Source organism: Electrona antarctica (genome assembly GCF_951216825.1).
Source record: "Electrona antarctica genome assembly, chromosome: 4".
NCBI lineage: Eukaryota > Metazoa > Chordata > Actinopteri > Myctophiformes > Myctophidae > Electrona > Electrona antarctica.
The window spans coordinates 12569375-12626985 of record NC_136809.1 but is presented as its reverse complement, the minus strand read 5'-3'; the positions used below and the strand labels follow the sequence as shown (position 1 = coordinate 12626985).

The following is a 57611-nucleotide window of genomic DNA, read 5'->3' as shown; positions in this document are numbered from 1 at the left end:
ATACACCCAGAGACAAGTGCAATAAGCCTGGGGACAAACCAGCCCAAGTCTCCATCGCTGACAGAGATTTTGGGGTGACCTGACCGATGGTCGTGATCCTGAACCGACTTAACTCCCTTTCCGTCAAGTCGCGAGATTGTTGCCCGGTGCTTCGATCGCCTGTCTGGGTGTGTGGAAAAGTGCTCTTCAGCTAAACTGTTCACGTCCAAGGATCTGCGTTTGGGAGAACCACCACACACACAGAGAGAGATAGAGAGGGGGGGGGGGGGGGGGGGGGGGGGCAGAGAGAGAGAGAGAGAGAGAGAGAGAGAGGAGGAGGAGCTGAGGCTGAATTCCAAGCCAAGCTGCCAAGTGTGCGCCCGGAAGAGAGGCAGTGAGAGAGAGAAATGAAGCGAAGTGTGTGTGTGTGTGTGTGTGTGTGTGTGTGTGTGTGTGTGTGTGTGTGTGTGTGTGTGTGTTGCGTGCGTGCGTGCGTGCGTCGGTGCGCACAAGAGAGAAAGAAAGAGAGAGGGGGGTTGATTTGACGCTGTCCATGGTCCTGAGTCCAAGTCGTGTCACGCTGCTATGGAGTAGACCTATACGCATGATAGACTTTGCACTGGGCATTGTATGAAATTAGCAAAATTGTATCCAACAAAATAAAGGTGGAACTGTATACAAATGTATGTTTTTAGTGTCCTTCCAAGTTCCAATGTCATTTAAGCCAAGTCATTAACATGGCAAAACGCCTTGAGTCATGCATGCATAAAGGACCCCTAAATGTATGGAGGATGTTGTCCTCGGACCCCTATCCGAAGAGGTTTTGTAGAGACCACATAAGTGGAGATTTGTTTATGTAGGCTAATATTTACAAATATGCCTATTTCAAATTGCTCACAATCTGTCAAGATGTTTTGATGTTAAAAAAGCAAGCAAATGTACAAGCTCACTGTCACGGGGCAGCCCGTGCCCTATAGAGACAAACGGGGACAAGAATGCACACACACTCATCTGAATACACAATTGCTTCTAATTAATTATCGCTGGCCAGCTTGGAAGTGACTGTGGGGAGTGGTGTGTTTCATAGGTCTCATATCTTAATGTATTCCTGAGCATGGACATTGCAATAATTTTAAACATGATGTTCAATAATTGATTGTTGGTCACCCATGTCCTCTCCTGTGCTGGCAATCCTCCTGTTGATTGGGAGGTGCCAAGTGCTCTAGAGGAGAGGGGTGTGGGTTCTGGTTTTATATTGTATAGCTTTTCTAATTAAGGCCTAATGTGTTTGTAAAGTGATGCTTGAAATAGGAAATGTAAATTGTATATGGTTTAAGTAATGGTGTATAACTTATGGGCCTTAGTTTGCCTTGTTTAAGTTAATTGTTACTAATTACTGTGAGTGTTCTTGGTATTACCCACCTGGTATAAAATGGTGGCTGAATCTGCAGACAGGAGTTCAGTTTGGTCTAGGCAAGCTAAAGCCGTAGCCAGACCTACCAGACAGCTGCGGACGTTTTCTCTGTCGGCCAGCGTCTTTTCCGGGTTTCTAGACAGCTGGTGGATGGAAGTTAAGCTCGCGGGGGCAAGCGTTTCCGGGAATCTGGCCCTCGTGGCATTCAGCCGTGCGGGTGGAGCTTCTTTTCCATCCACCAGCTGTCTAAAAACCCGGAAAAGACGCTGGCCGACAGAGAAAACGGCCGCGGCTGTCGGCTCAGGTCTGGAAACGCTGTAGGCCTATATTGAGCAGCTGAGGAAGAGGGCTGCTGGGGCCCTTCATGGAAGGGTGTAGCCCGTTAAGGTAGTTACCTCAAGTTGCTGTTCTTTTAGCCTTTTGCCTGTTTTTTTTTTTTGTGCTTCATTTTTGGACAGTCCATCACTGTGAATATTGCACTGCCTGGTTGATGTTTGGAGACTTTGGGGTAAATGAAAAAGAACAAAATGCATTCTTGGACAGTTGTCTGATTCTTGGAGCCTTGGCCGTCCGGTCAACCTTTACACTCACAAGGCATTCTTATATGATTTGACATTTTTTAATATCCTCAGTACTGGGCATTGTGAAATTAGCTAAATTGTATCCAACAAAAAGGTGGAATTGTGTGTATATATATATATACAGATATGTTCCCAACTTCCCATGTATGTTTTTAGTGTGTCCTTCCAACGTAATTTAAGCCAAGTCATTAACATGTCAAAACGCCTTGAGTCATGCATGCATGCAAAGGACCGAAATGTATTTGTCCACTGTGGACCCCCATCTGAAGGGGTTTTGTAGAGACCACATATATGGAGATTTATGTTTATGTAATATTTACAAATGTAAAATTTGTTCACAATCTTCCAAGATTTGTTCATGTAAAAAAAAGCAAGCAAATGTACAAGCTCACAAGGCGTTTTATTGGCCATTTTTGAATATCCTCAGTATAAAATAACAGATTTTATGAGACCCCCTGGACTCCACTTTGAGAACTGCGCTGGTCTAAATATAAGGAGAGACATGCAGGATAGGTTGTTTTAGAAGGCAGGACAGAGCAGAGAGCACGGTGACAGGCTCAGCAGAACCATCCCCATCCCCTGGGGGGGACACTGCACCCAGGACACCCAGAACAGACAGACCGGTCAGGTAGAGGCTCAGCAGAACCATCCCCATCCCCTGGAGGACACACTGCACCCAGGACACCCAGAACAGACAGACCGGTCAGGTAGAGGCTCAGCAGAACCATCCCCATCCCCTGGAGGACACACTGCACCCAGGACACCCAGAACAGACAGACCGGTCAGGTAGAGGCTCAGCAGAACCATCCCCATCCCCTGGAGGACACACTGCACCCAGGACACCCAGAACAGACAGACCGGTCAGGTAGAGGCTCAGCAGAACCATCCCCATCCCCTGGAGGACACACTGCACCCAGGACACCCTGAACAGACAGACCGGTCAGGTAGAGGCTCAGCAGAACCATCCCCATCCCCTGGAGGACACACTGCACACAGGACACCCAGAACAGACAGACCGGTCAGGTAGAAGGGCTTCACAGCTAAATTTGGATAGCAGCGCTTTCTGCTTGCATAGGTCAGTGCGGTTCTCAAAGTGTGGTCCGGGGACCCCCAGTCGTGCTTGAAGGGTATAGAGCGTCGCAGTCCCGCCCCTTTCATGACAACGAGAGACCCGGAAAAGAATTCCCCGTTCATTTTCCTCATAGACTTTTCAAAAAGTATTTATTTAAAGACGTTTACGCTGCGGACAAAGCCAACTGGAGTTGTGACAAATCATGACACAATGTTTTGGGCCGATCAAGTAATTAGAAAGAAGAAAAAAAGGCAGGTTACAACACGTTTTGTTTTTCTTCTAACAAATTATTTGATTGAGTATGTGCTTGCTTACAGATACTCTCAGGCCCCTCGTGCTTGTATAAGATATGCTTGTTTGCCCCTCAACTTGACTGAGTTAATGAAGAACATAATGGAATCCTGTGGGAGTTCATTATATTCCCGGTTAGATTAATCGGGACAAAATGTGGATTGTAGAACTAGCTGCGTAGAATCACTAAGGAGGCATTAACAGCGGGTCACTTTCAGAGCACTCCATTACACACAATGTAATTAGAAGGTTACGTTGAATATGTGGTTTTTTTAAGAACACACGTGACGTGGGTCAGAGGTCAACAATGACTGAGTGAGCTGCCTCTTAATGTGTGTACTGTATGTACATTATTTATCACGTCAGAAATGGATCGCACTCGGGTGGTGCGCACCACTGCAGAGGTTGTGGGTTTTAATCCACCGCGGTGCATCCAGATTTGTCAGGCGTCTATAATACGAACACAATGCACAACGAACACACAACAAACTTGTTTCCTACTAAATCACGACCGTACGTCCACTATCAATGTGTCGTCTGGGCGACCGGAAGTGCAGCGGCGGCCCAAGCTGAACGCGGAACGGTTGAATGCATGCATGTAGCCCATTGGCTCTTCAGAGGAGGGAAGCCGGGCGGAGAGGCTGATATTTGTCACTGACTGCACGTACTCCTAGGGGCTGGGGCGGCACCTGTCAGCAGGGAGTGTTGGGTGGGAGGTGCAGGACGAAGGCTCTCTATGTCCTCCCGGTAGGGGCTCCTCTCTGGCAGGTGAGTCTAGGTCCTCTAGGACATACATGGGCAACTGGCGGCCCGGGGGCCACGTGCGGCCCCCGCCATCACTTTATGCAGGTTAATATAGAAATACTGACAAATGGTGGCGGGCGGGTGGCGGGCGGGTGGTGTTACAGCGTGACACACACAGACACACAGACAGTTTGGGCCAGCTTCTATAGTTAGTGCTCACTTCGTTCACAATAACTAAATGCATTTGAAATTATATAAAAAGGTTACTTTTAAGGATTCCAATTCAAAAATAGCAAAAGATTATTCGGCATTTCAATTCAAATATAGCCTCGCAGTGCGACGCCTCGCAGTGCGACACGTTTTGAGCTTGTAGATCGGCAATTTTTGCTACGACAGTAATATGCAATGTGGCCCTCTGGAGTGAGTGTGGAAATATAGTGACCCTCTCCATCGTCAAAGTTTCCCACCCTGATACACCAGCAGTGGCAACACACACATAACGTATGGGGAGGAATCAATTGGCAAAACGACTAAAGTGGGTCTGGGGGGAATGGGTAAAAAGCATAAAGAAATAGCAGATCGACTGTACTGTTTCTCGATATTGGGTTTGGGGACCACCAGGGCAGACTTGTTGTAAGTAAGGATCAATTTAGATCCCCCTAAAAGGAACCCAGAGAGTCCCTGGACCCCACTCTGAGAACCACTGGTTTAGACCCTTGGTGGTCCCCATACCTGATGTTGAAACCCAGCATACTAGCACACGGCTATTTTTCGGGGCGACACTGTCAGGCGTCAGGGTCCAATGTCTTTCTCAAGGGCACAGCAAGTTCTACGCAACTGAAAAATGGTAATACGCTATATTAAGTTTTAGACAGTGACTGTATGGCATGATTGAATTATTTCAGGGAGAACTGGCATTGTAATGAGATTTTAATGAAAGTGAATGTAAAATCCATCTCTCTTGTGATGCTGCCATCTATCAATTAGCATTGCTTGTTAATGGACTGGAAATTATTAATCCTTTCTTTGAAGATAAATCAGACTGAATGTTTCAAATCAATCAACATCCAAGTTATGTGCACGTATCACTTAAGTGGACGATTCACCAAAAATAAGGCTGATGGACTGACTGTATATTGTACATTGTCTTTCACATATCGCACACTGTAACAACCAAGGCAATTCAAGTTGTAAGGTTAGAACGAAAACAAAAGTTAAAGCTATGTTCAAATCAGTGAGTGTTGGTTCAGTAACAGGGGTCTCTCTGTCTCTCCAGCTCTTTCACAAACAGAAAATACACGTTCAAGTTGGACACCAATTTCACTCAATCAAAAGAGAACCAATTTATCAGCTTCAGTTTCATAATGTTCCAATTCCACATTTTTAAGGAAATGAATATAATCAATTACTTGCATGAGAAGGAGAGAGGTGGTGGAGTTAGCTGTTTTAGCAGACAGTTTGAGGGTCCAATGGAGTTAAGAGGTTTTGTCCAATGCGTTTCTTACTACTTTCCATTGGTTCAATATTTTCGAAACAACACACAGACAATTCAGTTCAATAGCACTGATTTATGGGAAAAAAATCAAAAACCTCAAAAATGGAGTTATGAGGTTTCCTCCAGACAGCAACACTGTAGCCTAGGAGTTCTCTCTTGCATTGGTTTCCTATAGAGTAAATCTGACTTCACAGGACTTGACATTTTTACACTTATAAGCATCATCTTATACTTTCAAAAGAGTTTGCCTATGACATGCCCAATTGAAGGACGCTAGGTTGTGGTTGAACACAAACATATTAGATCTTGTGACCAATCATAACAGAGATTTACAGGTAATTATTATTTTACTAGTTTACGGTTTGCAAGCGTATTCATGTCAAAGACCCCCAAATTGAAAAAAAAAATAGACCTGTACGTGCCCGTCGCTGTCGGCAACTTGGGAACCCAATGATATACGTTGTCATAGCACCCGTTTTAACTGTCAGCCGGTGTCCCACATGGAGATCTGTGTATGTGCCTGTGTGTACTTGGGAATCAATTCGGCCCACTGGCAGAGCCTGATTGGTTGAGCCTCAATTGGCTGAGGCAGCTGGCTGGAAATTGCACAGGTGAAAGGAGTTGGCCTCATTAGGCCCACTGGCAGAGCCTGGCCCAGATGAAAGGAGTTGGCCTCATTAGGCCCACTGGCAGAGCCTGACCAGAGCCTTTTGTGGTGGTTCTGGAGAACCGTGGGTCCGGCCGACTCGATACCTGGCACTGCACTCCCTGTGGGGGTGTGGAACGCGTGTGTCGAATGTAAAGTCGGTGGGTCAAATGGTTCTCGAGTTACGTGCATTACATCCGTACACACACGTACGCACGCACATACGTGGCGCATTTATAGTAGGATTTATTATTTGATTTATCCATTTCCTACATTGGCCTACATGGTTTCCACCCGACAGTGAGTCACCTGACCCTTGATGATAAAGCAAATCAATGTATTGAGGAGACAGAGTATGTTTTATATGCACAGTATCTTGCCTCACTTATTAGAAAGATTAACCCCAACCGTAAGCCCATTAATCAGCATACATTTGGCTAATGCCATATTGCCTCACGGATATACCTGTACAGTAAAATAACTGATGAGGTCCTTCGTCCCCTCCAGCGGCAAGGGGTCTGTATGGATGGGAATGTCCGTCGGTGGGACAAATTATGTAAAAAATCACACCCGTGTGAACTGAGTGGTGTAAGGTCTTATAATTATAGACTGATCAACTGTGGTCTGACGTAATGAAATCACACCCGTGTGAACTGGGTGACCATAGCAACCATGCTCATTTTTTGGTACGAACAGACACGTAAACTCATTTTTTGGTACGAACAGACACGTAAACTAACAAAGCCAGTTGTAGGAGTGGTTTACACCACTCAAAAAATGATGGGCTCGATTTCCACGGAATTTGCTGAGCATCTTCATGCTCCACAGAGGATGAACCTTTCTGATCTTAGTGATTACATGGCCTCTCTCTGGCCTAATAGCGCCACCATTAGGCCAGATATCCGAGATGCGTAAAATATATCTCAAGCTGGGCAGATTGCCATGAAACTCGCTATAAGTCCATTCATATACCATTTGAGTGACCGTCATTTTCAGGCCAAAATAGCAACCTTGCACAAACAAGACAGCTTGCATAAACAAGATACGTGCACGATGAACCCATACAGCTATAATATCTGCAGAGGGCACAGATAATCCCAGCCTGCATACACCCGTAGAGACATCCTCCTTCTGGATATCTGTTATGTTTTTGAGGTTATATGAGGCATTCGCTTCAGTGTCCTTTGTGCGTCTACGGCATGAACTACCACGAGCGAGCCTGTGAGTCGAGCCCATTAAGCGTTATTCATAGTCTGATTTATCGGTGGTGAGGTGACCACCGCAACTACAACATGACGTCACGGAGCCGTGGTGAAGAGCAAACCACCGCTCTCCCCAGCCCTTCTCTCTGTTTTTACTCACCACCGCTCCACGTTATTACAGCTCCGGTGGTCACCTCACCACCGAAGATGTAGTCGACCCATGTATTTTCTGGATGAACCTCTCTGATTTTGATGACCCCATGACCTGGGTGGTCTGGCACCACCTTTAGTCCAACATTTCAATTGCACACAAACTACAGTACCTATAAAATAGGAATGGTCAGTTTTCCATGAAACCTGCTTAGCACATTCATGCTTCTGGGAGGACGATATACCTTACCATTTGACTGACCTTTCGTCTAGTTCTATCCCCCAGGCCAAAATGCCCACGTGCTTTGTGTTTTAAAGGTACTTTGTACATTTTTAATTTCGATTAATACTTCATTTAATTATTTTTTATTTTATTTTAAAGCTTTCACAGTGCTATTCATTATGCTAATCATGGGAAGGAGCAGCACATGCAGTCTCTATGAGGCTGTTTAGACTCCATGTCTTGTACTGGTATAGGTCACTCATGAATCCCCCAAGCAGAATAATATGATAGCCTATTCAGCATAAAATAAATGTGTCCATTGCTTACAGCTATACTGCTAAAAGGTTTCTTGAAAGCCAAAGGTTTCTCCCCTCCACTCGCAGTTCAAAGAGATACAAATTAAGGTCTGCTCTATGGGGAGGATAAGGAATGCTTAGATGCTTTGAAGAACAGCCATTCAGAAGAGTGCATTATAATCTAGAGATAAGGCTCGCAATGTGTGTCGGTTATCGAGTCCCAGCAGAGGGTCATTGTGTTAATGCTGTTGGGAAACTGTGTCCGTCGATAGTGGACAAAACAATGATGTGAAAAAGATAAAAGAAAGGATGTGTCGTCTTGACAGCGTCTTGTACTGTACGTACCTGTCAAAGGTTGTATGGTTAATGTATATGTCGTTGGTTGGAAGCTGGAAGTACCCTCACTAAAAACGCTCCACACGTCCCAAACTCTTCTCCCTTCTGGCCCCAAAACTGTGGAATGCACTTCCCGTTGCAATCAGAACTGCAGCATCACTCCCGATCTTCCGCCGTAGTTTGAAAACCCACCTTTTCAGACTCCACCATGGCCCATAGCACTTACCCTACCCCCTTAGACAGCACTTTTTAGACTTAGATAGCATTTGAAACAGACTTATAGCATGTCATGTAGACAGCACAATAACAGTACAGCATAGTATAATATATATGTATAGCTTATATGTATAGTGTCATTATATATAGATATGTTCTAGTTACGTTCTTAGCTTACGCATGTTTCTTGATAAATGCTTTTTATATATGTGATGTATTCCCATGCTTTTTGTTCTTGCTTAATGTAAGTCGCTCTGGATTAAGAGCGTCTGCTAAATGCCTAAATTGTAAATTGTAAATTGTTGTGTCAAAGAATTCTGCATCAATCAGGATGTTGAGGCGACCGCTGTCTAGGACACTTGAGTATTTCTGAGATAGACATTTATTACATGAAAAGTATAACCCATTAAAACTGGGAAAGTGTCAGTATAATTATTATTTTTTTGCATTGGATATTCAAAAACAGCAGATATATAACGTATATTATAGATATAGATATAATAGCCACTGCTATTTTTGAAAAATCTTGAAAGTGTGAGAACTATATAGGCATTATTTGTACATTCGGCCCCGGGGTCTTAATGGGTTCAACTAGAGCCCAACCGACACCAGATTGGGTCTGAGAGTGTGAGCTTCATCAGCAATTTATCTTTCTATTTTGGACAACTCTTTTAAACGTTTCAAGATGTTCGCCTATAGAACGCTAGCCCAAAATAGGTATGTCAGGTTGAAGTCAATTAAGCAATATTATTTATATGTTTTGATTGATGTTCATCATGTTTGAAGCACGGCGTATGTCATAGAGCCAAACATAAAAATATAAAAAATAAATATCAGGCCATGTCTTGGTTCTATTATATTCAGTTTGTCAGAACATAAGGTAATAAGGGTGAACTATATCCCCATGTCAGTGTTTGTCACAAGCCAGGTCATAACACAGCCTAATACCAACACTTGTCTATTATGACTACCATTAGAATTTTGTTTGCCATGTGATCTGTGATTGCCTACATGATTGTTTCTACGCATGACATGAAGTGGACATATTTTCTTTGACGTAAATAAACTATAGCCAGAGGTGTTCAGCTGGTTACTGTAGTGAAGACAGCTGAGACAGCCACCAGCTGTGTTTTGACACTTTTTGTTAGACAAATATAAAATAGCCTTTAGTCTGTTTCTTTTTTTCTTTTCTTTTTTTTAATAGATAATTAATTCATAAAGAAAAGACCAAACTTTGTCACATAAAATCACCAATTTGGCTGAGTTTGTTTTCGTCGCTGGACTAGTGAGTCCTAGGTCTGGGACAGGGCCTGTCAGTGGGGGTTGTTGCAGGAGGAGTAGGACAGAGATGCGCTATGTCCTCCCGGTGGGGGCTCCTCACTGGCAGGTGAGCCAGTAGGGTACAATAGGCCTATCTCACAGCCCCCTTTCCACGCCCCCTTCCGGTAGATAGTGGTGTCATTTAACATTTACACGTTTTTTTCTCTGGAGAATCTAAGTACATTTCCTAATGTAAAAATGTGACAGACCAATATTATTATGAAGCAAACAAGATGGTAAATCAGCTCGAACAGATAGAACAAACCTTACCTTGAGAAAACAAAAGTTGTAGACTTCTTAAATTACCTCTGTTAACATGTAGTGTCTATGGAGTGACGTCACGCTATCACCACTAACTCGGAAAGGGGGCGTATTAAGGGGGCGGGGAAATTCTGTGAGATAGGCCTATAGCTGTGGAAACACAGAAACGTGGGGGGCTGAGGACCTGATTCTAAAAATGTCTTCTAAATCTAAAACAGTTTTGAGAAAAACTTACATTGCTATTATCATTGGTGCTCAAACGGTGTTGTGCCAAGTACACCCCCAAAATGATATAGGTATGAATTTGGCCACCGACCCATCTCAAGATATTCTGTTCCAGAGACCCCCAGAAGCAAAGATTTGAGTTAATACGGTTCCCTTTAAAAATGTATACTGTACATTCAAGGATTTGCACACATTTGTATGATTTTCTAAAAAGAAATAGCAGATCTACAAGCTCATAGTGCGGCACAAATTGACACGCTATGAACTTGTATATGTGCAAATTCAAGTATGAAGTAAAAGTGGTTAAAATATAGCTACAATCCAGTGGTACTAAAATGATTTACTTAAGTAAAAGTATCAATACTGCAATATAGAAATTACAAGTAAAAAGTCTGGAATTCAAAATGTAGTAAAATGACTCATTATGCAGAAAGTGCCATTTCAAGTTTTCAAATGTATACAAATATTTAGAAAATAGCAGATCTACAAGTTTACAATGAATTGCACCGCGACGTATTGTAAGCTTGTAGATCTACGAAGTAACTATAGTACTAGAACTTTTCAAATTCATGTAGTTGAGTAAAAGTATAATATTTGCATCTGAGATTTAGTGGAGTAGAAGTAAAAGTATAGGAAATTGGAAATACTCAAGTAAAGTCTTACTGAGACATAGTTCCTCCCATTCCTATTGGAACATTGGGCGACGATTCCCCTCCATTTGCTCCGGTCTCTGGCGACCCTTCTTGCTCCATGTCAGCTGACACACATCTCACTTAGGTCTTCCTTGGCTGTCGATCTGTCTCCATGTCTGTCTCAACTCAATACCTAAAAAGTGTACTTAAGAACAGTACTTAACTAAATGTACTTAGTTGCTTTCCACCACTGCTAAAATGTTAATGGGTTAATTGGCATTAACTAAATTGGAATAACAAACGGGGCACACAGATTTGACAACTCTGAAAACAAATTAGAAAATAATTGGGGACCTACTGTACTGTGATTTGGATGGCATGTAAGCACAGTTGGTAAGCACAGTTGCCTCGCAAGAAAAAGGTCCTATAGCGTCAAATTTGCCTTTGGACAGGGGCCTCCTGAGGGTGCTCTGTCTTCTCCCACAACTAAACACATGGACATTTGAGCCGTTCCCAGTGACTGCTCTTAATAGTTAGCATGGGTCAATACAGAGGACACATTTCATCACAGGGATTAATAAAGTATGGCTTCAAAGTCTCATGACATCAATATATTTTTTTAAAATTATTATTATTTTTAGGTTTTCTGACTCAATTACACCTAAAAAACGGAACTTTGAACATTCAATGGATTTTCTGTGGTCTGGGGTTTACTGAATAATTAACCTCAGCAAAGTGTTGATTTGCCTGTGGACTGTGAGTCATATAGTCCACTAATCCCGCCCCATTTCCTTCCAGCTCCTGCCTTCCCCTATAGAGACACACGGGGACTACAAATGTCACGCCCCCAAATGAGACACCATTAACTGAAGACTATATTGTTTTGAATAAAAATATGTTTCCAAATGTGTCTTTGTCTTTGTCAACATATCTTGTTGTTTTCTCAATAGAGGATGTATTTCACACTTAAATTACCACTTGAATGAGTTACCCATAATGTTAACAGAGTAGAGGGGAGACGGCAGACAGAGAACCTGTCACTTTTAGTTAGTTGCTGCGAGAGTGAGGTCTAGCCAACACCAACTCGGGATTCCTGGATCGATGCCCTCCACAATTTCCTATATCCAACATCAGGTTCTTTAGCTCTGCAGTGTTGTCAGCCAAGCTGTCGCACCGCAGCACGTCTACATATAGCCCTGAAACATGACTGCCATGATAATCATCATGACAGTCATGACGCAACTGCAGCCTGTTTTACGCGATCGCTACATTTACAGTCCAAACGTGTATATAAACATTCCTTTTTCAAATATAAAGTACTCACAATTTGTCCCACGGGTGTTAGAGATTTGTTGGTACAGCGATTAGCATTGCTGCATCCCGCGTTGTTTAATAAAAAGCATTTTTATCCGAGCAGTTTTTTTTGCCATTGGCTTTCAACTACGCGCCCCTATCGGTCGGGAGGAGTGTGGCAGTCTGAAACACTGGGTGTGTTCGATATAGGCACGCTGACAGCACTGCCAATACAGACTAATAGGCGAGTGCGCTCCCGGTGTGCAACTTTGTATTTCCCAAACGAACCCCGTTTGAGAAAAGTAGCCGGGGAGCTCGGATAAAAATGCTTTTTATTAAACAACGCGGGATGCAGCAATGCTAATCGCCGTACCAGCAAATTTCTAACACCCGTGGGACAAATTGAGAGTACTTTATATTTGAAAACGGAATGTTTATATACACGTTTGGACTGTAAATGTAGCGATCGCGTAAAACAGGCTGCAGTTGCGTCATGACTGTCATGATGATTATCATGTCATGTTTCAGGGCTAGTCTACATAGGTGGCACGCTTCTTTCCCCTCCTGGCTTTGCCCTGGGTTGGCTCCCATAGGGTCAATTTACTTGCCTCAAGTTCTGGATGCCTGACGCAGTGCCCTGCCAGCCTCATCCTTCTCTCTCTGACTTTGTCCGTGACCCGTGGTAGGTCCCCATAGAGGTCCACATTTCTGGGACGTCACTTCCTTTTAGGGTGACCAGATGTCCCGATTTGTGCGGGATTGTCCCGCATTTCAATGACTTTTCATGCGTCATGCGTTATGATGCGTTATGATGAATTCCTGTACTGTTCTTTGTCTATATAGAAGTGTCTATTTGTACGTCTCTAAATGTTTTGATGATTTGAACATGGTGGACCCTGTTGTAAACAAGTGTAATGCTTGTCCCGCATTATGATAGACAGGCTCCGGTTTTCAAATGTGCGCTTTATCTGTGGGTCTGTGGGAGAGCAGCGGAGCTGCGGAGGCTGTCATGACAGGGCCAGGGGGCGGGCCGTGACTGTGTGTGTGTGTGTGTGTGTGTGTAGGTAGGTAGGATTGGCTGTCAATCAAACAGCCGGGCAGAGAGGGGGAAATCAAATCAATGCGGTGCGGATAGTTTAGTGAACACCCACCAAAACAAAACAACGCACGAAACACAATACAACGAGTTAGCGTCTTAGCTAAAACATGGAGGAGAAAGGGGAAGGAAATGAAGTGCAGTTACAACAAGCACAGGGAAACTATTTATCCGTGGGTGAAGAAGCCCTGCAGTGCAAGGCATATTGAAAGAGTCTTATGTGACATTTGTAATTAGAGTCGTTTCTCAGTGACACACGGAGGAGGTGAATAACGACGTGAAGCAACGTGTTGATCAAAAGGAGGCTTCACGGTGCATGGACACGTTTGTACTAAAACCAAAACAAGAAGAAAAGGTAACAGCAGCTGAACTAACTAGTGTTTACCACACAACTGAGAGACTTTCAGACTTGTAATGGACAACATAAACACCTAAAAACACCTACAAAGTGTATATCCTGGCTGTGCTGCTATGGTGGAGAAGTGTGTTTACAATTTAATTTATTATGAGTTGCCTCCAATGCTGACCAATTTTATTTTATTTTATCTTTTATTTATTTTACCTGTATAATTTCAAAATAATTTGCAGTAGTTGGCTTTGTTAGGAGGAGGATACTAAAGTAAACATTTATTTATTGGTTCCTTATTGGTTGTAGGCTAATTCATGCCTTCACAATCAAATAAAAGCCCCTTGGTTGGTTGGTTTGTTGGTTGGTCCAGTTGTATTGGTTGGTTGGTTCGTTGGTTGGTTGGTGAATTGTCCAGTTGTATTGGTTGGTTGGTTGGTTGGTGTATTTTTCCCAGTTGTTTTGTTGGTGTATTGTCCAGTTGTATTGGTTGGTTGGTGTATTGTGTATTGGTTGGTTGGTTGGTCTATTGTCCTGTTTGTCCAATAATAGTTCATTTAAATGCATTTCTGTTAAGTTTCTTTTATTTGCATAGTAGTTCTATTATAGTTATTATCATCAGTCCTATTATGTGCTACTGAATCAACCAGATGACAAAGCATAGATATGCTATGTGAGGGGCAGAATAGAAATGTATAATTGAGGAATAGAAATGTTATTATTTTTGTTTTCGTATACACATTATTCACGCGCACGACACAACCTAGCCCGTCTCCGGACCCCCCGGGTTGAGCTCCTTTGGACCCCTATGGGTTAGGGGTCCAAAGGAGCTCAACCCGGGGGGTCCGGAGACGGGCTAGACACAACCCCGCATGTGTCCCACATTGTCCCACACAAACACACTCTTTGTCCCACATCTGGTTAGTTGGGATCTGGTCACCCTACTTCCTTTACGAGGCTATGAGTGCCGACTTTGAAGAGTGGAATTCTCAATAATAAATCATCTATATTTTGACATATCCTGACATTTTCAACTACCTAGTGAATTCTCCATATGAGTATTAATAATTTGTCTTGCAAGATGCTGTTTGGATAATTCTTCACAAATACATAACATCTAAAATGAAACACAAGAAATATATCTGGGTATTGAAAACCTCAAGGGATGAGACAGTGACGTATATACCGTGCAACCACTTTAACTTGAGATTTACAATGCTAGCACTTTTGACACACTGATGGAGTATATTATAGTACATTGTGGGTTGTATATTGAGATGGCAGGTATGTGACATTGAAAAGGACAAATGAAACATATTGGACACTTTATTAGAACACACAAAGTCGCTACAGCCCCAGTAATGAACCAGTGAAATTAGGGTTCCATGATGCCTCTCATACAGCGCAGGCACACCTGAGCTTCCATGCGCGGCCAAAAGGCGCTCGTGGCCGGCGTCTCTTCCTGGTTTTTAGACAGCTGGTGAATGGAAATGAAGCTCCACCCACGCGGCAGAATGCAAGCTTTTCCGGGAATCTGCCCGACTGGAGCTTCTTTTCCATCCACCAGCTGTCTAAAAACCCGGAAGAGACGCCGGCCACGAGCGGCTTGTGTCCGCGCATGGAATCCTAGATGTGCTTTTAATACACCCATAGGGATTGCATTGACAGCTGCAGTACACTGTTCTAACGGACCTGAAGTGGGACCGCTGTCTCATTTGGAGGCGTGAAATTTGTGTCCCTGTGTGTTTCTATCCTTCTCCCTCTAGGGGGGGGGCGCATAGGTGATGATTGACAGGCAAAGTCCCGCATGCAAATAGAAATCTTTTTTCATTGCACCTGAAAAAGCCTCAGAACACAGAGAGAAAAAATGGCTCACTGTAGTCGATTTTTCTGTTAAAACCTTTTAATACATGTTTGAGGGACCATGATAAAGACTTTCAATGTTCGAATGCCTTTAACTTCATTTATAGCACAACTCTCCGGATTAGACAATCTGCTGTTATGCAACCTAAATACTGAATGTGTTTCTTTCTTGTGACGACAAAATTAAATCTATTTCTCTCATGTTGGGATGGGCTGACAATCTAATGTGCACATCCCACATACCATTCCTATTAGGCCTATATGTAGCCTATACATTAACCACATGAACCATTATAGCGTCCCGTCTTTGGGCTTGTCCTAATAGGCAAACATTCTGTGAAATTAGACAATCTACAAGCTCGCAATTAAAACGTGACACATTGTGGGCCTGCAAATCGGCTATTTTCATAAAAAATATTTGGAGGGGAAGAGGGAGGGGGGGGCAAGTGCAGACCCCTGGGGGACACCGGTTAGCAAAGTATAATTGTAGAGGTTAAGTGGTTCAAATTGACAGTATATTTTGCACCATGTTGATTCAATTTGAACTATCTTATGACCGTTTATAAACTAAATATTGTAGAGGACAGATAATTCTATCCTAATTGAACAAATTCAATATATGGTTCATGGTAAAAACATGCGGTTACTGTAGGAACATTCATAAAACCTGCATGATTGAGTCGTAACAAATATAGACATTTCACGTGATCGGAAAAACTACTTATGCACGCTCAGCTGGACAGTTATACATATGGACTGAAGCAATACAAACAAGGAACGTGTTAAATACTTGAATGCATGGGGAGGCCGCGTGGTGCTGTCACGACATGTGACATTTGGAGTCGGCTCTTGTGAATTCACGCCTAACGTCAAGCTGAAAGGTCACAGTATGATAGAGAGTCCTTGGACATGAAACTCTAATTGACCTTTTCCTATGATAATGAGGCATGAATTGACATATGCTTCTATATGAGCCTAATCTAATTCACTTCTGGGTTTTTTTAGCGAGCCAAATTGTAAACGCTGGCTCATGATAACCCGTGAAGGCTGTACTGAAATAATAAACAGGTGTCTTTGGGTATTAGAGAGATACGGGTAGGCAGTGGCTCAGGAGGAAGAGTGGCCGCTTGGGAAGTGGAAGGTTCCCGGTTCAATCCCTATGCTCTCCCTGCTCAAGTCAAGTGTCCTTGAGCAAGACACCCCTAACTGCTACCGATCAGCAGGTTGGAGCCTCCACGTGTGTGTGTGTGTGTGTGTGTGTGTGTGTGTGTGTGTGTGTGTGTGTGTGTGTGTGTGTGTGTGTGTGTGTGTGTGTGTGTGTGTGTGTGTGTGTGTGTGTGTGTGTGTGTGTGTGTGTGTGTGTGTGTGTGTGTGTGTGTGTGTGTGTGTGTGTGTGTGTGTCTCGTCTCATCGTCTCTATACTCAATCTCCGCATCAGAATTGTGTGCTCTCTGAAAACCCACTCCCCGTGGAGTGCAGGGTGTGCAAACTGTGCATCAAGTTAAGCTTTTAGTAAAGCAACATCAACCGCTTTACAATCTGTACTAATGATGCCTCATGCCAGCCTTTTATGTGATCTAAGTATAGACCCAAAGGGATTACTAATAATATTTGTCTAATATACAGGCCTATCTAGTACGTGCATATCATTAACAATTTATGCCAATAAATTATATGGGTAGATAATGTAGATTAGCAGAAGACATACTTTAATCAGTGTGTGCGCCTGTGTGTGTGTGTGCCCTTGTGTGCCTGTGTGTGTGTGTGTGTGTGTGTGTGTGTGTGTGTGTGTGCCGTGTGTGTGTGTGTGTGTGCCCGTGCGTGCGTGCGTGCGTGCGTGCGTGCGTGCGTGCGTGCGTGCGTTTGTATGTGTGTGCGTGCGTGCGTGCGTGCGCGCACGCATGTGTGTGTGTGTGTGTGTGTGTGTGTGTGTGTGTGTTCATTAATGCCATAACATCTGTAGATGTATTATAGCTTAACATTGTGAAATTTTGCAAGAAGAAAACAGGCAATTTATCTGTTCATTGATGTTTTTCACATTTTTGTTTGCAGATTTTCCCGCTGCATTTAGTTAATTTAATCTTCCATCAATTGCTGCTCTGCATATGCACGCCACGGCCAAAGCTCTGCATGCATTTAAATGTGCACATTCTAAAGTATTTGTCTCTGAGATGTAATAGTATAAAGAATTGAAAAAATGGACATACTCAAGTAAATTAAAAGTACCTCAAAATTGTACTTACATAATCGTACTTGAGTAAATCGTACACTACTGAAATGCATGCTTTGACCATCTGAGGAGATTAGTTTGAAATGTTAATCCTTGAGCTGTTCTTATGGAGAGCGTTACGACAATAAAGAAGTATTGCTTACCTGTTTATATTAGAATTGACTCTACTGATAACTCCAGATGGGCTTGAGTCCCCGTTATATATAAATATAACATACTGTTTGGGTCTTGGAGCCAGACTATATTCTGCCACTGGCACATTTCCCAGGAAGTGCCGTCCCGCTAAATTCCACTGTTTAGCATGCACGTCTGACGTGATAGTCTACAAAAATGCATATTATCCATGTTGTTTTTACTGTATGTGTCTACAGTAGGCAAATTTCCATATAAAAGCTTACTTTTAAAGTGTCTACCTCCTAGCCAAACATATTCAAAGTCCTCTTCCTGATCAACATTCGCAGAGCGATAATATTCCCATAACGTCATTCTGTCAACTGTTAATCATTCAACCGGTTGGAAAAGTACTTTTTTGTAATGTTTTTTTTTTTGGCTTTCGCCTTTATTTTATATTTTTTATGGAGGGACAGACAGTAGGCTCACAGGAAATGGGGAGAGAGATGGGGGAGTGACATGCAGTAAAGGCCGCCGGGATCGGGAATCGAGCCCGCGGCACACTGCCAGGCTGGATTTACCAGCCAAGGTGCCTGGACCGCTGAGCCACGGCCCAGACCTGGAAAAGTACCGCTTAAGCTCTATTACGTATACTTTTTTGTATGATGAATAGCGAACAACATGTAAAACTTAAAGCTGAGTCTAAAACCACTGGTGGGCTGTGAGGGTATTGCAAGTGGGCTGCCAAATAATAAGATTTTAATGATAAAAGGAAAATAGGATAATAGGATATGATGTCAAAATAAAAAACAATCTTTAAAACCTTGAACATTTTGTTTTCACAGTGTTGCAAGCTGTAGCGCATTCCATTGACATTGAGATTTTTAAGTGGGCCTTGATCCAGAATACATTGAGCTAAAGCTCCACTAACAACCAACTAAAACTCTAAATTTCCATACGATCAAAACAGCAGCAAGAGCTAAGATGTGAAATAAAATAGCAGGCCATCAACTGGGGTGCACTGCATGAAGGTGCACTGCACAGCAAAATCCATGCCAATCCCGCCAGTAGTTGTTGAGATATCTTATTTGGGACCAAAGTGTTGCACTGACCGACAGACCGTCAAGACACTAGCCTGCCACTAGCAGGGCTAAAAACAACTGCAAACAAGACTACATGTTCTCATGCCTTTTCATTCTCAGTACAATTCTAACTTTTAACACAACACATAAGTTCATGTTTCCACCGTCACTGTGAGATTGTAAAAAATGGCTAGAATAGATTACAGGCTTACAAAGCCAATTAGATTTGTCATATATAGGACAAAGTGTATAGGGCGTAAGTGGTTAAATACTTGTTATCTTGCACAACACCAAGTCCTGATCGTTCTTGCTGATAGCCACTTGTGTTCCTTTTTGAGTCATTATTCCTCAAGGTGGAGAATGCTTACACAAACAAATCAATATTGCTTTGAATTGTCATTCAAAGCGTGAGAATCGTCACTCCAGTGACAGTTTTATCGTGCATCAAAGCAAAAGCCATAATTACTGCACTTTGGATGTCACAGCACGGCCTCCCACTTTTGAAGGAGAGTTTCCACGTGTGGGGCGAGGCAGAACGGCTGCTTTATCGATTACAGTATTCATCTGCAATGGAGACTGACAGCATGGGCAGACACTGCATCCTCTAATAGCTGAGTCAGAACCTCATCGCTGTCACGGCTGTACTCGCCGGTGGCAGGTTTGTTCCCCTACAAGTGGATAAGAATATCCATCGTCTCTCACCTCAGGATCCAGGGTGGGCAGCCAGCCGCCCGGCCCCGCCAGGCGGGCTGAGCTCTGCTGAAACTGAGTGGGGCATTTCAGGTAACCCACCACTCTCCAGATGCATTATTTAGACATACATCAGGGGGACATCTTGGTAGGAGAAACTCAGGGGAGACGCCTTGAACTTTATCCTCTTTATATATCTCTCTCTCTCCCTCTCTCTCCCCCGCTTTTGTATGATGAGATGTTCTTGCTGAGTAACTGTCTTGTTACATGTACATATACACTCACGTGGGAGTATAGCCCAGCACTACAGTGGTGTGGTCTATCACCAGAAGAAGTTGGGGGCTTAAAAGCTTTGCAGGGGTACTTTCAACAACAGCTAGTTTAAGTTGTTGAAAGCATTACTCTGACGCCTAGAAAACCACTGACCTTCCAGTCTCACAAGTTCAGGCTTCCTGCCTTCCCCTCATCGTTGCATATGCAAGGAGTGGTTTTGGGACTGCCTCTGCATTCATAATGCAACGGCTCAATTAATTTGTTTCAATCTTAAGAACAATGGATTGCCATTAGCATACGGTTTGTAAATTCCCACAAACTCTGGCGTCTAATAAGGTTTTTACAGAGATAAACTACTATGGACAGATAAATAACTCCCCTGAGATTGTATTACTTTTATGCACTAATTGTTTATCTCCAAGGCTACGCTGTCATATGATGAAGTAAAGGACTAGCCAAATCAGAGATAATTAAGACTTAGCCCAGGACAGTTTATATTTCACTAATCACACTGGAACGCATAAGCGGGAAGTGCCATATCAGTCAACAGTGTTGTTTTAATGAACCACTTTCTGCCGCCCCAATTTCTGGCATGCCATGAAAGCTATTACTAGGGACAATACACACCCGTTACACAACCAATACCATATTTTACCATCAGGGCGACGGTACATGGTACCTTCTCTGCAGGCTAGGGCCTCAAAATCGTTTGTTCCTATAAGTATAGGACTTGTGAACAAGCAGGCCCCATCTCATTCCGTGCATAAAGTGTGATGTGCCTCTTGGAACTATGACTGGTGGCCTTCTGTTGGCATTGTTTCTTTATTAGTGTGGTTGCCCTAACAGGGCAACCAGACTATTGTAATCGTAACACTTTATTATTATGCTAGAGTAACCCTAAACTTTGGACCGCTACTCCTCCCACAGTTTTGGTGGAACACACTTGAGCCATATGTCAAATTGACCGGCTTCATCGGAAATCGTGAGCTTGTATTTTGTTAAGAGAAATGTTGTATAGTTTAATTGATATTAATTTATTAGTGAATAAAACTTCCCCATTGACATGAATGGGAAAGTGCGAAAAATCACATTCAAGTATTTTTTCCTCGGAGACTGTAAGGGCTATAGTTACAAAACTTGGAGGGTAGGTTCATAATAATTACTAAAATTAATTAACTTATAATGTTATCGGTCGGCCTCATGGTGGCGCTATAACAGCCCACTTTACGTTTTGACTTATAACCCTTGAACCGTAGGTCGTAAAATCAAAAATACTTTCTCCCTGGATTCCTTGGGTCATGAGTGACGCATCTCCCCATATAGGCCACGCCCATTTGCGTCATGATGGATTTTCCGCCATTTTGAATTTTCTCCAAAACACCCTTTTTGCTTTTCCTCCTACAGATTTTGTCCAAATTTCACAAAAATCTGTACACATGACCTTTCCGATGAAAACTCGAACGGCGGAATTTTGATAGTGCGTATCGTTCGGCCGTAATCGTCGTCCGAAGTTAGCAGGAGGGGCCTACTTTACAAAAAACGCCCAAAATCACGAACGGAATGTCCAATCCATCCCAAATCAATCAACCAAAAGCCAAAAGCAATTCTATTTTCATCCATAGGGGGCGCCGCAAATGCCAAAAATTTAACCGTATGGTGCAAAAACATGATTTTTGGGGGATAAATCCCCTCGAATTACTTACACATGATCACAGGGGTGACGCGACATTGTAATTGGCTGGCAATATTAGTGGGAGGGGCCTATGTAAGCGACTGCGGCAACCACACTTTGCACCTTTTCAAAATTGCAACCTTTCCAGTTTATATTCATATTTGAATAGAAAAGAGAGGTCGCACACAATGCATCGCGACGCATTGTGAGCTTGTAGATTAGCTATTTTCAAATGGTCGAAATGTATATAGGGGATAACTTAAAAAGTGTAGCAGAAAGCATTACAAATGAAATGGTTAAATTAACAAGGTGGTTTAATAAAAATCATTGAATTTGAAAAAAAAAACAAGTTTATGATTTTCTCTAATTTGAAAAAGGATGAAATTATTCTCACTATAGATGGAGTGAATATTGAAAGAGTGAATGAATTTAGGTTTTTGGGTGTTATATTAGATGAGAAATTATCATGGAAAAATCATATAGCATATATAAAAGCCAAGGTGGCCAAAAGTATTTTTATTTTGAACAAAGTAAAATATGATTTGGATATGAATTTATTGAGGATGTTGTATTGTATACTGGTTTTACCATATTTTATTTACTGTTTGGAAGTATGGGGTAACTCATTCAAGAGTAATATGATTCCTTTGATTATGTTACAAAAAAGAGCGTTAAGAATCATGTATAAAGAAGATTTCAGAGCACACACCAATAGGCTTTTTATGTTATCAGGTGTTTTGAAAATCATGGATTTGGTTGAATTACGAACATTATTAGTGGTGTTCAGAGCGAAAAACAAATTATTACCAATACAGTTACAGAAGTCATTTGTGTCTTTTTTATTTGATGTAATCATGGTGATATAAAATGTATGGTTGGTAGCAGCATCAATTGTTTGGTTTTAATGATAGGGGCAGGTATAAATAAGATTTATCTTCTTCCTGCTCCTTTTCTTTTCTGGTATGGAATATGTAAAAAATAAGTACAAAGTAAAAATGAATATAAAACCATGTAAAACCATAACTGAAATGAAATAAATAAATATGAAATGAAATGAAATATGAAATAAAGGGTTGAAGTGGTTACAGTAATGTATGTTTTTCTAATCAAAATGTAAATCTCCAAAGTAACTAGTAACTAGAGTAAAAGTACAAATGTTGGCTCTGAGATGTAGTGGAGTAGATGTAAATGTATTGGAAATTGGAATACAGTCAAGTAAAGTACAAATACCTCAAAATTGTACTTAAGTACAGTATTTGAGTAAATGTACTTAGTTACTTTCCACCACTGGGTTAACGGCAGGAGGATGAGTTAACAAAACGTCAACAAAGAGAGAAGTATACGACCAAGCTGTCCGTCTGATGACAAAAAAGGAGAGAGAAGTATGACTAAGACACAGAAGTGGTCAATGTTATCCTCAACTTCATATTGACATCTGTTGTCCAGATCATATCTCACACCAGGGCTGTACTGCAGGGCTGAATCATTCAGGCCGCGGTAGTCAAGTCATACACCCAGCCAGGCCACCCTATCCCTATACCCACACGCATGTACGTTTGGATTACAACAGAGCCATAGAGTATAGACAGAGTTGCGACATTGAGGGGGCATTTATGCCAAATATTGCGATATCGATACGATATACAATATTACCGTTAAAATTTCATATTCTGCATTTTAAGTGTTGCAACACTTATACATACACATGTGGGGATTGAAAAACCATAAAACCTGGGTGATCTACTGTATGCTATCAAATTGTATGTTTATTCACGCAGCATAGTACTGTACAGTATATGAATGATACATTCTCTGGCTGATTTTAGTTTCTACCCTTCTAAGGACCAGCTGAGACCCCAACTTTGAGAACCAATGGTGTAGTGACGGGGCGGGAACCCCTTTTGGTGTTTTAAGAATTATGTTATACTTTAGCTATTGAAAAATAGCAGATCTACAAGCTCGAGTGCCGCGCTACGAGCTTGTAGGTCTGCTATTTTTGAAAAATCGAGAAAATGTGGTGCAAATCTTTAGAATATATATTCTGTCAGAGCCGGACTAACAATGGAACTAGGTGGAGCTTAAGCGCCAGGGCCCGAAGCTTGCAGGGCCCGGTACGAGACTATAGGTACAACTGTTGCTTCTGTCGAAAAATATAACGCAACACAGGAACCCCCGCTAGTGTTTTGGTCTTCTCGTCTGACAGTTTCTGTAGCAGCCTGATACTATCAGCAAGGGGGGGGCTTAGGGGGGTTCCCGACGGCTGCGCGTCGCTTCCTCCTCCGACAGAGGGGAAGCGAGTAAGCGACGCAGTCAGAAGCCCCCTCGCTCAGGAAGGCCCCCTCTCTCAGACCGACCAACGTGTGTTCGTGTTGTTGCGACAATATCATAGCCTACAGCCTATGTAAGAGGAATATAAACACAAGACCTTGGCGCAAAACTTCATATTTACCCTGCTCTAATGCAACAAAAGTGTGTTCTTACATCCTCCATTTCACGATTTCAGCACTCGTGAGTAAATTAATGTAATTGCTAATTTGCTATTATGAAAGTTTTCAGTGACGTTGCACCCACAACTTGCATTGTCGTCAATAATTAATCTGTCTTTAAAACGTTCTAATATTAATATAGCATATTGGCATTGTCTGTTGGTGCACACATGTTATATGGACCATGTAACAACATGGTCAACAGCATTGTTTGCAAATGTAGCTACATTTGTTGGCCACAGAGACAATTTAGACAAAACATGCTGCTGCATGTTTCTTGTTAATGACTGTATTAATAACCATAAAGTAATCTCCTAGTCCTTACATAATAGTTTAGCAGAGACTGAAGTTGGAAAGGCTGTGCCCAGTGCGGCTGTGTCTTGTGTGTCAGCAAGCAGCGCAGGCAGTAGTGGATATGCGCTAAACGGCGAAAGGCATGCATGCATGTTAATTAATTAATTAATTGGCTGAATCTGTAGGGCCTTTTGATTTGGTGAAGCGCCAGGGCCTTGAGAGGGGTTGATCCGTCACTGGTCAGAGCGATCGTTTTTAACTCAATCTTTGCTTCATGGGGGATCCCTGGAACAACATATTTTCAGATGGGGGTCGGCGGCCAATTAAATATATTTTTGGGGTCCTTGACATGAAAAACTTTAAGAACGACTGACATAGAAACATAGACTTTTCAGAAAATTGTCAGGATTTAGAAGACATTTGCAGAAACGTCTTCAGGTCTAAATGGGTTAAGAGTGTACCGGACCGCATCTCCATGATATGATCTACTTTTTTCTTTTTTTGAAACGCTACTCCTCCCACAGTTTTGACTGTACGCACTTGAGCCATAATATGTCAAATCGACGACTTCATCGGGAATGGTGTGCTTGCTCATTGCTAAGAGAAATGTTGTATAGTTTAATTGATATTAATTAATTAGTGAATTCATTTTCCCCATTCACTTAACATAGGAAGATCTAAAAGTCCAACTCAAGTATTTTTGAGTTGGACTATGTAAGCGACTGCGGCAACCACACTTTGCAATTTTTTTAAATTGCGACCTTTCTAGTTGTCAATGTACTGTGTGATATGTTTGTTTGTATATGTTTTCTGTATCCTGATGACTGCTGTCCACTAAACAAATTTCCGAAAGGACAAATAAAGTATCTATGCCATTATCGGCTAAATGATATATAGGCTATTTTTTCCGCACAACACCATCGTATGACGATGTATAAAAAAGGGGGCAAAAGTAAACAAATAAACTACTGAGCAAACATTGGCTATCTCACTAATCAGCATACAGACTACAGAATAGATGTGTACATGTGAGGTATAGGCCTACAGTGTCCTTCTGTACAATCAGTAGAATGTAGTGTCAGCCAATACGGAAAACATATCTGCATGGAAAATGACGGAAAACATACCTGCACGGTCTGCTTCGTGCCAGCATATGACGTCATATCATATGCTGCTAAGGGACGCATGACTGACTGATAACATTACTTGCACGCTCTACTTGCGCAAGTAACAATACATTATATTGAAAGTAGGTATAGGTGAAAGTATACACCTACTGTAGAAAGTAACCTGCACTATACAGGGGGAAAAAAACATGCAGCCAATCACTGTCATCGCAGCATCCCACACTATGCAATGCATAAACAAGGCTCAAATACACACAATCACAGTGTCATTGTTAAGACATCAACGGAAGTCACAGCAATACAGTGTCCACAGTATTATCAGTACAATACTGTAGATCAGGGATTGTAGCCTGGCTAATAAGCCAGACTAATATCACACTCTTGTCCGCCGGCAGGCAATTCTTTTTTTGCCAACGGCTGATTTGCGTCTGGCTTATTAGCCAGGCTGCAGGGATAGGCCCGTGGGTCAAAACTGCCACCCCATTTTTTGAATATACATATCAAACCGACATAGTCTCACATACAGGCTATTATGTCTAAATAGAGAAACTGTCCCAACCTAAAGAAGGTTTATTGATACTCATCTTGAGAGTGAGAAGCTGGCACGGGGGTGAAAACAGTCTTAATGTTAATTTAAATTGACATATTCCTCTAATTTGGCGAGAGAGATTTGGAGAGAGGGAGGGAGGGAGGGAGGGAGAGACATGTGAGACAAGACGAGGGTTGCAGTAAAACCTGAGTCCTCAGTGCTCACAAGGAGCATATGGTCTATGCTATAGTGTCTAAGCCACCGGGAGCCCCCTGCCTTTTCATCTTTAAGCGATCGAAAAGAACAACCGTCTTAGTTCAGTGAATAATTGATGGCGTTCTGTGGTGCTGGAAGAACCACACGCAAACGCGCACACACACACACACACACACACACACACACACACACACACACACACACACACACAGGTTCACTGAGCCAGGGAGACACGTGGCACCTTTTCAAGTCACCCTCTCCCAGAGAGAGCAGAGAGCAGAGAGTGAGAGACAGTTAGAGGGACCAAAACAAACAGTGACAAGGCGTGCCTGTGACTCAACCACGGTGTCGTTCTGCAAAGCTACGAGCTACGACACAAAAACAAAGACGGGGACAACTTATTTCTATTTCCACTTGAGTTCCTCCGAACACTAATTCATTTGTTTGGGCCGGGTTCCTTCCCTGGAGATGTGTGAGAATAAAGTGCTTGTTGAGATGCTAGGGAGCAAACCGCAAGCTGAAGGAAGGGGAAGCCCGAGAACTATAGAGGGAGATTAAAGTAGTAATCACTTCTGAGTTGAAGAAACCAGCCGACCTGTTGAAGTGGGGAATATTCTTTTTTCTATTACGTGATGTGTTTCGCCGGCCAATTCATCTAAAAGCACCCCCCCCACACACACACACACACACACACACACACAGCTGTATATCTGAAAGAGGATTATTTTTGCTTTGTTGCTTTCAAGAGAATATTAATGCATCCGTGAAGCCTGCCCAGTGCCCAGGCGTGGGCAGATAATGTGGTAGTGTGTGTAAGTTGATCGATTGAAACAGTTGCTCAAACTGTGGCCATCTGGGGAACAGCCTGCATGGGAAGGAAAATAAGAACGAAATCCCTCTGGAAACATCTCTGGAATACCACTGATATTCAAAATCATCAATCTAGATTAATTTACTTGTTACCATTGTCTACTTGTCATTCTTGTTGTTGTCATGTTTTTTTATTTATGTTTGTAGCACAGATGATCATGGTCAGAGGAAAATCCTGCATTTGATAGTTCCTTGTACTAGGAAAGGCCGGGGAAGGGTTGGGGTTGTTTAGTTAGGAAATGTATTTATGTATAGGTTGAACTTTGTAACTGTTAGTCCATGGGCCCAGACCAAAATCTTCACTAATGAGGGACATTCAAGGTGGCAAATGCTATCATGTTTCTTTTAAAAGGTCTATATCCCTAGATAATATTTCAACATGATAGCAGTTCCTAAGTGGTAGCTTAGTTGCAGTTATCAGCCTTCAAAGACACCAACCATAGATTCACAGAATGAAAAATCTGTTTTTTTAATAAAACACGTCATACAGAGGGAAAAATGAAGAATTATCTGTCTTTCACTCAATTGAATCAATGAACATCATCATAACCATCACTGTCATATCAATATCAATTATTGATTGATGGCCTTGAGAGGGGTTGATCCGTCACTGGCTGGTGGCCCCCGCATCCAGTCTAAAATCAGCATAGCTATATAAGAATAAGAGATGTCATATGTCATATCAGTTAGGAGCCCAAATGACGATGAATTTCAGATTGCTGGGCATGGGGGGTACTGTACTGGCCATATATGGAGCGCCTTAATTTTCAGTCCTGTTGAGAACTCTAGTTTTTTCCGGCTGCTGGGCAATAACTTTGCGGCAGGCCCGTCTAGAGTTTGAATGGACACTTGGACAGGTATCGGTCAAAAGGGAGACATCGAAGAGGAAGGACGGGTAGGGAAGGATCAACATATGGAATGTCAGAACAGGTCAGCTCCAGTTTTGAAGCTCCATATATGCAGATCTAGGTGATGATCCAGTCTTCTCCATGTATGGCTATCCAGGGTTTGATGAGGTCAGTGTCCTGATCTTCATATATGGAGACGGCTATAGACAAATTCAGAAACGGGTCTCATGGTCGCAGCTTACGTATTTCCTGTAGGCGGACTCGTCATAGCTGCGGGGTTTAAACCCTCACCAGGCGCACCTCTTCTTTTTCTTTACTTTAAATGCTTAGTATGAGGTATAAAGTACAGCAGCCATGTGTTCATAAAACAGAAAGATTGGGTATTGGGTAAGACTGACGTTATGTATCTTTCAAGACCTTTCACTGCTTCGTCTCAACCATTACTCAATGGCTCTGGTCTCAGACCCCGCGGTGGATATTTTGACATTCCGTTTTTTTGGGGGGAATGTTGCCACTACTGTTGGACCAGCCATAAACTAAACGGGTTCATCTCGATGTTCTGCATCTTTGTAATGTTAGTGTTAGTAAAAAGCAGGTAAAAGAGTAACGTTTGACTTGAGGCAGACTAACATCAGTCACTCTACCGTTCACTGTAGTAGAAGAGGTGCGCCTGGTGAGGGTTTAAACCCCGCAGCTATGTCGAGTCCGCCTACAGGAAATACGTAAGCTGCAACCATGAGACCCGTTTCTGAATTTGTCTATATATGGATCGTGGCATATCAAGGTTACATTTCACTTAATTATGACAAGACATGATTGTATGGACATCAAAACAGACTTTAGACTGTAAGATCCTTCTCAATAAATGTAAAGCAAAACATAATAGCTATTTATGGGTTTCAGCCTAATTATTTCATAATTTATGCAAATATGCTAAATGACAAAAGGTTGAATAATTTAGTCATGGCAAGATACGAATTTCAGGACATGTATAGACTCAGAGTCTAAGAAAGACTAAGATAATCATTGACTACATGTGAAAAATGTAGAAATGTCCTTATTTCGACTTTTGCAAATTATGCAAATTAAAAAGGTGGCATGATTGCACCATGGTAACAGATTAATTTCTATACATCACAAACATACTCACCTTTCTAAGTTAAGTAAAGCAAAGTTATAGTAATTTCTTGTGTTGGGGGATATTTAGCCAATTATGCTAATTTATTACTATAGGCCTACATGTTTATATACTTTTATAACATACTTTTATATGTCATAGCATTTGTGTGTGTGTATAATTATAAGTGTGAATAAACTTAATTATAAACTTAAACAGTAAACTGCACAAAATCCTACTCTGCATATAATGGGAGTTAATGGAGAAACAATGATTGTCCCAAAAAAGTATTAAAGCTACTCATTTGAAAATGCTATCACGTCTCAAAGTACTTATATGGACCCAGCAAACAAAATGGTAGCAAATAATTAAAAAAAAAAAAAAAAAGATTAATTTACTTAAAGGGCCACTTCACCTCTTTTCAACCTATGTTCATATAATTGGTCCTCACTAATGTTGATGATACAATACCACCAGTTTTTTTCTACTCAGTCTGTGTCTCATTAGGAGGGATGTGGGCAGTTCAGAAACCCGTCCACCAGTGACATCATCGTTGATTCGTTAAGGCAGATTTAAAAAAAAAAAAAAGATATAGATGTTTTATTATCGTGAGAACAATGGCTTCCATTATCGCATTGCGATCAGGAATAGAAAGCCTGCAGTTTCTATTAGCTTGGATCCCCCATCGATGATGTCACCGGTGGACGGGTTTCTGAACTAACCACAGCGCTCCTATGAGACATTAGAAAGAAACGGTGCTATTTCATCATGAACATTAGTGAGGACCATTTATATGAAGATAGGTTGAAAAGTGGTGGAGTGGTTCTTTAACTCGCATATACGATACAGATAAGCTGAAGCTCTAAAGCTGCGTAATGTTGGCCCCGTTTTTCTCGATATTATATTTATTTATTTACTGTATGCACATTTACATTTATGTGTCCATATGTCCGTGTGTGTGTCCAATCTTAATATGCAAAGTGCCACATCCCCTCTCTCTCTCTGTGTGTGTGTGTGTGTGTGTGTGTGTGTGTGTGTGTGTGTGTGTGTGTGTGTGTGTGTGCGCGCAGTGTACTATAATAATATTATAGTAGGTGTATGAGGTATGTTCATGCACCGTAAAAGTCCTGAGCATTAATTTAACTCTCGGAGTGTAAAAGCGTTTTACATATCCTCAACGCATTAAAGTGATGTGGCGGCCATATTGTAATGAACTGTTGGGTTCAATCAGGCACAGCAACTTCTGACAATAAATCAGGTTTATTTGCAACGCCACGCTCGTGTCGCCAACAACTCAACTCCTGAACGCAGAGAGCTAGGAGGGGGCTAGCGGGCTATACTCTCTGCAACTATACCCCCATTACTCACCGTTTCACCCAAATTAACACGCATATCACTGACAGTGTCGGGTGGAAACCTTGTATTTCCAGAACCGTTACTTTTTAGTAAATGGAAAAACTATTTAGCCACAAGCTCTTAATAGTTTGCATTGGTTAAATATGTATAACTCACAGATTTTGTTTTTAAATATACAGTTGTATGTTTATTGATTTTTCTTTACGACATAGTATTCTTAAAACAATTATTCACATGTATTTTGCATACACCCAAATGGCAGCACAAACACTAAAACAAAATCTTCAAAGAAACAACCGGATATGTCCATACAAAACAAACAAAAAACTGAAAGAAATAACTCACAGATTTAACCACTTTAACTTGCAATATGTTTGGAGAATAGCATAATTTTGGACAGAACGAGAAATGATGATATAGTCATATTATTACCAGCTGCTTTTATATCTGCGGCGGTGGTGGTCCGTCGTCGCGTTGCACACAATGCACACGGAAGGAAGACGTGTTGACTGGAATTAGGGATGCCAAACGACTCATATTTGGCCAATCGATAAATCGAGGCCGCAAATCGACGAGTCGATCGACTTTTTTTCCTATTTATTTTCCATTATTTTTTATTTTTTTATTTTTGTTGTTGCTGCGCAGCAGTTGAGGAGAACGCAACTATGCATTCCTTTAAGCAACACAACTTCTGCAGCTGCATCCATATGTTTAGAATTTGCATCAATGATCAAAGCCCAATAATAAAAAATAAACTTTATTTTGTAAACAACGACACTGAAGGAGCAGCGGCGCTATCGGCTGCTATGCTATCAGCTAGTCCCAACTCAAGTGTCTGCAGCAGCCTGTCACAAGTCCCGTAATGAACTGATACGGGACGCACGTTGTTCCGTATTTTAATGTCGGGTCGGGGAATAAATACAGTATGAATGACGGCGGGATTTATTTGACAACGCTGTCCTGCTTTCTTCACGAGAAGAGAAGAGCGCTCACAGCTCAGAACAGAGCGGACCTGTCTTTGAGCGTGAGCAATGAGATGCGAATTGCGAACCTGGGGTCTGGGGGCTCAGAGCTGCAGCCATTGGCTCATGATACGAGCACACGACCAATGGGACAGAGCATTCAGTGTTGCTAAGATACCCTTCCCCTTCACCCCACACCCTTGGACGATGGCGCTCTAACTGCAGCCAGGGCATGCATGTGAGGTGCGGCGCTGACAGGCGCAAAAAAAATAAAAAATAAAATAAAAACGATTTTTCGACTCATACGTTTTTGAGTCGCGGAAGGCATGAGTCGAAAATCGAGTCGATTTTCAACTTTTTTCAACATCCCTAACTGGAATATAGTATAGTAGGCTGCTGCTGCTGCTATATTATTATCACAACCTGAAGTTATAGCATGATGTCGACCTAAATGGCGTTGTCCCATTGGCCAGAGGGCAGCCAGACGAGGCAGCCAATCAGATTATCAGGACTATAGGTGACTAGGTCGCTACTATGACTTGGTCGTCTACATTTCATGAGCTGTGTTTAACCAGCAGCTAAAGCAACTGGTAAAAACATAAAAATGTAAACTATGGAAATGGAGATACAAAGTATCTGCCCGACAGCAGCGATATTATGAATGGTTAAACGAGCATAAATAAACCACATTAATCATAATTAACACGTAAAATCCCCCAACATGTTCCCCCTGGCAGATAGCAACACGATAACAGAACAAAGAGGGGCCTGCCTCACGGCACGAAGGGAGGTGCCTTCGCAACTAACAGCCTGGGACACTACAGTATGTTGTTAATGTTCACAGAACAACTTTAATGAGGAGTCATCCATCCATTTATGAACCATGAATTGCATTGCAGGAGTAAAATTATTAGTGAGCGCCGTAGACCAATTATTTGTTTGCAAACATTGAGACTGGATGTGCAGGTCCCTCTTTCATGTAATACATTCACAACAGATCCCCAAACCTGCTGTTTTGGGGAGCATTGGTTTCAGTTCATTCAACCTCCTCTTGTGTGTTGGCTGGTGAGGCGTGCCCTAGCGAGAGACATATACTTCATCGCGCAACGGTATTGCACGTAGAGAACAGCTGACATATCTCACAACCACGCTGCGGATGCGACCGTTGTGAGGTTGGATGTCTGCTGTTCTCAGCCGTTCTCTGCAAGTGACATCTTCGCGGGACGGAGCATAAATTAGGCAGAGGGTCCGCAGCTGCGTGAGTAAGAGCAAGCTAGCTGGTGCCGTGATCATAGTATACGGTATTCACACAGCGCCCATTTTGTTCTCAAGTCATATTATTTGCGGGTTGGGATATTTGCCACCCCAACAGGGTGATGATAGGAAATAGGGTATGTACAGCTCATAACACGTTGAATGCACAAGGCTTTTTGAGCTGCATGGCAGATCAGCAATTCTTTTTGGTGTACGATGATAACAATTTATGTAGGCCTATACTTGAGTCGCGGCAACAGTTTACTTACTGAAAAACGAATGTTAGCAAAACTACACAAACTTGTAATTGTGGGGTCCCCAGCTAAATGATGAATTGTTCCGAACCAAATGGACCCGGTCCCTTATCTTACAGATCCTTGGAACCAAATGGACCCTTCACCCTTGTCCATTTGGTTCCATTTGTCCACTCTCAGTGTTAAATGAACACTGACTGGGGTACTGTACCAGATATATTGTATCAAATTGGGGTCTGTGGCCTGACACACATCAAACTGGAGGTCCTTGAAATAGGTTGAGAACCAATGCTCAATTCACCCCAGTCCGGTATCTGTCAATTATCCAGTGGGTGAGGTAGTGAAGTCAGACTGTGAAGAAGGCTTGGCATACATGGACAGAAACTTCTGCACTCACCTCTGCCTGGCAGCTTCAGTAATTAATCTGATCTGTCTTTTGCTCAGTTTACTCTGGCCTCTGGCCTGCTGCGCAGAGCACTTTACACCCCCTATAACACCGCTCCGTTATTCAGCAGAACCACCCTCCTTGATTCATGCATTGAGAGACCGAAACCCTGGCTGGCTCGGGCTGCGTGTTGGAGCCGTTCCAAGAGAAGTATGTTCGCCTGAATCCCGGTTCCCACAGTGCTGCTTAACTTGGATTTGATTTTTTTAAGAGAACTTTGCACTCTGCAGTCTGCACAACAATAGCTAGTCTTGCTCCGATTGTGAACACTCTATCAACCATAGAATTATTCCCACCCAGCAAAATATCAAAATAAACACTTTAGAGACTATGGATATGCTAAATTAGACAATCTACAAGCTCACAACAATGCGCCACGATGAGAGTTGTGAGCTTGTAGTTCTGCTATTTTCAAATAGTTTTGTATGGGTCCCTGGCACAAAATATTTACAGTACATGGGGGTCCACGGCCAAATTCATATTAACTTTGGGGTGCTTAGACATGAAAAGGTTTGAGGACGACACTCTCTTACTGTATACATTACCGAGTTGAAGTCACTGGAGGGATTTATTTTGGGTAGAAAAGTGAAGGCTTCCTTTTTAAAGATAAAAAGTCTTAATTAATGCAGGTGTGCTGGCCTTTGATCTGAGCTGGCCCTTCCCACGTCTCCAGATGTCTCATTTAAGGAGCATAATTTAAATAAAATTGTGTGTGTGCAAAGTTGCGTGTACGTACGTATGTGCGTGCGTGCATGCGTGCGTGTGTGCGTGTACAGTATGTCTGTTGGAGCTGCATTCAAACCACGTTTATGACAGTGGTTCTCAAACATGTTCATGTCAAGGACCTCCACAGTGATATATATTGGGCTATGGACCCCCATCGGGGGTCAGGAGAGAAAAAGAAGAAGAATTAAATTAGTAATTGCACAAGCTCGCGAGGCAACATGCTGTGAGCTTGGACATTTTCGAGTGTTTAAAGGACAACTTTGTTTTTGTTTTTCAACCGAGGTTCAAATTTGAGGTTGTTATTAGAGAAAGTAAAAGGTGAGTGTTCTTCTTTTTTCATTTGCTGCATGCTTTCTTTCGTTTTAGCGATTTAACTAGTTTTTGTCACACACAGAAACCAACTGTGACCAGATGTAATTTCCTGGGGTCTAGTACGACTTAGTTATAACAATAAAGAAATTGCCATACATTTTTGTAAGAAAAAATGTATTTAGCCACTTGTTCGAATGCCCCCCCCCCCCCCCCCTGTCAAAAACAGCTAAAAACGCTAAAACGAAAGAAAGCAGCAAATTAAAAACTTTTAACACTCACCTTTGACTTTCTCTAATAACAACCTAAAACATGAACCTTGGTTGAAAAAAACCCAAGTTGTTCTTTAATTAAACAGTTTGATGCTATATTAACACATCTTGCTGGGGAAGCCCTGGAACACCATATAGGACCCATGGTGGTCCCTGGACCCCACTTTGAGAACCACATGTTTATGAAACTGCATGTGAACATTTGATTAATGATTTGAATTGAATCAGAATCATATATTGGCTGTCACCCATTCAATTAATTCTTACGTTAATGAGAGTATGACATCCATACTTATGTAAAAATGACAAATTAAGATAATAATTTCTGTTCAACACAGCTTTCAAAGACAATTAAATGCAAATGAGTCTGCTCTGAATGCATTGTTAATGTAGGTAGGTAGATTTTTTAATCTAGTCATGATTTGAAGGCATTTGTTTTGTTTTTGTTTTAAGTCTGCTTCACTACTATGCCATTGGTTATCAAAATGGGGTCCACCCTCACGGTTCCTTGAGTGGGTTCCAAATGGAGATTTCGTTCCATTCTTACACTCTCAGTGGGTTAACAGTGGCCATTATGTGCTATGTGCTAAACATAAACAAAGTGTCCTTGAGCAAGAGACTGAACCCCTAACTGCTGTGGGTGAATGTAATGCACATCGCAGAGCCATTTGGATAAAACTTGATATAGAACAGTGTGTGACCGTTATAACCGGTCAGTGCGGTCACACTCGCGGTCACAGCAACAACCAAAGAATGAAGCAACACAGGCACTGCTGCAGTCACATGGACATGCCTCCATTGAGAATCAGATGACATTTTTGGGCCGGTTTAGATTTTAAAGAAATGTCCTATGGTTCCCTGCAAATAATGGGATTTTAAGGTACACGCATCCTGACACGACATGAAGCAGGCACTAGCAGCAGGACCAAATGGGTTTTTGTAGGGATGTCTACAGACCACGGCATGGCAGGCCTTAGCACAGCTGGAACACCATAATACCTGATCCCACAAAGCCAAAGAATACATTCTCTTGACTATTTTTTCGATCCTAACTTATTTTTTGTCTGACTTGTATTTGTGTTTTATCTTATTTGTCTCTTAATCTATTTTCCAGAAAGCTTGGAATTGACTGCCTGCAATGTTGCTACCTGCTGTACAGTATGTGAATATATTCTCAGATAAGAAAATATAAAAATCTGATACAGTACATCATGAAAAGTATACTAGGAATATGGCAATATGTTGATCAATCACAAGCTTGTCGAAACAAGTTGTCTTGACTCTTGCATGTTAAGAATTGTCACTATACTGTATAAAACATTCAGAGATGGATTGATGATGATACTGCAGTGTTGCACTTGTTTCATTAAACACCGGTCCATCTTTGCCAGAAATAGCAGATCTACAAGTTCACAGTTAGTTATATACTGTGCCTATCTCTTCTGTCTTTCTGTCACACCATGATGTGTTCTATAGGCATAATATCGCAAAACACATTTGTTGGTCCCGATTTTGGTTTGCTGCATGGGCTTTGCTGTACCCTCACAGGCAGGCCGGGCTTTGCTGTACCCTCACAGGCAGGCTGGGGCCTATTTAGGTTGAGCGAGACATTTCACTTTTAGTTCACCTTTGCTCCTAAAAAGCGTCTTTGTTTGGAAATAAGCACCAAGTATAATAAATTGCTTAGCTTAAAAGTAACTTTCAGCAGGTTTTCTGTGTGTGTGTGCGTGTGCGTGTGCGTGTGCGTGCGTGCGTGCGTGCGACCCCTGTCACGGCCCCTTGGCCTGGCCTGCAGGGCCGCCCTATGCTGTCTATATGGTGTACTGCCCTGTGTGTATTTCTCCCACAGACCATGTGGGCGTCGGCCCACTTGAGACTCCTCATTAGGTGCATTAGGAGCACCTGGCCAGTGCTCCTGGAACCCTATAAAAGAGGGCTTGCCAGCCATTCTATGTGTCCCTCTCCAGATGACAGCGCCCTTCTGTTTGTGTCCCTTTACAGTTTGATTACCCCTTCACTATACTAACCACACATCCACACTGACTTCCACATCTCATACATTCTGTAAGCATTCTTTATAATATTAGTTACCTTCGTTAATAAACGTTGGGCCGGGTTATGACAGTGTGTGAGACGAGTGCATGTTTTCTTTTTAGCCCTTTTCTCCCCAATTTAGTTATGCCAATTCATTCCTTCCCACAAACATGTACAGTATGTGTGTTGCCACTGCTGTTGTATCCTACTGGATCACCTGCCAAGGTGAATTGGAAACCCCAGACTCCACGGTGGTGGAAGGTAATTTACCACTGCGCCACCTGATTGCCGGTGCCAGGCTATTTTATATTTCAAGCGGAACTCCAGTCCAGTCCACACACAAATTGTGTGTGGACTGGACCGCACAGGAGCAGGTTTCAGAACACATCACTGTGCATTATATACCTCAGTTGATTGGTCTTCTCTGGCTCTTAGAAGGAAACAACATGCTACCCTGTTCACGTATAAAGCTTTAATTGGTAAACTACCTCTGTATTTAACAAAACTGCTAGATCTCAATACATCAGCCTATGGTACTAGATCACAAGATATGCTTTTATTGAAGGTACCAAAAACTACTACTAAACTGGGAGATACTGCCTTCAGGGTGTATGCTCCACATTTATGGAATAATTGTCAAAACAAACTGAAGTTGAATGTTTTTGTTTAATTTACTACTTTTAAAATACTCTTAACTGACCTCACACTAGAGGAAGGCATATGCACCTGCTTTCTGTAACATTTGGTTACAAGGTTTTGTTTCTGTGTGTATGTGCTTGTGTATTATACTTGTTGTACTGTGTGTCCATGTCATGTATGTAAAATCATTGCTGTAAATGTTCTTTTTGAAAAAGAGACCCTGTTCTCAATTGGATTCCCCTGAAATAAAGGTTTCAATCAATCACTCTACCACTGCAGGTAGAGTGAGCTGGTTACCTCACAGATGACGAAGAAAATAGATTTATATAATTTAATTAAAGATGGAGTGCCGTAGTTAACCTTTTGGTTTCTTCCTGAAAGCTGAAAAAGTCCAATTGAAAATAAAAAAAATTGTGACATCATAACCTTCACCCCTCCCCCAATACCATACAACACACAGCTGTGGGCGAGGCTTAAGTTCAGGTGGGATGGTGCTAAAGTAAAAAACAGGTATACTTAAACATCATTTTAACAATTTCTGTACACTCTTTTGAAAACAAAATCTTCCTAGTAGTATCATGTTTAAAACCTGATGATCATGTCTAAAACCTGATGATCATGTATTAAATATAAAGGTATTAGAGTTAAATGCGACTTGCCTAAGCCTGCAGTGCAGATACCCTGTTACATGTATTTTCAGAATGGACAAAATTATTATAATTCTTCAATACAGAATGAGATCATATCGACATCGGATATCGATATCGGCCAAAATGTCTCATCGGCACATCCCTAATATATAACACACACACACACACACACACACACACACACACACACACACACACACACACACACACACACACACACACACACACACACAAAACTATTGCAGCTCAAGCCAACTCTCTGTGAATCCTAGCTGGCCTCTGACTCAATCTACATTCTACAGTATAGCTTTCTCTTTGGTTACCCTGCCATCATGTTTAAACAATGTCCACCGTCTTATAATGAAGCATGATGATGCCTAAGTAATGAGGTGGCAGTGTGTGGCCCTAGCATAGCTTTTCCCCAGCCCTTTAACAAAGTGCCCTGACCTTTGTAACCACGCGGAATTAATTGGGTCACACTAACCTTTTAGAGACTAGCTGTGAAATAAGACCACGGCTCCCGTGTTGCCTCATTATACCACACTAGCTTTGGAGTGCGAGCGCTCCTTCACCCCCCTCTGGTTTAGGAAAGGCGGAGCAGCCAGTCCTTGGCTCAGATGGGGAATACATTTCAGGTCAGACCAATTGAGTGCACTTTGAACGGACGCCCGCTGCTCTGAGCTCGGTCTATTAAACGGGCCAGCCGATGGGGTTGGCTATACGGTGCACTCAGTATTACACCGAGGGCTCTGGTGAATCGAAGCAGCTAGTGTACTGGTGTTGTTGTTGTCGCCAGGTCCACAGAGCCTCTGACTAGAGTTGAAGGCTACAGCGGAACACACATTCCGTATTGAAATGGCTCCTAATGAACCCAATTACCACAGCCTTAAAGAGAGGGCCAAATGCATTAACGGAGTCCCAGCCACCCACATTTAAGTAATTAAGCACCCGCCTCAGAATCTTCTAGTAGCATAAGGACAATGATGGTATAATTAGCTTGGATCACGCTATAATCACTTTGGATAAGGAGAAGGAAGGAATTTGGAATGGATGCTCCAACTTCCCCCCAACCCCTCCCCCATTCCCCCCAACATTTTGCAGAAAATCGCTGATCTACAAGCTTTAGAGGAGATCTAGGGCTCCATTTTCGTCACCGCTAAAGCCCTTATCCCTAAACTTCTTTGCCTTTTTTTTACTATTTTAAAAAACATTTTTGAATAGTTTAACTAGCCAATCTACATTGACACGTTGTGAGCTTGTAGACTGGCCATTTTAACTATTCAAACATGTTTTGCAAAATAGTAAAAAAAAGGCAAAGAGGTTTAAGGATAAGGGGTTTAGCGGTGACGAAAATGGAGCCCATAGTGTAACAGGGAGGGGTGGGGGGTCCCACTAGAGCCCTGGGGGACTCCAGTCAAAGAAGTATTCTGGGTTTAAGTGGTTAAAAGTCACCTGACCTTGAACCTCCTCTGTGATTCTTGTTACGTCCTCCTACTCATAGATATATATAAACTCTAGATAGCTCACCCGCGCTGTTGGCCAATGGAGAGCGACGTCGTTACGTGGCGGCCATCTTACCTCGGGGCACATAACATTGTGTTTATGGGGCATGTACTCTTAAATTACCATAACTTGCTCAATTTTCAACCGATTTTCAAACGGTTTGGTTTGTTATAAACGTCAGATACGTCCGCATACTTATATGCTTTTATACGACGTTCATATAAAAGAAAACGTTGACAACGTTTGTAATAAACCAACCCGTTTGTAAATCCGTCAAGATTTGAGCGAGTTATGACTGTTTCTGTTTGAGCTGCCATTGAACATACTGTACTGTAGCCCCGAAGTAAGATGGCTCCCGGGTGAACGACGTCAGAAACTCCGCCTTGAGCCATCTAGAGTTTATATATATCTATGCTCCTACTCCCCTGAGCACATTGGCCAGCTTGTAAAACAAAGATGTGTTGCTTAACATACAGCTTCCTGTTACCATATACAGACACATACAGCTTCCTGTTACCATATACAGTGTGTGTGTGTGTTAGGGCATTAACATAATAATCGAATAATCGATTAGTCGACTAGCAAAACACTAGTCGACACTGTTAATTGACATCCGAATATTCGCTAATATTTTTAATAAAAAAGCCTGACAACACATACTGTCTTTTGTGCTGTGCTGTGGTGTTGGTAGTTCGCCTAATCCATTCATGGTTGATTGTGTATTTTCATACTCCTCTAATAACTTCTGTCCTACTGAAAAGTGTAACTGTACTGAGATTCGCCCAGAATTCATGCCAGAAAGACTGGTCGTCGTTGCCCTCTGGTGGGTGTATTAGTGAATTGATAAGATATACGAATACACATGCGTCATCTCATCCACACGGAAGGAAGTTAAGGAACGTGAAACGAAAAAAACAAAACAGCGGCAAAACAGCCAAGATGGAGGAGAAAGAGGATAATGGAACTGGTGCTACCAGAAAGAAAACGTCAAAGGTGTGGCAATATTTCAAGAGAGAGGGCAACTTTGTGAGATGCACAATTTGTAAAACGAAGCTAAAATATCACAGCAATACAAGCTCTATGATAAACCACTTGAAGATCCACCCGCTGCCAAGCACAAGCAGTGACCACAGCGGCAATGCGAGCGAGGATACCAGTCAACAAAGGCAGACAACACTCGGAGAATACGCTAAACGCAAACTCACAAAACAAAGGCGACAGTACATAACAAGTCTGTTAGTCAACGTCATTGTTAAGGACACAAGACCACTGGCTCTAGTGTCGGGAATTGGCTTTAAAGAAATGCTCCGTTTTTTTGAACCAGAGTACGTTACCCCATCACATGCTACACTGTGGAAAAATATAAACCTGCAGTATGATCAACTGCGAGAGCAATTATCAGATGGGATGAAAGACCAGAGTGTTTCACTCACCACAGACCTCTGGACCTCTTCCACCATGATGCCATACATCACCGTGACAGCGCATTACCTCACAGACACCTGGGAGATGCAGGCAAAAGTCCTCGTTACCTGCTTAATGCCAGAGTGCCATACGGCGGCCAACATAGCGCAGAAGCTGACGGATGTAATCCGTGAGTGGGGCCTGACTGTTGTGTTCTGCGTTGTGCACGATAATGCCAGCAGCATGAATCTAGCCATGACTCTGTGTGAGGAAGTGGAGGAAGACCTTGGTTGCACTGGACATACATTGCAGTTGGCAATCAAGAAAGGTCTGGATTTACCTGAAGTGGCCAAAACCATTGATGCGGCGAGGCGAGTGGTTAGTCATTTCCGACACTCATCTATAGCAACATGTGCACTGAAGACACGCCAGGACCAGTTACATGTCAAAGCTAACAAGCTCCAGAATGACTGCCCCACGCGTTGGAACTCAACATTCACAATGCTGGAGCGGCTTAACCAGCAGCGCATCCCTGTCCAAGCCGTACTGGAGGACGAAAAAGTCACCAAACCCAGCGCAAAAAAGAAATGTCAAATTAAACCCTCGCAGTGGGAGGTGATCACGCAGCTCCTGCCTGTACTCAGCCCCCTTGCAAAGGCAACGACCATCATGTGTGCTGAATTACATGTTGGACTGTCGTTCATTTATCCCGTTATCCTCAACCTACTGATGAATGAAGGGCCTGATGCGCCGTTGAGAGATGACGTGAATGATACAACAGCAACCCGCAGCTTCAAGACCACAGTGCGAGGACAGCTGAGAAACAGGTTTAAGTTGGACACAGACGACTACGACTTGGCAGGCTCGCTTTCTATCATCGCCTGTATATTGGATCCGACGTTCAAAGATCTCCATTTCCTCCCAGAGGACACCAGACTGCAGGTCCGACGCCGCCTTATTCCACTACTACAAGGCGAGGAGCTAGATCAGCCTGCAGGTACATTTATTTAATATGAATGTTTTTTTTTGTTATCAATTTTTTTTTATTTAAGCCAAAAAATCTTTTAATATGAATGTTATATGCAAAATTGGATATCCTTACACTTTATTTCACTGAGACGTGGTATGTTCCAGGCGTGGTCACTGTCTATTGTTAAGTAATTAATTATGTGTGAACTGTGAATTAGGCTACTTCGAAACTAACCGCTCGGCTCAAGTATTAATTAATTGATGTGAACGGCCAGCGGTCATGATCACCAATAGCCAAGACAATAGCCACATATTAAGCCTTTCAGACGCCACATTATCACATTAACTCCTTTCTGATTTATTTATTCTTTATTCCACACTCCAAAGACGCTGCTGAAGGTACCGACGTGGACAGCGAGACAGAGGAGGCACCACCACCACCAGTGGCCGTGGCGAAAAAAACGCGACTCGAAAGTGACTATGATGAGCTGTTCGGGCCCCACTATGCCAGCACAAAGGCACCGACGGTAAACTACACCTGCGACGAGGAGTTAGAGGAATACCTCCAGATTGCCCGCATTCCCACAACGAGCAGCCCTCTGAAGTGGTGGGCACGTCACGAGAAGCAGTTCCCTCGTTTGGCCAAGCTGGCCAAAACCTACCTGGCTGTTCCAGCCACCAGTACCCCTAGCGAAAGGGTGTTTTCACTAGCAGGGAACACGGTTACCAGGCAGCGAGCAAGTTTACACCCAGGCCACGTAGACAAGCTCGTATTTGTGAATGCAAACAGTCGACAGCGCAAGGCTAACACCATAGATGAGGAGGACTTTTACACCACAGACAGCGACGTAGAGTTGGAGAAGGCCTACTATGTTTCACTGTATGTTTTGTTTGGCAGCGGGTGTGTAGGCCTGTCTTTATTTTATTTATTACCACTATGGACGTATTGTTTTACCTGGTCAGCTTCATTTTGGTGAGTTTTTCCATCTAATAGATTGCTGTTTTGTATGCCAGAGTAGAGGGCAAGGCCTATCTTTATTTTATGTTATTTATTAGGGCCTATTTGTTGCAATGCAACCTGTCAGACGCGTTTCAGTATGCGGTGAGGTTTGCAAACGTCTTCATTTGAGAATATTGTATTAACAGTTTGCAGAATTACCTACAGTTCAAAATAAAAAGGCATATAGGCCTACGACTTGTTTACATAAGGGTCCTCCATTTCAATGCATGTCGGTTCTGTTCATGAATAAACCAATAAATTGGTGTTATGCAACCTGTGGAAATGATTGTGTTCGTTAAATTTCGTTTAATAACTGCTTGTAGATTTGTTATATATAACATGCTATATTATTTCATGAGGCTTTAGAGAATAGATTGATTGGAAAACTTTCTTGTGACCACCGCGCTCTGATTTATGGTGCGTTAACAGCTTAAATCGTCTTAATAGGTAGAAAGATCGCACACCAAGAATCGAAATGAACGGGGAAAAAAAGAAAGTGACATTTTATTCAATTCTCTCTCATTTCAAATTTCAAAATAGTAGGGGATATTATCGTCATGAAATGGCTAAAATCGTTACGTGGTGGAAACAAGCACCAAATTTGGTACACGTACTCTTTATCTCACCCTCTCAGAAGGAGTGCCCAAAAATGTGGACACATTAAAAGCTTTTTTAACACATAATTTGCTAACCACGTATCCGTACGTTATTAATTAATCAAACTTCCGGTGCGAATCACGTATCCATACGTTTTAATCACTTTTTTATAGAATACTTTCATTCATCTTTTTACCCACCCGGACAATGAAGAACCATCCCCCTGTCATTGCTGCTTAGTCCCGCTCACGTGATAAAAAAATAATAAAAAATAATCCCCCTCCCCTCCTGAAAAAAGGAGGGCGGGCCGCTTTACGTGTAGAAGCCAGGGTAAAATGGACGCGCCCATAATCTAGTCGGTGTGTGAATTAGAGTTCTCAATCTCTGCCCGAACCCGGCCCGGCCCGACATTTTCGGGTAGGGCCGGGCCCAAAATGCACGATAATTAGTCGGGCCGGGCCTTTTTTTAATAATTTTATTATAACAAAAATAACAATTCTGTTTGTGTAATGTATTTATTTAATATGAAGAGGGCTGAGCTGGTGAATGTTGGCGATTAACTTTTACAGTTTAGGCTATTATACTATATGTGACTGAAGGAGGAGGAGGCGATGAACAGCAGCAGCGCACCAAAGTGACAGAATAGAACGGTGGTTGTTGAACTTGCTACCGCTGGCTGGCCTCTGGTTTGCCAACCAAATGAGCTGCTTACTGCTCAGCATCAACTATATAACTTAAGTTAACTTGCCATATGCTTAAATGTTTTATAAGACCATCGATTCATCCGCAATAGCTCGTTTTGGAAACGTCGGGGCTTAACGACAGTCTCGTTGAACCCAGCTGGGTGAATAAGCTAAATTAGGCTACCTAATCAACGTCACCACGGTAAATGCTCCATATAACTATGAAAGCGCCTGCATACACGTAATATAGTTACATGATGACCAAGCAATGTTACAGTCACACTGTAGGCTACAGCTATTTGGTTTACAAATCGTATCGCAGCGCGCTGTTACGCTATTTAATTTCCCCATCGTAGCGCAGCGCGCCTCGTTGTGTGCCCACTGCCCAAAATAAAAGATCTGCAAGCTGTCGACAGACTCGACACGCCATCGAGCGGCATGTTGATGGTTTGTAGGCTATGTCTGTTCTTTTGGTTAGGCAACGCACATTACGCGTGGTATGTGGGTTTGAGAGGCAATGATTAATGTAAACTATACAGTAACCTACAGTAGTAGATTATAGCCAAGTTGACAATTGTCATAATATTGTATAGCTCTGTTCGGGACTGTTGCACAACGGTGAATGATGAAAAAGTTGCACTTTGTTAACGGGACAGTAGCCTATTGGACATAATTAACTGCGTCACTTCAGAGGATCGCTGCTACTTTGATTCAGAAGATGTTTACTCACCCCTGGAAATTGCTGGAAACCATTAGAATGTTGGAAATGGAACATTATCAGCCAATTAACGTGAGTTACATAAATCCTTTATTTCGGCGACTAGACTATTAGTGCGTTCTCTGACACGGTTGTCTCAATAATCCACGGCGCCGCGGCCATATAATGGCATTTTTCTTTTTCCTTTTTTTCTCTTTTTTCACTCGGGCTTTTTCGGGTTTTCGGGCCTGACATTAGTTGTTAGGGCCGGGCCTCGGGCCGACCCAGTTAGGGTAGGGTAAGGCCGGGCCTTAATTTTCAGGCCCGATGAGAACTCTAGTGTGAATAGAAGAATCAAATTTCACCTAACCTCGCCTCACCAGGCTTTCCTCCACCTCGGACATTTCACCCAACACTATAATACTCGATTCCCCCCTCCCCTCCTGTTTCTCCCGAGGAGGAGGATCTTGCGAGATGGGGGCTCTGTCTCTCGGAAAAAAACATGATGAACGGAACGCTGCCTAAACACATATGCACCGGATCGGCATTGCATAACGTCTGCAACACACATGGACAGATGCATGTTTCCTTCTTCATACTGTAGCGACCAAACGATCCCCGAGCCTACAATACTACGAACTAACAAACGAACCACAGTATCGAGGGGCCGCCATGACAACAGACAGTCTTCCGTTGGTGGATCACGTATCGCCATGCAGAGCCGTCATAATCGGAGATCGCTTGGACGTGTGATTGTAACGCTTTTTTATTCATTATAATTGTAGTGATAAGGAATGAACGCGTCGGGGACGTAATCGACCCGGGTGTAATGTATAACGAACTTTTCCGCGTCTTAAACCGTGGTGTTGTGATCTGTGGAAGTAATTTTTTCCTTGTCGTCGACATCACAGCCGGGCTTAGCACCTCTCTGGACACTCCCGGTGAAGCTTTTTTCCATCGCTCCCAAGCTGCATGCCCAGGCATGTTCCCCTATACTAGCTTGAAAAACAAAATCAGCTAATGATGACAACGCGTCTCACCGTTATACTATAGTTCTGAACCGAACGGTGGAATGGGACTTTTTATAGCCGTACGGATCAAGACTTTTGCTGCCCAATGTGCCCATGACCCCCCCCCCCCCCCCCATGTTATCAAGACAATGAAAGCAGATCTGTGAGATAGATTAGGCGAGGCGAGGCGATCATCATCATCATCATCCTCATCTAAGAAAGCAGAGTTATGAAGGTTTATAGTCAGACATTGACAGGCAGATATAAAAATAAACACAATAAATATGCTATACATCCTATACACCGAATGAAAGCCCTGAATGTGTACTTTTACGAGGAAAAGAGTAAACATTGATCCCATGTACAGTTTGTCATAAATTGGTTACTGGATGCACCTTGCGCCCACCAGATATAACTGCAGAGAAGACATGGACCCGAACGCAAGATTCACAAAATAAGGCCTATTGCGACATATAAATACTATATACCGTATGAAACAGAAGACTCTCTGCTTTCATAAGAAAAAAACTTCTACTGTAGTAATAATAAAAATCACACCCCTGTGAAGTGAGTGGTGCAACTCTGTCCCATATTCTGTTCTCTGCCTATTCAATACAGCTCGCTATATACGGACTGAGGCAGAAAGTCATGTAAACCTTTTATTTACAGTTTGGTGTTCTCTACAGTTGCGCGGTGCAACTGTAGAGAACAGTTGCACCGCTCACTTCACAGGGGTGTGATTTTTATTATTACAGTAGAAGTTTACAGACCAAACTGTAAATAAAAGGTTTACATGACTTTCTGCCTCAGTCCGTATATAGCGAGCTGTAGTGAATAAGTAGAGAACAGAGTTGCACCGCTCACTTCACAGGGGTGTGATTTGTATTATTACAGTAGAAGTTTACAGACCAAACTGTAAATAAAAGGTTTACATGACTTTCTGTCTCAGTTCCTATATTGCGAGCTGTAGTGAATAAGTAGAGAAGTAGAGTTGCACCGCTCACTTCACAGGGGTGTGATTTTTTATTATTATAGTACAATTTTTTTCCTTATGAAAGCAGAGAGTCTTCTGTTTCATACGGTATATAGTATTTATATGTCGCTATAGGCCTTATTTTGTGAATATTGAGGAGTTCACGTCCATGTCTTCTCTGAAGTTATCTGGTGGGCACAAGCTGCATTCAATAACCAATTACTGTCAAACTGTAGATGGGATCAATGTGTACTGTTTTCCTCGTAAAAGTACACATTCAGGGCTTTCATTCGGTGTATAGGATGTATAGGATATTTATTGTGTTCATTTTTATATCTGCCTGTCAATGTCTCTGACTTTAAACCATCCATAACTCTGCTCGCTGTTCAAGATAACCACTTCCAGGCAAAAGCAGGTGTTGCAAAAAGGTCAATATCTCCAGAATGGAACATGGTAAAATCAAGTGGACAAGTTCAGCTTTCTTTTGATGTATGCGTGTGATTCTCGCTATAAGAGAACATTTTGCTGTGGGCCCCCGAACAAGGCCTTCGTGCAATGTTAAACGGTAGCAACATCAAAATAGGCCTGGGGAGATTCTGTAGCAATCAAAGTGTTAAAGGAAAAATCCAAAATTGCCGCCATAAATGACCTATTATTCCTAAAGGTGATATAATTCTGAACTTTTGACTGAAGTTTACCCTTTACATTTATATTAATTACTTACTTACTTACTTATCCCCATTACGCCGGCTGGCGCATAGGGCAGCAACAAAGTTCCTCCATTTGCATCTGTCTTTGGCCATCTTCTCTATGGTCCCCCAGCTCTGATGTTGTTGCTGGAGCTCCTTCTCGACCGCCCTACGCCATGTCGTTTTGGGCCTGCCTTTCTTTCTCTTTCCCTCTGGGGTCCAGTGTAGTGCGACTCTTGGTATAGCATTGATGTCCATTCTGAGCACATGTCCAATCCAGGTCCACCTGCGTTTATTGACTATACTGTGCATGTTGTCTTGTTGGGTGATGTTGAGGAGGTTTTTGTTTGAGATGGTCTTGGGCCAGAATATGTGTAGGATCTTTCGCAGGCATGATGTGTGGAAAGTGGATAGTTTATGGATGTCGTTTTCTGTTGTTTTCCAGCATTCTGCACCGTACAGTAGTGTTGAGAGTACACAGCTTTGGTAAATCCGGAGTTTTGTTTTTGTGCTGTATTGTTTTGATTTCCAGATTTGCTTAAGTCTTATGAAGGTTGTGTGTGCTTTGTTGATCCGGTTTTGAATGTCCTTACTAGCTCCCCCATCATGGTGAATGATGCTTCCAAGGTATGTGAAGTGATTTGTATTCTCCAAAACCTGCTCCTCTATTGTTATATGTGTTGGTGTACTGGTGTTGATGGGCATGATTTTGGTTTTATTGTTGTTAACGATCAGTCCGACTTGTTGGCCATAGTGTTGTTGTCTGTCTGTTTTTTCCTGAAGATGTGTGTGTGTATGTGACATAAGGGCAAGGTCATCCGCAAAGTCAAGGTCTTCAATGGTGGAATGCAGGGTCCATCGTATCCCTCTTGCCTTGTCCTCTGTGGCTCTCCTCATGACCCAGTCTATTGCAAGATTGAAAAGTAATGCTGACATCACACATCCTTGGCGGACTCCGGATTGTACATCAAAGCTGGTGATGCTTGTTCCCACAGTGCAAGAAAAGCCAGTATAGAACTGTTGGATGATTTTAACTATGTGGGAGGGGATTCCATAGCTTCTCATGATCTTCCAGAGACTATCGCGATGGATGCTGTCAAAAGCCTTCTGAAAGTCATTGAAGTTTATGTATAGCTGTCGTTGCCATTCACTGCACTGCTCGATGAGGTTCCTGAGAGTGAATATCTGGTCGACGCATCCCTTTCCTCTCCTAAAACCGGCTTGTTCATCGCGAAGTACTTTGTCAACTGCTGGTGTAATACGGTGTATGATGATTTTACAGAATATTTTGCTGGGAACAGAAAGAAGTGTGATGCCCCTCCAGTTGTTACAGTCGGATAGTGTGCCTTTCTTTGGAACCTTAACGATCACTCCTTTTGTCCAGTCCGATGGTTTTGATTGATTGATTGAAAATTGTATTAACAGTTTGCAGAATTACAGTACATTTCAAGCACAAACTCAATACAAAGGCTGTTAACTGTGAGTGGACGACCCAATTAAGCATTACACTTGTTTACAACAGGGTCCACCATGTTCAATTCATCAAAACATTTAGAGACGTACAAATAGACACTTCTATATAGACAAAGAACAGTACAGGAATTCATCATAATGGAGGTAAAAAGGGAAAAGAAACATATACAGTGAGGGGAAAAGGGGGGGGGCGGTGGGGGGGATTCAGATTTTACGGGGGCCAGTTTCGAATTGCAGCCATCCGTAGGTGCCATTTGAGAGCGGTTTTGAAGGAGTCAAGGGATTCGCATGTCTTAATGACTGTTGGAAGGGCGTTCCACATTTTGGTGGCATAGGAGCGAAAAGAATTTAGTCCCTTGTTTGTGCCGAATCTGGGTTGAACATGATTCGTTGCACTCCCTCTGGTGTTGTGGGTGTGGACTTCGTTAACATTAAGGAAGTATCTACACAGGTACATGGGTATCTTGGTGGAGTATCGAATCTTGTGGACCAGACCCATTGCAAGATGCTGTACTCTGTCGCCGACCCTAAGCCATGCCAGTCTGTCAAAGTGGGCAGGGGTGAGGTGGGTTCGGGGGGTGAGGCCAAGTAGGAGCCTGACCAGTTTGTTTTGGGAGGTCTGGAGCCTAGTTTTAAGGGCCTTTGAGGTGCTGTGGTACCAGGAGGTGCATGCATAGTCAAAGAAGCCTTGTACAAGGGCTCCTGTTAAGGTCTTCAAGGTGTTTTTGTCGACCAGTGAGGAGATCCTGTAAAGGAATCTTGTTATTTGGTTGACTTTTTTGATTACGTTGGTGGCCATCTTATCACCGGAAATATTAGCCTCCAGGATGGAACCTAGGTAGGTCATTTCATCTTTACGTGTGATAACATTGTCACCCACTCTAACCAAGAAGCCATTTGCCTTGCTGAGATTACTATTAGATCCAAAGAGAATGGATTCAGTTTTTCCCAGGTGTAAAGATAGTTTGTTATCAGCAAGCCAGGTGCAGATTCTACCGAGTTCAGAGCTGAGGGCATTTTCAACCTGCAGTTTGTCCCTGTCCGAGACCAGCAGTGCCGAGTCATCTGCGAACAGGAACAAGTTGCAGTCACAAGCTGAAGTCATGTCGTTAACATATATTAGGAACAGTAGAGGCCCTAGTATGCTTCCTTGTGGAACGCCACAGCTCACTGGGAGGGGGGGGGACAGTGTTCCGTTCACTTCCACCATCTGTGCTCTCCCCTCCAGGTAGGATTGCATCCAGCTCACTGATGTGCTATCGAAACCAATTGCTTTTAGCTTGTTAACCAGTATGGAGTGGTTCACTGTGTCAAAAGCCTTTTGGAGGTCCAGCATGACCATGCCGCAGTATTTGCCAGCGTCCACCTCTTGTTTGATGTGGTCGCTCAAATAGAGAAGGCATGTGTCAGTGGAGTGGGATGTTCTGAAGCCAGATTGGAACTCGTACAATAATTTATTAGTGGCAAGATACTTTTCAACCTGTTCATAGACTATTTTTTCCATCACTTTCGAGATGGAGCTTAGAATAGAAATAGGGCGGTAGTTGCCGGGGTCTAATTTACTCCCTTTCTTGTGCAGGGGGGTTACTTTGGCCAGTTTGAAATCTAGGGGGACCTGTCCCTGTTTGATGGAGAGGTTTACTATGTGGGTGATGATTGGAGCTATAGAGATGGCTGAGTCTCTGAGAAATTTGGAGGGAATATTGTCATGGCCAGTGGCCTTGTGGGGTTGGAGGGCACTCAGTTTCTTAAGTACCTCATCAGTTGTTACCATAACTAATTTAAAATCGTCTTTACAAACACCTAGGTTTCTGTAGAAGGTTTTAATGTGCTCTACACCAAAGAGCCCAGAGTGGGAGGGCAGATTGTTAACCAGCGTTGTTGATATGTTTGTAAAGAAGATGTTCAAGTAGTTGGCCACATCAAGCTTGTCAGTGATGAGAGTGTTGTTCGCTTTAATGTTTATGTTTGAAAACCTGGTTTTCAGTTTCTGACTATAGCCTAATTGGTTGTTGAGTAGCTTCCAGAGCTCTCGAGGATTGTTTTTGTTTTCCTCAGCTTTATTATTAATTAAGTTACTTTTGGCGGATTTGATCATGGCAGTAACATTATTTCTTAGCCTGTTTCGTTGGGTTTTTAGGTTGTCCAGCTGAGCTTGGAGACCCCTGTTGAAGTGCTTGGCAAGCTTTGACTTGCATTTTAGAAATTCAGAGCATTTTTTGTCTCTGGCATTCGTTGCAGTCATTATGTCCGAATTCATCCATGGCTCCGAGCGGGTTTTGACCCTGATGGTTCTCAGAGGAGCCATGTAGTTCAGTACTGATGTAAATTTGGTTTTGAAGCCAAGCCAAGCTTCTTCGACAAGTGTGCTGTTAAGCTCATCGGACCAATCCAGACTCTCCAATTCTTGGTTAAAGGCCTCACTAGAGTAGGTTTTGAGGTCCCTTGATATGACTGCTTTGTGGCAGCCAGACTTTGGTTTTTGTTTTTTGCGGGTACAGAATATCATGAAATGATCACTAAGCCCGCATACAATAACACCTTTCTTGGAGATTCTGGATTTGTCCGAGGTCAGAATGAGATCAATGACAGTTTGAGTAGAAACACACACTCTAGTGGGTTGGCTAATAAGCTGGCTAATACTATGCAGATCACAAAACCTACTAAATGATTTGAAAACGGGCGCCTCTTTACGCTGTACGTCTGTATTCAGATCGCCCATCAGGATTTTCTCTGCACCCTCCTCCTCAGCTAAGCAACCCTCAAGAATATCATAAAAGCCTTGCTGATCAGGAGGTCTGTAGACTGTGCCAACTAGTACTGATTTCGCATTTTTGAAAATTAATTCAACCCACACAGTTTCAATTTCAACATGCTGTAAGTCAGTACGGGTAATGAATTCAGTATCTTTGTGGATATACATGCAAACACCACCCCCACTTCCACCCAGATGTTGGTGTATAGTGGGAGTAGGATGTTTGCGGCTAGCTCTGGATCGACTTTAAAGAGTTCTGCGTTTAGGTTATCAGCACCTGGGGATTTTCCGTTTTTGAGTGATTTAATGACCTCGATTATTTCTACTTTTGTTGGTGGGTTGATGTCAATGTCCAGATCTTCTACAGCTTCTTGTGTTTCTATTGGGTGTAGAGGGGGATCTCTGTTGAGAATCTCTCTGAAGTGTTCTGTCCAGCGATCTTCTTGTTCTTTTTCTGTGGTGAGTAATTGTCCTTGTTTGCTTCTGATATGTTGGATGTTTCTGAATTTTCTTCCACATATCAGGTTAGTGATTTTGTATACTGTTCCTTGTTGGTTATGGGATGCTGCTTCTTCAGCTGCACTTGCCAGCTCCTCTAGGTAGGCTCTCTTGTCCCTCCTTATTAGGCTTTTCACCTGCTTGTTGGTATTGCGGTACTGGACTTGCAGTTCTTGCTTGATCCTGGATGATTTGGTGTTATTTATTCTGGATTTCAAGTTCCTTCTCTCTTCAATAGCCTTCCATGATTCACTACTGATCCATTCTTTATGCTGTTTTGTCCTGTGTCCAATAATTTTTTTGCTGGTTTCTTTGTATGTTTCGACAATATTTTCCCAATGCTTGTTGACGTCAGTCTCGCCTACATTATCATCGCTCAAATTACTGGAGAGAGCTTGGTATCTGTTCCGGAGTTGTATTGTGAATTTCTTCTTTATTGATGGGTCTTTCAACATGCAGACATCAAATCTTGGGGACCCTTTGGGTGTCGGTCCTGTTCTTTTCAGCCTCAGTTTGATGTCTGCTGTGACAAGGTGATGGTCACTGGAGACATCTGCTCCTCTTCTCACTTTGACATCTCTCAATGAGCTTCTCCATTTGCCATTGATCATCAAGTGGTCAATCTGGTTCTGGTCTTTCCCATTTGGTGAGAGCCATGTCAGTTTGTGGATGTTCTTGTGGGGAAACAGAGTGCCTCCAATAACCATGTTGTTTGATAAACAGAATGAAGCTAGTCGCTCACCATTGTTGTTCATTACTCCACATTAGAGACTGACATTTTGTCGGGACTCCCGCGGGACACGGGATTCCCGCGGGATTCCCGCAGGATGGGATTAATATTTTTAATTATCCCGTGATCGGGACGGGACGGGAATGAAAGTTAACGGGAGCGTGCAGGAGCGTGAATGACGTTGCAGGTCGCGCTGCCAAGTTCCAACCAAAAGAACAGAAGCACCCATTTTTGTTGTAGTCATCTTTCTGTGAGCCAACTTGCTGACACAGGTCAAAAGAACTACATAGTTACCCATAATCCAGCAGTGCTAGTGCTGCCTTCCACAACACAAAAAACTCCTCCATGCAATCCAGTTGGGCTGGACGTCTTTTACAGTTTTATATGAAGACGTCGCAATGCGGCCGTGTATGATTCTGCATCGCGCCGGTGCCGTGATTTAATCGATTATTTATAGCCAGATCATCCTGATGCATTTGTTTCCCCTGGCAGTGGCAACGTTGCAACTTTCAATTGTGATGCTACGTTAGCTACATGCTAACGCTGTTACTGTTAGCTAGCTCCCTGAACAGCTGTCTGAACGAATGTTCTACAATACATCGTCTCCCTTCTTTCTCCCAACAGTGGTTCCCAAACATGTTCATGTCAAGGACCCCTAAATCGACATTTATTAGCCCGCGGACCCCCATTTGAAAAGATGCCAGGGGCGGGGACCCCCATAAGAGAAGATTTGTATTACGGTTCTAGCTGTGATTCTCAACCATTTTATTTTCAAGGACCCCCAGTTTGACATGCATTAGTCTACGGACCCCCATTTAATGGCATTTTTATCGCTGGGACCCCCAAATTATATTGTAAAATCAATCAAGTTATTTTAACCCTGAGTGTACAAATGGAACACCATTTGGTTCCATTTGTACACTCCCATAACATAATTTGTTAGACCCATAAGGGTCCATTTGGTTACAAACTATTATTTAGCTGGGGACCCCCTGGAACTCTCTCAAGGACCCCTGGGAACCACTGCCATACACATAGACTTGTACACTGAATAAATATGCATATAGAGTTAAATTAACACTGAGGGTTTTCTTAATTGACAAAGCACTTGTTAACTGTTAAGCTTTAAGTTCTGTTCAGGGAAAAACAGTGTCATAGGACTTAAATTAAGTGTCGGTACTGGTGGTGCGCGGCAAGCAAAGTAACGGATTGTAAATCACTGCGCGCACTGCTGTTGATGGAAGAGTTTAAAAGGGGCTTGCCCGACAGTATATGCATGCACTTGAATGAACAGAGAGTGGCGTCATTGGGGGATGCTGCTATCTTCGCTGATGAGTTTGTTCTGACGCATAAGAATGTGTTTCATGCTCCAGAGTCAAGTCTAAACAAAGCTCGCAAATCTGGTGATGCGCGTAATTACGCACAGACTCAGCGTTCGCCTGAGCGGGGTGGTGCTAAACAGAGGGAGGATCGCACTTGTCATTATTGCAAAAAGGTGGGGCATTTGATCGCCCAGTGCAGAGCAAAACAACGGCAAGATCACAATGGTACTAAGAGTATGGGATTGATCAGAATGGAGAAAAGTGTGGGAAATGCTTTTGTGGGTGCACGTTCTGGTCCTGACGCCAGTTATGATCCGTTTGTATTGGATGGCGAAGTATCGGTGTCACAGCATTCTGTTGAGCGCACTGCGGTACGCATGCTGAGGGACACTGGGGCTCAACAAAGTGTTATACTAGCGGGTGTACTGCCTTTGAATGGCGATACGGCCTGCGGGTCGAGTGTAGTGATACGAGGGATGGATATGGGATATATTTCTGTGCCCTTGCACACGCTGTATGTACATTCTGCTCTGGTCTCTGGGTACTTTAATGTGGCGGTATCACGATATCATCCTGTGTTGGAAGTGATAAACTGTCCTATGGTGGAATGTGTTACTGCCAACGACCCCCTGTGTATGAAATATCCTAAGGCTTTTCCAGCTTGTGTGATCACCCGTGCACAGTCACGTAAAGCGGGGAAGGATTCTGATTTAGCTGACTCTATTGTCATGCGCGCTCTCGCAAGTGACAAAATGTTGTCTGCCACTCCTGAAGCGTTGACACAACTGCAGAGTGTTAAAGCCAGGGGGAGGGAGGTAACTGAGGGTGGGAAAAATCATTTGATTTTGCCTGTAACCAGGGAAAGCCTTATCCAAGCACAAGATAAGGATTCCACATTGAAGAAATGTCTAGCGGCTGTGTTGAGCCAAGAGGAAATTAAAACAAAGGGCACGGGTTACTTTAGTGACCAAGGGTTGTTAATGCGCAAATGGTGTCCAAATGGTGAACAGGAATCAGATTGGAGCGCAGTGGTCCAAATTGTGGTCCCAACTGCATACCGACAGCAGGTTCTCTCGTTAGCTCACGATCATGATTGGGCGGGGCATTTGGGAATTACAAAAACATATTCCCGAATCCTAAAACACTTCTTTTGGCCGGGGTTGAAACAAAGTGTTTCCCAATATTGTCGCACTTGTGCAATCTGTCAGCTGACGGGCAAACCTAACCAAACCATTCCTGCTGCGCCGCTCTGTCCGATTCCTGCCGTTGGAGAACCATTTGAAAAGGTTATTGTGGATTGTGTGGGGCCTTTGCCTCGTACGAAGGCTGGGAATCAGTATCTACTGACTATTATGTGTGCTGCTACTAGATTTCCCGAAGCTATTCCTCTGCGCAACATAACTGCCACCTCAGTGTTAAAAGCTCTAACCAGGTTCTTTACTACGTGGGGCTTTTGCAAGGTTATCCAAACGGATCAGGGTACTAATTTCTTGTCAAAAGTATTTAAGCAAGTGATGGAAACACTGTCTGTCCACCATGTGATCTCAAGTGCCTATCACCCGGAGTCTCAGGGGGCGCTAGAACGGTGGCATCAGACATTGAAATCCATGTTGCGTAAATACTGCTTTGAGGCTAAAAGAAGTTGGGATGACGGGATTCCATTTGTGTTGTTTGCGGCTCGTGACGCAGTACAGGAATCTCTAGGGTTTGCTCCTAATGAGTTGGTGTTCGGACATACGGTCCGCGGCCCCCTTAAGGTCCTGAAGGACAAGCTGATGGCCGCTGACGTGACTCCTGACACCAATGTGTTAGACTTTGTTAACAAACTTAAAGGTCGGCTCGAGAAAGCGTGTTCTCTGGCTAGAGAATGGCTGAAGGCTTCTCAGACAGACATGAAGAGGCGTCATGATAAAGTTGCGGTTAAACGCATCTTTAAGGCAGGTGATCAAGTCCTAGCCTTACTACCTGTTCAGGGCTCTGCTCTATCAGCCCGGTTTTCAGGTCCTTTTATGGTTCTGGAAAAAATCAGCGACACGAACTATGTGATTGGAACTCCTGACAGGAGGCGTAAGAGCCGTGTCTGTCACGTTAACATGTTGAAGGAATTCCATGTAAGGGGAGTAGGGCTAATGGTGGCTGAGCCACATTCTTCTCCTACAGAGAGTGTGGATGGCCAGGGTGATCCTATGGATCTACAGGCTGCGGAGGACGATGGGTTGGTGCTGCGAGCATCACCTGCACCCGAGGGTCGCCTCTGTAATTCAGAAATGCTGATTAAGTTGCCTAAGACTCTCACTCATCTACGCACTGAACAACAACGTGACGTCATGAGGTTAGTGAAGGATTTCCCTATTCTATTCGGGGATATCCCCACTCGCACCACTGTGCTCGAGCATGATATCGATGTGCAGGCTGCACGGCCCATTAAGCAACACGCTTATCGCGTAAACCCAACTAAGCGTGCGCTCTTGAGGAAGGAGGCGGAGTATCTCCTTGAGCATAACCTGGCACGGCAAAGTTCTAGTCCATGGAGTAGCCCGTGTTTGCTGCAGCTTAAAAGCGATGGTAGTCCTAGATTTTGTACGGATTATAGGAGGGTGAATGCGGTGACGGTCCAAGACGCTTTTCCTTTGCCGAGGATGGAAGATTGCGTGGATAACTTGGGGTCTGCTGCTTTTGTTACTAAACTGGACTTATTAAAGGGTTATTGGCAAATCCCCTTAACCCGTCGTGCCTCTGAAATTTCTGCTTTTGTCACACCGGACCATTTTCTCCAGTATAGTGTCATGGCATTTGGCATGTGCAATGCGCCCGCTACCTTTCAGCGAATGGTTAATATTGTGTTGGAGGGGGTGCCTAATCAGAATCAGAATCAATCTTTATTGTCACATCACATTACAAGTAAGGTGGGTGAAAAACGTGGTTGTGCAGGCTTATATTGCAGTTTAAGGTAGAGAGAGAAGAACATAAAGTGCATGACATAACAAAGTGAGTGCAAAATAAATAAAAGTTCGTCAGGTACTGTATAGGCTATAACAAAAAGAGTCCCTATTTGAGCATGAATCAGTTCAGTTCAGTGCGTCAAAACTTAGCTCTTGTTCAGCAGTCTGATTGCTGATAAGTAAAAGCTGTTCAAGAGTCTGGTAGTACAGCTCCCGATGCTCCTGAATCGCTTGCCTGG

General features: G+C 42.9%; 1 protein-coding gene across 1 annotated transcript; it reads left to right on the top strand.

Annotated features, from left to right (window-relative positions):
* Nucleotides 1–41037: 41037 nt before the first annotated feature.
* LOC306921148 (E3 SUMO-protein ligase ZBED1-like) lies at nt 41038–56927 on the top strand (the record flags this gene model as incomplete). Its single annotated transcript, XM_079498259.1, has 4 exons — nt 41038–42031; nt 42391–42684; nt 56120–56371; nt 56908–56927. The coding sequence occupies 4 exons, from the start codon at nt 41038–41040 to the stop codon at nt 56925–56927; spliced, it is 1560 nt and encodes a 519-aa protein (XP_079354385.1).
* Nucleotides 56928–57611: the final 684 nt, after the last annotated feature.